The following is a 72089-nucleotide window of genomic DNA, read 5'->3' as shown; positions in this document are numbered from 1 at the left end:
TTGCTACAGCGGGACTGTGATTCCATTGGCAAAAATGTGATACTTGCACACGCCCTTATACAGCAGCCAGCCTTCTCTTGTTCTATTGCCTCATACTTGCCCAAGAGGTTAATTCGGCATAGATCTACAGTCACAATGCAACTAAATCAGGTACTAGTTGTAATCAATTTGCTTCTTGAACTGGCTGTGTAACTTGTACTGTGCTTTGTGCTGATGTAGCTACACTACTACCAAGACCTGAGCTAGCCAGCATAAAGCTAGCTGCAGCATAGATACACCTTGAAATACTTAGACAGGACCTATGGGTTAGGGCTAGACCAGAGGTGTCAAACATATGGCCCAAAGACCAGATCCAACTCACAGAAGTGGGTCATCCAAGCCTGCAGGACTTCTCATCAGCTGGAGCACCCACCTCTCTGGGTTGGATTTGGCCCATGCAGCTCATTACTGCAGCCCCTGCAAAACATAGGTAATCCCAGTGCAGTTCCAGAATGCAAAGAGTTAACACCACTCCACTTCTCCCCCTTACCCACTACTGAACCTGGGATTTTTAGTCACACCTGGCTATTAAAACTGGTAGCAAGGGGAAAAGAAGAGCCAGCAAGAGGGGCATTAGCTTCTTCAACAAATCAATGGCTCTGGCAGCTGTGGGGATTAATGCCATTTGCACCAGCTTGTCCAGTCTGCAGGAAGTCCTGTGGCCCAGATCCAGCCTCTGACAGGCCCCCAGTCTGGATCCAACCCACAGGGCCCAACGATTTTGACACCCCAAGACTAAAGGAATATGATTATTGTCAGATCCAGAAAAAAATGGCAAAAAACAAAAATGTATAATTTCCTCTGGCATGTTCTATATTTATGAGCAAACATATTGACCTGCATAAATGATTTATGGCATGGATCATAGACTCCTTATATAGTTGTTATTACAGAAGTACTGCATTGTATTTTAAAGAAACACTGCTAGCTTCAAAATAATTCTCATGAACAACAGCTTCTACAAGCTTGGAGTGCTCTAAAATACTGGGCGCCTTGACAGGCAGCACTCATTCATTTTATAGTATTAATTAGCATGCTCACCCTTGTGTGAAGAATGCCTCTATTAGAAGGCTGTCTGGTATTTTCAGTAGAACTTTCATTAACTGCAAGCTAGATATATACAGAAAAACTTCTTCACTCTAGAATAGCAAGTCAGTGGAGTAGACTGCATAGGGAAGTTGTGGACTCCCCATCACTGGAGGCGTTCAAGAAGTGGTTGGGAAAGGTACTGGTCAGGGATGATATTGGTGTAGCTATACCTATTTTTTACTATAGGTATTTTCCATGCTTCTGGGCTTTGCTGGTTGCCCCTCCTCCCCCTTTCTGCTACACATGTCAGGATGTTTTTAAGTCTCCCTGAGAGACATTGGGTATTGGCTGCAGCCAATGTTGGTGGGGTGTGCCAATGCTCCTGCTGGGATCAAAGCTGGAAGTTCCTAGATAGAAGGTCTTGCCCCTGTGCTCAGGGTCAGACCGACTGCCGTATTTGCAGACAGAAGGAACATTATCCCGTGGTCAGACTGGTATGGATGGTGGGGGTTTCTGCCTTCCCCAGCGGGCTACCTGGGATCTTGTACTTGTATATTAACAACCTTTTACAGAAGCAGGACATTGGCTGCCATGGTTCCCCTGCTTTACCTATGGCAGTTTAGGGTCTTACGTCTTGTGTTGTGCCAGAGTTGATGGTAGTTTTACAAAGAATTTAGATTATGGATTGTATAGGGTGATTCGGACAGGGATGATCCTGCCCCAAGCAGGGGGTTAGATTAGATGACTTCTGGAGGTCCCTGCCAGCCCTGCTTCTCTATGATTTCTGTATTCTACTCACAAATGAATCAAGTGATTTTTTTTCCTTTCTTTCTGAAGTATCTATCTTTTCAATTAAAGATTTTGTTTTAATAAATTAGAACAATTTTTTGTTATATTGCTTCCTGGATATGCAGGAAAACTATTGACCTGTCAGGAGCTGCAGGGGCCAGCCCTCATTGAAGCTTCAACAGTTCTCTGTGCAATGTACATATAAATAAGTTATTTACCTTGTTTTCTCTCTTATTTTTCTCTCGTTTCCTCTTCTGGTTAACGTTTACCAATCTCAAACAATTTAAACAGAGAACGTAGTTTTCTGACCTTTCGGAATTCTGACAGTTGCGATGGCACCAAGTGCTTATTTACAGTCTCCCCAATACTAATTAAAGATCTACTCACATTATCTCAGCTAATGAAATACATGCATCTTAATGAAGCCTGTCTACAAACTTTTCAAATATTTTGAACCCACATAGATTGGCCACCTTTGTATGTTCTCCACCCAGCTGCACCAAAGTCATTGGTTTTGTAGCAATCAAGACCATTAGTGAAATTATTTCACTAACGCCTGACCCTACACATCTGAAGCACATTTATGAATGATTTGTCCCTTTCCTCTTCCTTAGCAATGACAAAAGGCTTATGAGCCTTACTCTTTATCTTTCAGTTACTGGTTTCAGTTGCCAGAGGTGTTGTTCTAATTATTCTGTTTTTCAATTAAGTCAATTTTAGAGTTAATCCAAAGTAAGCTCTTAAAGACCACAACATCTCTTATTTTATTACAATAATCCCTTTTTAAAAATCTGTCCTCCATGATGGTGCATCTGAATCATGCAGCTTGGCTTCCTATAGCAGACAGAGAAATATCTTCCTCTCATGAAATCTAAATGAAACATTTCTAAATGAAATCCATTCTGAATAACATCTTGCTGGGGTCATTTGACCCCGGTACTCTTTCCTGCCATGGCAGGGGGTCGGACTAGATGATCTGCTCAGGTCCCTTCTGACCCTAGAAACTATGAATATACAGACATGTGCAAAAATGTGTTTTTCTTCCTTAAATACTAATAATTTCACCCAAAAAAAAACAAAATAAAAAACCAATTTCTCTAGAATGGCTGGCCTAATTTTTCTCTAAAATAATTTTGAGCTTATTTCATCACCGTTCTACTCCAGCTTTATAATTGTAGAACAATATTGAAATCAATGCAGTTATAGCAGGAAAATTGAAGTAATGCTGCAGTGAACTGGAACTTATATAATTTGGTATATTTCAGCAAACAATATGAAGTCCTGTATGAAGTGCAGTTTTGTATCTGAATTTTAAATAGCTCAGATTACTGAACAAACTTTCCAGTCAACACTTGGAGATTCCTGTATCCACTTCTTTCCAGTGTTAAGACAGACAGACAAGATGATATGTCTGACTGCTTAAAATTAATGTAAAATATCACCAAAGGGCAGCCAGCTAAGCAGAAGACACTTATCTTTCCATAACCCTTAGTTGGCCTGGATATAGAAGAAAGGATATATAGGAACAACATACATGTTCTGTCTGGAGCTCAGCAGAACATCATTGAGAAAAGGCATCTCAAGCTATGGCAGTATATATCAAGGGCCTAAGCAGCCCTTAGGTGGTAAGCAGAGATGGGAAAACAATTACTGTCTTACACCATCCCTCATTGCTTCACATTGCTATTGATTACTCAGTAGAGTGGAGGGTTCACCTGGATACAAGTTTGTCTGCTTTGTATTTTCTGCAAGGATGGATTTTCTGGGGGGTGTCTATGTCCATATAGAAAAAGTATGCTTTTGAGCCATTATCCAGAACATCATACTGATTCCCAGGTAACTGAAGGGTTTGCTGTAGAACCTGGCACATGGGAGTGCAAAGTTCTGGTAAATTCTGTCAATGACAAGATATGCAGGATTTTCAGGTTTATGACCTCAGTGATTTTATGATGCTAAAGTTAGACATTTCAATTCTTTGTTTGAACAATAAAGCAGAGTAGAAAAATGGTTCTTATTTTAAAATCTTCATTTAAGGTCCAGTCCTCCAAACATGCATACATTTAATGTTAAGCACACAAATACTCTTACTATTCACATGTTTAGGTCTTTTGCAGGACTGGGATGCTAAAGTTAATTTTTCATCAAGAACTGTGCCTACATTGTCACTAACAGAGTTCAAGTCAAAGGGCATACAAGCAGAAAAGAAAGATTACTTGCCCATAATTCAGACTTGGAAACATAGGCTAATACTTTTTAATTAGGAATGCTTAAAATTATCAGCAAATATTAAAGCAATGTTTAATTACTTCCATTTATGATTTCATGCTGTGATTAATCTAATATGCCAATCTAATTGGACTTAAATGTAACTTCTATTTCCGTGACGTCTTTAGCAAGAATTCTAAATAAAAAAGCCATGATGCTCTTAACAAATTCTACAGATAACTTGGAAAACTTATTAGAAACAAAATGAAGCACAGTATCCACAAATAGAAATAAGACAAAACATGACTGGAAAACAACTAGATTTTCAAGAGAGTGCAATGCCTAACATCTCTGTTAGGTGACTAGTTGTGGGCTAGATGCTTCTAAAAATAGTCCAACATTTTTTCCCAATTCCATATAGGAATTCAGAGGGGCTTCCTGGGCTATTAATTCCAGTGCCCTACATTTTCAAGCAAGTCTTTACTCAACCCCCCAAAATTATCACTTTAAAATCCTTCATGCATGAGTACATGAACAAGGCAAAAACTCAAATGGAGAAGTAATGGGGCAATATATGCTCTGAGGAGTCCAAGAAAAGGACCATGCTCAATGCTACAGAGAAAGTCAAAACCCCCAGAATCCTTGCTAATCTGATCCAAGGAGAAATTTCCTTCCTGGCCCTAAATTCAACAATCAGTAGAAGTCTCTATGAAAGAGCAAGATTATATAATGCAGACCTCTCACCTTTTTAAGTACGAGCAAGCATATCAGTGTACCCCAGTCAAAAATCCCCATTCTTAGCTGTGCCCAAGTTCCATTGCTTCAAAAGAAACTGTAAAACCTCCCCAGAAACCAGTAACATTCATAGGGAAGGGGAATTCTTCTTATTTTCAGCTTCCTACTCTCTTCCTGCTACTAGAATCCAGCAAAAGCTTTGAAGCATGGAATTGCCAGATAACTCTTTTGCAGCAGGGTTAGGCATATCTCTATACTCCAATACAAGGACTACAGATACGTGATTCCATGTATTCCACATGCTGTGTTTTTAAACCAGATCTCCCTATTTTATCATACTATCCCTTCCATAAATTTACTAAATTTAATTTTATAGGGCTTTTTTGCCTCAACTCCTTTAACCAAGCTCTGTTAAATCTTCTTTCATAATCTTTCCTTCCTTTAACCATCTTGGTGGACCTTCTTCATCCACTTTAAGTCAATCTTTTTGGAACACTGGTCATGAGAGCTGCACACAGAATTCTAAATGGGATCTTAGGAACGCCTTGTGCAATGCTACTAGTATTGAATATTCCCCTACCTAATACTCCCTAGAATTACGATAGTCTTTCAAGACCACATCACAATGACAGCGCCTGATCATCCTGCGATTGACCAATATGCCCAGGTCTCTCTCCTTCAATTGTCTCCATTCTATACTCCCCAATCTCATATCCAAAGTTCTTGATATTGATCCTAAAGCACATAACTTTGGACTTAGCACTGTTAAAACTTTATGCAACTTTATGTCTAATGCTTCATTCCATAAGATTATCTAAATCTTTGCGTGTAAAAAGCTTGTCTTCTGTGTCAGCAGTAGCCCCATTTTAGTGTCATCTACAAACATTATGAGGACACATCTAATTCCAGTACCAAAGTTACTAATAAAAGAGCTAAACAGGACAGATCATACCACTAATACCTGAAGATCACCACTAATCAAGCTCTCCAATCAAATAACTCACTTTCAACATAACCCTTGACAGTCTCTCTATCCACTTCATGATAGTAGTACTTATCCCTGTCCTTCATAGTTGGACCAATAATTTCCCAGAGGCATGGTACCAAAACTATGCTTAAATTTAGATAAATTAAGTCCACTGCATTGCCCTTATCGAAGAAGTCAGCTGTCTTGTCATAGAGGGATATTAAATTACTCTGACAACTTTCTTCAGATAAATCCACATTGTGTTTTAGCCCATTTTCAATGAACTTTCATATTTTTGATTACTCTTTTCTTCAATATCTGCTCTAAGACAATTTTATGATGAAGCAATCCAAGTTTTGCTTCCACCTCAGATGAGATAATTACTACAATTATGCTCTTATTGTCACAATACCCAACCATCCAGTGAAGACTAAGTATCTATTCAGTTATTGAGCCATACCTAAGTTATCCTTGATCTCTGTAACTGCGACCCACAATCCCTGCTATTTGGTAGAGTCAGGCAGCAGCCACTAAACAGCTGCAGAGCTTCAGGCCACTACTGAGGGAATTAAGCCTCCTTAGGAGGGGGAGATGGCAGGAGATCAAAGGGGCAGAGCCTAGGTTAAAAGCCCAGCTCCTGGGCTGCAGGTCAGTCCAGCCCAGACTATAGTGGGGACAGCAGCTCCCTGGGAGAGGGCTGGGGGCTGATGATGACTCGGAATCACAAACAGCAGACAATGGCGTAACTTAAGGGACTGGCAGAGGACAGCCAGTTAGCAGTGGGGTTCTCGCTGTGTTATATGTCTATTCTGAGAGAGGGATAGTCATTCCATTTGTAATAAGTTGATGGTTTTGTTTGCATTGATCTATGAAGCACAGGGACCACATCTACACAGGCACATTTACTGCTCAGTAACCAAAATTACTGTGCAGTATGGGTGCACATCTAAACATGTACTGTGCAGTAAATATGGTGACTTATGCTGACTTGAGTATGAGTATAAATTTGATACCTGCAACATGCGGGTATCAAATTTATGGCTTATTAGTTACTGTGAAGTAACGCACATATAGACGCGTTACTGTGCAGTAACCCAGGAGTCCTCCCTGCTGGCCCAGCTATCATGGGGCTGACCTAAGTCCAGGACCAGGTTTCTGCTTATTTTCAATGGCCTGTTTGAACAAAGGTGTAAGTGGGCAAGGTTTGTGACCTTGGCAGCTGCTGCAGGGTGAGGCATCAACACAGCCAGAAAGTTAACAAAGCAGCTGGTAGGTGCATAGACCCTCTCACAACCCCCAACTACAGCCCCACCACAGATAACCCTGCAGCTCACCCCTGTCACCCTAGCAATGGCTACAGTAAGGATGCTGCATTAACCCCCTGACTCCTAGCCACATCAACAACCTTCCTCCACAACAGCAGCAACTCCCAATTGGCAAGAGGCTGCCCACCAGCAGGGCAAACCCCAAATCCAAGCACCAACAATTCCAGTCACCAGCAGCAAGGGATGGATGATCATGGATCTGGCAACACAGTAAGGTAAAGGCAATACCCAGGTCTTGTGCCCCAGTTACCCATTACTAGTTTCCCTACCATGTTTCAGATTCTTCTATAGCCCTTCCCTGTTAAGTTGAGGCTGTCAGTGTTCTAATTACCCCATCTGGCTCCAGCTGGCTTCACGGCATGGCTTCCTGCTGATAAGTAGGGCCCTACCTAAATCACAATTTCACAATTGTCTTGGAAACCATGAAAAATGGTGATTTCCAGCAATTTTGCGCAGAATTGCCCCCCCCCTCTGCCCCCCAAAAAAGAAGCTTGCTGGAATACAAAAAGTGCAGAAATCCCTGCAGCCGTAGAGCACATGGCTTGAGAAAAGAGCTACTAAAAGGTTGAACTAGTAAAGTAGATTCAGTGAAGGCGCCAGTCAGGAAAGTGAAAGAGTTTCGGTGCCATCTTTTAACAAGCCAGATGCAGTGCTGTAGCAATGCTGCAGTCTGAAGGTGAGTGACTGGCCCCAGCAGCAAGGGGCAGGGCCACTGTGGCCCCTCAGCCAATCAACAACAAGGGGAGGGGGGGAAGAGAGAAGCGCATCACAAAAAAGACCATGAAATCAGCTCTGCCCACCACAAGCAGCCTGTGAAAATCCCTTCATCTTGCCACAGTTTAGGTAAACTATAAGCAATGACTCTTTCAGTGCACATCAGACTACTCAGTAGGACAGATACCTTTTTTTCTAGCCTTGGGCTTCTGATTCCTTGTTCCTAGGTTCCTGTTCCCTGGGTCCTGTTTCTTGGCCTCTGGCTTCATCTTTGTTTCTGGTTCCTGCCTGTTGCTTCCTGGTTTCTACCTTCTGACACCTTGTTCCAGAATCCAGCATGGACTCCTTTCCTCCAGACCAGCTTGCTAGCTCCTGATCCCTTCCCCCCAACCTCCAGTTCCAGACTTCAGCCCTGAACTCTGACTGCTAACAACTGGCTCCTGGCTCATGGATTTAGATCACTCATATCCTGGTCCCTTACAGCTACAGGTGCCTACTCCAGACCCCTTAGCTAGTGACTCTATTACGAATCCCTACTTCCTGCTCCTAATAAACCTGGCTTAGGGTTCTATTCTGGTGACTTGGTTGCTTTCGTGTCCATATTTTGGTTCCTTACAGACCTCAGTTCCCTGACTCACCTGCTCCTGATCCCAATCCCCTGACTCTTCCATCATTACTTTTGTCTGGACCCTTAGTTCCTGACCTTGTCTGTTCCAGATACCCTATGTTGCAATCCTTTACAGTCAAGCCCTTACCATTTACCTTCCAGTCAGAATGCAGATATTCCTTATCATTTTCCCCCTCCTGCCTGGATGCAAGCTCCTACATCTTGCACTTTTGCCTTAAAATAATTCCATGTCCCTTTCTCCATTCAGGTTCATTAGTTCTCAAATCCATTCCACCTTCTTAACTAATTGCCTTATTTTTTCAAAGTTAGCATTTCTGAAATCCAAAACCTTTGTTATAGACCTATAACTTTCCATCCTGCAATTTAAATTAAACATGATCCAGGGTTTTCAATCTGTACTAGCCTTAGATAATGTGAAAGGGAAAAAGTTAACATAAGGCTTCTGTACACACAGATACTTTGTGTCATGAAGGGGAACAAAGGAGTGTAAATCTCCTGGAAATGAGGCTTGGCAGGCCAAATGGAATTAGAAGGTGCTAATGAGTCATTACTCTCTACTATACTATTTGTTTTGCCTTTGTCAGATACTCAATACTACAACATACAGTGGACAAAAAGCAAAAAGAAGCAAAATCTAGTCTCCAGGAACATAAGCAATGTTGAGGAATATGGCCTACATGTGGCTACTCAGAATATCACAACTTTCAATGAAACATGTAAAAAAAAAACCGTTACTGCTGACAGGAGTAGTAAATCTTTTTTTCTCCATGTAAACCTAACTGGATGGGTCATATGGACACAACCTCACCATAGGAGGTTGGGATCACAGGAAGTACTGCTGAAAATTTCAGGCAACCAGCCAATTAGAGATATGGAAGGCGGTCAGGATTTATAGGCTTGATTTCTTCTCCAGATCCTCATCCTCACATTCAGCAGTCCTCACCATCTGCCAGTTCTTCACTGGACTTGGCCATGCCTCAGGAAAACTTGCAGCAGGACATGATACCACAAATTGTAGGTTATTCCACGTACATTTGCTCCTTTTGCTCTTATACAAGAGGGGAAAGAATTAGAATGGCTTACAGACTGGGTTATCTCAGCACATTAGAAATTGTATTATATTATCCATTTCTGCAGTACCCAAAGGTGAGCATACAAAGAGGAAGACAAGGACCCTATCCCCAAGGGCACAATTACAATTAGAAAATGATGAATAGTGTTAAAAAGCAGAGAGAGACTGGGATAAAGAAAAATTAGTTATGGCCATCCTGTGTAACTCTAAACTGTAGTCCTTAGTGATGCTACCTTTGCACGGAGATCCCCTTGCCCACCTTGGCACAAATGTTAAGTAATGACATACAGGGTGGAAACATTGATGCCTTACTTCTGCCATCACAAAAAAATTTTATGGCAGCAAAAATGCTGAGAAAATAGACCATGGCTACCTTTTGTTGTACCACGTGAAAGGAAAAATCAGTGATGCAACAAAAGACTCTGCTGCTTTATTGTTGTGGATGTCTATTACTTATGTGGCAAAACAGCATACGCGGTCTAAACTGCTTGCACTCCCCTGCCACCCTAGACAGCCCTCAAGCCCCTCAAGCACCTGCCCTTTTTTCCCCGCTTACAGAGATCCGGGACTAGCAACTCAGATCAAGGATAACAAGAAATCCCTTTTTAAATACATAAGGGGTAAAAAGAAGGTTCCGGATAATGTGAGGGCACTGCAGTACAAGCTTGGAAATCTGATGGTCTCACCAGATTACAAAGCTAACCTATTTAACAATTTCTTTGCCTCCATTTTTCTGAACAGGGGCCAGGTCATCCCCCCCACCGAAATCCCCGATGGTCCCAGGGGAGGCACAGCCAGGCCTAGGACCTAGGCAGGGAACTTCTGGAGGGACTAGACATGTTCAAATCAGCAGGTCCTGATGATCTCTACCCTAGAGTGCTGAGGGAATTAGCAGAGGTCATTACGAGCACTTGTGGTGCTCTGGTGAGGTGCCAGAGGACTGGAAAAGGGCCAATGTGGTCCCAATTTTCAGAACAGGGAGGAAGGAGGACCCAGGAAACTATAGGCCAGTCAGTCTTACCTTGGTCCTGGATAAGCTTTTTGAGAGAGTTATCCTGGCACATGTCCACAAAGGGCCAGCAGGGGAGATTATGCTTAGGGGCAACCAACATGGGTTCAATAGAGGCAGGTCCTGTCAGACCAACCTGGTGGCTTTCTATGACCAGATCACAAAATCCTTAGATGCAGGTATAACAGTGGACGTAGTCTTTCTGGACTTTAAGAAAGCCTTCGACACTGTCTCTCACCCCATTCTCATTAAAAAATTAGAAGATTGTGGTATCGATGGCTACACAGTCAGATGGGTTACCAATTGGCCGGAGGGCCACACCCAGAGAGTGGTGGTGGACAGGTCATTTTCAACCTGGAGGGATGTGGGCAGTGGGGTCCCCCAGGGCTTAGTCCTCAGGCCCACACTGTTCAACATCTTCATCAGCTACTTAGATGAGGGGGAGAAAAGCACCCTGTTCAAATTTGCAGATGACACTAAGATGTGGGAAGAAGTGGGCACGCCAGAAGGGAGGGACAGGCTGCAATTGGATCTGGACAGGTTACATGAGTGGGTGGATGAGAATAAGATGGGATTCAATACTGACACCAATGGGGCTCTTTACATTTTGTATGGCTATTGACTTAAGTGCTGGCAAAGACCAAACAGGCACCTACACTCCCATTGGGAACTTGAACACGAAATTAGCAGTTAGGGACCAAATACAGTACATTTGTGGATCTGGCCTTTAGTGGCTTCCATCCAACTTCTTGCGATAACTTTATGCTTCATAGCCATCTTGAGATAACAACAAAGATTCATGTCCCACCCTGAAATATTTGGTTACTTATCATTGTCAGTCTGTCAGGCAATTGTGGAGTAAATGTTCTGAATCTATACTATTCAAAAGCACCAACTCAGCATTTTAGGAAGTATTGACTGAATGGCTACATAATGGAGCTCTCTCATGGATGCTCAAATGATAGAGATGAGTGATCTACTACCTGGAAGTATGACAGTTAAAGCCAAGATACAGCATCGCTATTTCCATCCTATATGCTCAATACTGTACTCCAAGCACTGAATTCATTTAAGAGTTTTGCCTGCTGTTAAGCATCCTGTATATGAAGTTCACTAGAGGACTGGATCATGAAATAACTAGCACTAGCAATACTTAATCATAAGAACTAGCACTTAAGAGTAACTATTCAGCCATTCAGGGCTTCTGCCTTTTAATACATACAAAAGAGGAAAGTGGGTAATAACAGTCCATGCCAGTGGAAAATAAAAACATTCAGAAAGAAGTTGAATTAATGCATGTATATTAAGAAATTAGCCACAATTAGTGAGGAAATGGAGAAAAATAAGCAACCTGAGTAGTCTGCATGCCTGTTGGATTTGGAAAGCTGATTTGCCAAACATTAGATGAACCTCAGGTAGTACATGGCTCCTACCTAGTGGATGCATGTACATGAGACACTTTACTACGCAGCAGACTAATTTGCTGTGCAGTGAAACATCACTGTCTCTATGTGCATGGCAATTAGGGCATAGAGACTAATTTACTGCACTGCTGGATAGTCCCAGCAGATTCAAGAAGTATCCAGCAGCACAGTAAATTACTGCACTTAAATGTACATGTAGATAGTGACATTGGGATTAGTTTTCTCCAGCTCAAATTGAGCCACAGTACATACAGTTGCATTAATTGTATGTGTAGATGTGCCTAGTAGTCCTGTTATCTTACAACAAGCTCCTTGGCCATTGGGTGCCCTGACAGCACCATACAAATCACAAAAAGGTACTCTGATGTATAAAATCTCCAGACAATTTACCTACACGAATCTTAGGTTAATACATCACAATTAGCTATTATAAAAGAGGCAGAACATCTGATCTATTCCTAGGAAAATGCTAGGGTCTCTCAAGAGGTTCAACAGCTCAGAATAAGTTTAATGCTGGATATAGTAGATATAGGATATAGAAATATATATACCCTGTCAACACTTTACAATCCACTGCAAATTCTGGTTTACAACCAAAGCATCAGCAATTCTTTTATTAATTGATGCAGTACATACTTCATATGCACAATGAAAGTGTAAGATGGCAAATAAAGAAATACCCCAAGGAATGTGGTATTGATCAAATCTGAGTTTAAAATTAATTATTTTTGTTGCTGAGCAGATCTGCCTGATTTATAAGCAAAATGTATCACTGGGATCTCTTGTTCTAATTATTCAACAGTATTTGAAAATAAAAAAGTCACAAGCTGCTAAACCACATCAGCATGGGTCAATGGCATCTGACAATTAATTTGATTTTCACTTTTATGAAACACAGCACGCAGCCTAGGAACTGACAAGGAATACAAAGGATGCTATATACTCTGTATGCATAAAGCAAAGGAGATCTTGTTGGCTACAGAATCTTAGAGTGCCAGCTTTATATCTATAACAACCACATACATTTCTAAATATATTCCTACAGTCTACATGATTTTAGAAGAAAAACTGCAAATAAACCAAACCAATTTAGTCAAGTGCAAACAGAGGGGTTTAGGGAAGCTAAGTAAGATAATTCAGTATCAATTCTGGACTCAAACAAGAAGGAATGGATTCTTACTAAGGGAATCTACTACAAGAGGAATGAGGGGGGAAATCACAATGACTGGAAATAAGTGCAAAATATGCTCATTTTTGTATGCTTCTGAGGAAAAAAGAACCCTACCTAAGAACTGGGAAATCTAGTCACTTACTAACCATATGGATTTCCTGAATGACCTTCAGTAAATCACCTCATCTCTCTCTGCATCTTTTCTTATTTGTAAAGTGTCACAAGGCACTCAAATACTCCGGTAATGGGTGCTAAAGTAGTTTAAATGGAAGACTACTGACACTCAGGTATTTGTATTGCTTTCTCTGACATTGTAACAATAGCAAACAGAGCTTAGGACTGTCCATTCACTAGAATATCTACCCCAACATATACAAGGCACCCATACTTTTGGGGTGCTTATAGACATACTGAAATGTTGCTCTGATGCGCTGTAATTCCAGCATATTGGAGAAGACTCGATTAATTGAATCTGCTGGAGCATGGTAATTACATGGTAATTTTAATTGTGACTTTAAATATCCAATAATCCTCCGGAAATACCACACTGTAGCCAGCCTCCACATCTCATGTATCAGCGTCCCCAGGCTTCGAAATGGAATTGAGGGTGCTTGAACTAAAGCTTGTCAAGCAAGCTTTAGTTCTAGCACCCCGCTGCCATTTTGAAGCATCTCTCAGAGCCATTCTAATTAAAGCACCCCCCCCCCCCTCCAAGCACATGTAAAACTGCCCTTGTTTTTAAGGCAATTTTGCTTATAGGGGAATTCTGTTGTTGCACAGTTAAAACAACTCACAGTAACAGCCGGCAAATGTTGCCTTTTTAATTGTGACCTTTGCAAAATATAACTGAAATGAACGTATATTTATGTCTGTACAATAGAACGTCTGACCTACAGCATAGTATTAAAATGCCACTGCTCCATTAGTCATAGTGTGATAACAGTCGCAAGGATTAGTGGGGAAACCCAGCAATCATTTTCTTGTACTTTACTTAAAATATTTTATTTTTAATAAGATTGGAAGTTGAGCCTCCAGCTAAAATTGGCTAAGGAGTTTATGAATCTTTATGCATCTATTTAGTTAACTTAGTTTTAAGCCTGTTCTACAACATTAAGCCTAAATTATAACAGCAAAAAAGCCCTGTTTTCTAAAAAGTCAAAAACCTGCATCTCATAAGAAAAGCCCAAATTATATAACACAAGCTTAAAATGTAAAAAAAAAATCCATGTCTCATATTTTGGGTTAAAATGATTTACAGAATTCTCCATGGAATAGTCCTTTCTATCAGCCCAGTTGCCAAGATGCACAGATGCATCTAGAATCGTCTGGTCACTTCCCGCCCCACCTCCACCATGCTGCTCTCAGTGTAGCTGGTAAGTGTGTTGTGTTGTGGTGGAAGGGGAGGAAGGATGGAAGGGGCATGGGGGTGCGTATCAACACCCTCCGTGGTGAGGGAGGGAGTGGGGCAGGGGCTGGGGCAGGCAGTGCCGGCACAAGACAGAGTTGCAGTTCATTCAGGGGTCATGGGGGAGAAAATCCCACTGCAGCGTGCATCCTAGGAGGCTCCGTGTGACCCCCCCAGATCTGCGTGGGGCAGGGCAGGCTGCAGCTCTGGGCTGGAGCCAGGGCTGCATGGGGCTCTTCCCATTGGGTGCTGAGCCAGACTGGGCTCAGGGCAGAAGGCAGTAGCGCTGGAGAAGAGCTACAGGGGGGGCTACAGTGATATTTGGGGTAGCAGCAGCCCCCACCTCGTAGCCCCCTCCCAGCACCGCCACTGCCTGCCCCAAGCCAGCCCCCACCAAGAAAAGCCCAGCGCAGCCCCAGCTCCAGCCTGTAGATGCAGCCTGCCCCACCCCATGCAGATTTAGGGGCACACATCCCCCCCGTGCCCTCCCGGGGTGCATGCAGTGGCAGGAGTCCCCTCACCTCCTCATGCCCGATCGGTGAGCTGTGCCTCCATCCCACACCCGCCCCACCCCAGCTGGGTCGCATCTGCCCCTGCCCCGCTCCTCCATCACTGCAGCGGGGATTGATCTGCCCCCCTCAAGCCTCTTCCCTCTCCCCTCCCCTTCCACCACACCAGACTTATCAGCTGCACACAGCTCTCCAAGCTGCTAGGTAGGCTCTGTTCCTCACTACCTGCATGTAACACTGTGTCTGCATGCACACGCGGGTATTTATCAGCCAAATTATCAACCACATCTGTAACCTAAATTCTTATTTCCCATAGACCTGTGGTAGCTTTTTACACGATTTCTATTCGCATGGTGTTTTTTCAAGAACTTAACCACCGTGTAAATCAAAGCCCGACAGTATATCTTATGTCTAGAGAAGCAACAATGGTCTCATTAACAAGATACTGAATGGGGCTTGGAATACATATGTTTAATTCCCAACTCAGCCAAAGATTTCCTCCATGACCCTGGGCCAGTCAGTCAGTCCCTCCCTGGCAGCTCTCTGTACAAAGCAGAGATAAGCAAGTACTAAATGACTGTGCAGCTGGTCATATGAGTAGACACGCCCAGTGACTACTAGAATTGCATGCCTGCACTAAAGCAGGGGCAAGCAAAATATGGCACACAGGCCAGCCCCAACAAATTGTAATGCCCCTGCCCCTCCACCCCAGCCTTTCCTACCCTCAAGGTGGAAGCAAGGCACTTATATATACAGCTCCCCCTCCCCCAACATACCCTATTGCCCCTCACTCCCACCCTTGCAGGTGGTAGGGCCCAGCGCAGCCAGCAGAAGCTTCCACAGGGCCTCTTGCTGCTGCTGCTGCAGGCTTCCCCATGTCCTGCTCACTCCAGACAGCAGGTAGAGAAGCAGCAGGAGGGGCAGGGCTGCATCTGGGAGGGAGCGTGGGGCTGGGGCTGGCTGCTGTGCAGAGCCCAGATGAAGGGGTGTGGGGAAGCCCTCCACACTTTCCCCATGGCATGCAGTCCGAGCAAGGAGCAGCAGCAGAGCTACACATCCTGGTGAGGAGTGCAAGCCCCATTGGCACTTCCCACCCACTAGAGCCAGCTGTCTTCCCTTCCCCAGCTGGATCCAGCACCTGGGGCTTCCCTCCCATGCCTCACCTGTACAGTGAGCACCAGTGATAAAGATGGACCAGTGGGGGCTGTGCCCCTCACTGAGATGTGCAGCGCTGGCTGGAACTGGGCACCAGCACCCCAAGCATCCCTGCTTGCTGCTGCACCATGGAGAGAGTGTGGAGGGAGGTCCTCACACCCCACAAATGCCACACACCCATACCCTGCCCCTGCAACCCCCCACATACACACTCACCCCAACATATCCTATGTGCCCCACACACACAGCCACACACCCCCACCCACCATACACCCGCGCACACACACCCATGTAGCTCTGGAAAGCTCACCAAATCTCGTTAAGCAGTCTTCCACCCAAAATAATTGCCTGCCCCTGCACTAAAGGGCACTGCTCTAAGCATAAATAGTTCTGCTTTAATTTTTTAATTATACTGAGGTTAACATTTTCAAACTGAGTGATTCAGCTGGTCTAATTGCCAGTGGTGAAGATTTCCTAAAAACAGTACTGATGTCAATGGGAGTTAGTGACTCTGAAAATTAGGCTGCTATTATGCAGTCACCAGAATGTAGATAAAGGTAACCAACTTTAGGCACTTATATCTGAAAGTTAGCCACAACGGTAATTGTTTCACTTGCTAATTGCGTGCCCTATTTATTTCAATTCTTGAACAACTCCACATTAGCAAACACCTTCCCTTCAGTTTAACTTTAACCAATGCTTCTGTAGATATATCATGTATCCTGATCAGTTTGTCAATGTGGGACTATATCAGTCTGATAGCTCAGCAACTTGCAGAGACTTTCTGTTTCACATTCCTGATCACTATGCTACATGACTCTCCTATTCCTATATCCCTTTTCTGGTTCCTTACCTCCTTATTCATTTTATATTTGTTTACATTACTTTGCATTTTCCAGTTAAGATCACGAAATCTCAATGTGAGCCTGGATGCACTGTTCCTTAATAGTTCCTATTTTCTCATCATCAACAGAAAACTCTAAAGATCTGACATTTAATTTTTTTCCTCTAAACTACTGTACTATATATTTTCAATACTTACTCAAAAGTTATCTCACTAAGTATTTTTACAATATATCTCCTATTAGAGACACTAACATGTAACTTACAGTATTCAGTTGATTAAAAGATGCAGTTTTTTCCCCCATTTAACATGAGGGGAAAAAACCCTTGCCTTACATACGAGTCCTGGGCAGGAGGGGTGGGAGGAGTAGGGGGCAGAGTGGCAGACAGTTGCTGTAGCTCCAGCCCCAACCCAGAGCTGGAGCCAGACCTGCAGCTCTCACTCATCCCCCGCTGCCTCTTCAGGCCCAGTCACTACTCTCTTGCAGCCTTCACTCTTCCCCCCTGCACTGCTTTTCCCTGTCGCTTCCCCTCTGCAGCATTCCTCCTTACATTTGTTCCATGGCAAGAGGCTCTGTGTTCATTGTAGCCTGGAGCACAGAGCATGTGTACTAACCCAGCATTGTAGCAGCAGTGCCAGCTCCATAACCATTGGCAATGCATAGGGGTTTCACATATACCCCCTGAACTTAGTGGCGCACCCCTTGCAAAAAGCACCACTGATGCTTCAGGCAGTTGCTGCATGCCACACACACCCCTTCACCACCAACACCACTGGCAGTGTCTGTGGGCAGTCCCTGATTGCTGCTGGCCACCGCTGATGCTGTCAGCATCATCTGCAGGTGGTCACAGACCACCAGTCAGGACTTCCCAGCCTCCCCTCCACCACCGACACTGCCATGGCCGCCTATGGGAGCTTCCTGCTTGCCGCCGCCACCACTAACAGGCGGTCCCAGGCCCCCACAGCATTTATGTGCATTTATGTCCATGACACTGCTATGAGGCCAGGTTAGAGCCATGCTCTGTTCTCCAGACTGCATCAAGGTTGGAGCCTGTCAGTGGACAACAAAGGGAAGGTGGGGTAGAGGGACAGGCAGGGTGGGGGAGAGACTTTGGGGAGGGAGCCGGAGACAACAGGAATGGCGGGATGGGGACCTGAGGCTTCAGGGGGCAGAAGCAGTGTGGTGGAGGGAAGTGGGGAATGGGTCAGCCTGAGGCTGCAGGAGGGCAGGCAAAATGGGGGGTTAGTGGCAGATGACAGATGGCAGGCCTCTCACTGCCTGCCCCACTACCTCCACGCTGTCTGCTCCCTACCACCTGCCCCACTACAGCTTGCCCCCTACCTTCTCTCAAGGCCCGACCTATCACATGCCCCTTACTGCCTCCCCCACTCTGTCCCCCACCACCTGCCCCATTACTGCCCCCATCATCTCTCCCCTATCACCTGCAATGGGGGGGTGAAATTTAAAATGATCCTCCAATAATTAGATTTTATACATGAACAATTATAATAAATATATATTTTTCCATGTGTAGAATCTAAATTTTGGGGAGTCAGATTACATTTGGGTTTATCTTGCATTCAGGTAAAAATGGTATGCTTCCATGTTAAATTTCTATCCAGTATGTATATCCCTATGCCTAGAGAAGCAGCAATGGTCTCATTAGCAAGACACTGGATAGGGGCCTGGAATACGTATGTTTAATTCCCAAATCACTTTATCTGTGATCCTGGGCCAGTCAGTCTCTCTCTGGCAATTCGCTGTACTTAATAGAGCTAATATTTAATACCCCACAGATATGGCAGTGGGAATCACATATGTATCTACAGATAGATGCAGTGACGAGCTATTCTCTATCTTAACATTTCACTGAGGTGAAATACTGAGAAGGCAGGGTAGATTTGCACCTTATAGACTAACATAGGTAGATATAGATCACAAGCTTTTGCAAGCTAAAGTTCACTTGGGAAACACTGAGCCATGAGTGACTTCATACTGGAAGGCTTTGTAAAACAACTCTCCACATATTCAATGATAACATTTTAACTTTCATGGATATTATACGTGGCATTTATCACTGTGTTATCTCTGGCTACGACAGGCAGTGTTTATGACTTAAAGCAGTCCTGAGTGCATGCACTGGCACTCCTTTCCAGCTGTCTCAGGATCACGCAAAGTAGTATATGTTGTGGCAGACCAGTAGGGGGTGCTCCTGTGTTAAGTCACCCACCTCACTGTGCCCAACCACCTTCCAGGCTCTAAGTGCCTCCCTGGGGGCACCTCATGTCCAGCCAATCCCCTTCCTGGGACACACCCATAAACCTGGGGGAAACACCACCACCACCCAGAGCCTGGACTGATCTTGGTCCTGTGCCCCCTAGGAAACACAGGCCTAGTAGTCCTTGAGGGTACTTGACCCACTGCAACAACTTGGGATGCTTCCCTCAGTCTGAAGCACAAATAATGGTCTTCCTTAGTCAGCCGGACCAAGGGGACCCCAAGGCATAATCTAGACCCTCTCCCAGTAAGTCTCCCATTCTAGGTACAGAGGATAGCTTTATTAGTTACAAGGAGTAGGTTTGGAATAGGGTACAGGGTAGAGCAATATCAGAAAAATACCTTAGAGCAAACAGTGGCATGGTAGCCTTTGATCACTCATCTAAGTTACTACAAGCTCTATATCGAATTAGATCTCAAGTAGCTACTCAAAGTAGCCGGTGGAGATTCCCTCTGGAGGCAAGCAGTTCATTGAACATGTGTTTCAAGAGAGAGATAGAGTTTCAGATGGTCCAGCTTCTCTAAGAGTTCTCATGGCTGCATTCTCCCCACCCACCCCCCGGGCAGTCTTTAAATTATATAGACCATTTACCTGATCCAATGAAGACCAGAAGTTGTTGCCTGCCAGCCAACCAATTTGAAATGCATCACTAGTTGCCAGGTAGACTGGCAGGGTCTCTAGCCCCCTCCCAGTCATGATGGCATTGCTTAAGTTTAAGCCCCCCTGCCCAGGTGTGTGAGGCCAATCAGGTAGGCAGAGGGAGCAGGTTTCCTCCCTCTCTCAGGAATGTATCCAGCTCAGGTTACAACTCAGGGTTACCCAAAGCCGATGGGGTCAGGGGTGTCTGCCCTCTCCAGTGACCAAATTGTCAGATTGGTCATCAGCCTGATAGCAGAGTTTGGGGAGAGACAGAGATGGCATTCTGCCACATATGCTGCCTTACCTCCTCACTTGGATGTGTGGCAGAAATCCCAGACTGAGCAGGGAAACAGTAGAGACAGCCCTTACACAACACCTTACAGAATTACAGAGAAATCTCTGCCATGCTGTCCAAAATCCCAGAAGATGTTTCTGTCCTATATTCATCGTGATTTCAACATAACAGCTCAAGAGCTGAATATAAAAGGTATTCCAATTCAAACAAACTACTGCATTTAAAATGCAAAAGAGTAAGAACAATTAATAACTGTTATTACAAAAGTGGCAACTTTTTAGAGATAATTCAGATTTCTTGCCCAAACATTATATTTGAAAAAAAAAGAAGAAGAAAGAAAGAAAGAAAGAAAAGAAAAGAATAAAAGAACTGGTCTGATTCACCATATATGCCATTTTAAGCTTCCTAGTTAGAGGAAACTGAAAGCAAGAAACATCATCTGAATCATCATCTGAAAATAACCCTAGTTCTCATGGCTGTTAATATACTTCTCTGATTGAACATTTTGAACAATATACCAATGGACGTGTAGATCTAAAAGAAGGAACTACAATAGCCTTAGCTAAGGAGCCAGTTATCTGTCTTGGACCACTAATTCACCAATGGGCTGGTCACCTTTCACTAAAACAAAAAGCATGAAAAAGCTCAACCCCAAAGAAGTCTTTAAAAAAAAAACAAAGAAAGTATATGAACAACAGAGGGGCTTCATGCAAAGCCCACTAAAGAATTCACAGGACAGCTCTTAATTGGTTCTGCTTACTCCCAGCAGGGGAGTCCCAAAGGGTGATGATAGGCGAGCACTTGTCATCCCTTTGTGACCTTTCCTGTAAGGTCCTTCAAGGCTCCACTCTGCCATGCCTCCTATTCCATGCGTGTATGAGGCCACTGAAACCTGCTGAGGTTTGAGGAAAGATGCCACCAGTGTGCTGATGACAACCATCTGTCTATCTTTCTTTCTCATCTGACCTGGGACTCAGTTTGGCCATAACCCAGTGCCTGGCTGCACTTGGGGACTGGGTATAGTTGGTGCCAACAAATGCTGAATCCAACAAAAGAGAAGTGATGGTGGTGGGATCTCCAGACTTGGGGGGAGGATTGGGACACCAAGCACTTATGGGGTCCAGCCTCTCCTTGTCACTCAGCCTTGGGGAGCTCCTGAATGCTTTGTTGCATCTGGATTGTCCAGTTATGCAGGTAGTTAAGAATGCTTTTCATCAACCCCATCTGGTGAGAAGGCCGCAACCCTTTCTTTCAGACTCAGATTTGGCCACCATCATCGATGCTTTCGTAACCTCAAGATTAGCCTGCTCCTAAGCAGTCTAAATGGGGTTGCCCTTGATTACTGTCTAGGAGGTACAGCTGGTGGCAGGCCATCATCTGATGGGGCTGTGTCACCAGCACTACATTACTCCAGTGCTCCAGAGTCTGCATTGGCTCTAGATAGCTTTATGGGAACAATGCAAGGTGTTCTTTTTGAATTATAAGACTGTAAAGTTCATGCTCTACATGCCAAGGTGGATGCCTTTTCCCTTATGTTCCATAGTGATCATTAAGATCAACCGCAAAAGGAATTTCCTGTGCATCAAACACTGTTCCCAATTGTAGCTCTACTAGTCTGAGACTACCTGTCCCTTTTCACCAGCCAGAGCCTGGGCTTGGGCAATTCTGGAAAAGCTGTAAGACCTTTATATTTGGGCAGGCATTTAGCAAGCCAGGCTAAACTGAGGCATTGTTTGGGGAATTTTTTTAATATACTTCATATAGGCCTCTTCTATACATTACAGGTATCATACAATTGACTGGTTAATTGTGCAATTACCTTAAGACCAGCTACACATGCAAGGTGGCTATCACATGATAAAGGCGCCTACTAACTATAAAATTAGACCTTGAAAATGTGTACTAACTTTATAGCTGGTTGCTATCAAGATTTAATTTGCATGTGTAGAAGGATTTCCCCTCCAGCTGGGACCCCCAACAGCTGATGGGGCTCCCAGCCACAGATATGCAGCCCCACAGCTGCTGTTATTTTCAAGGCATGGGGATGCATGAAACCTCCGTGGTGGCATGGGGCTTTTGGTCCCAGCAACATCTCATTAACAGTCTCTCAGTAACAGTCTCTTCCCTCATGGAGCTCTGAATCCTGGCTGTTCCTCATGGGCAGCTGGGACCCAGAGACCCTGCAAGTGATGGGCTTCTGGCTGCACCTCACATGCATCCAGGACGGAAAGCACCATTAGCTCTGGGCACTCTCAGTCCCAGCTTCACAGGTCCCTGTGGCTATGAGCCCCCCAGCGAAGGGGGATCCCAGCCACGGATACCTGCTTCTTGCCAACGTGCCAGCAGTAAGGCATGACTGGATCTAATGTTTGATCCTATAACCACATCTCCTGCCATACATGTGGATCATGCATTAGATCCAATTGCACCTTTACCACCAAGTGTAGAAGGGGTCTTATTCTTCCAGAACTAGGTTAAATATTAACGTAACTTATTCCATCTTTCTTTTTTGTAAGCTAACCTAGCCTTCTTTAGGAGAAGTAGGGCATCTAAGGCTACTAAATAATATACATAAATGCAGGTTTTGCCATGGTCTTCAATTGGCATTTGGGTCAAGTCCTCTGAATATAGATCATGACTTTCTCTCAACCCTGAACTGTGCATGCCCACTTATCAAAGTAATGATGACAGTAGTAAATGATGGTTGTGTTGCCCACCAGGATTAGTTATCTTAGTGGTCAAAAGCATAGTAACCTGTAAGTGTAAGTGTAGCAAAACCCACAGTTTTTCTTTTTCTTTTTTATTGCATTCACTCCCCTTCCGCAACCATTTCTAACTTTTTCTCTCCCTCTCTATTCTGTATAGATAAGTACAAGTAAGCTAAGATGTAGGATAAGCTTTAAACATTTTTATTTTGGTAGCAAGTTTTTGGTTTTGGATATCCACTGTTTTATATTGTATTATTATTAAGTTTGCATTGATTTTCACTGTTGTATATTGTCTTATTATCATTTTTGTATTGATTTTTATTGCTTCATCTGGATACTGTATGGTTTAGGCCTGTGTTTGTAAGTGAACCAAAGTCATGTCAAGTTTCCATTGTATATGTCAAGTCTCCATCTTGTGTCCTCTGCCCAGGCATCCCCTGTGTGTCACAACTGTATGAGTCACATATCCCTCCCATGTAAATTGGTTCCCCGATGAATGAGTGTGATTGGAAATGATTGAAATACAATGGCCTGCTGAATGGCCTGCAATGACTGGGCCATCACCTCGCATTGAGTCATCCAGGAACCACGGACCTCCCCAGGAACAGAGACAAGACCAGCATTTGAAAGACAAAAGACCCTTTTGAAAGACAAAAGACAAAAAACTCCCACCATCACTGACACCCAAAACTGCACATCCCTGCACGGAGCACACATGCTTAGTATGCCAGGGACTGACCCTTGCCTGGGCATGCCTCCTATAAAAAGGGGCAATGAAGACACAATGAAGACACAAGGTCTGCCCCTATAAAAAGGGGCAATGAAGACAGACCCAGTGGGACGCCCTCTCTATCTGGACCAGCACCATGCCACACCACCTAGAGGTCCTGCCAGCGACCCCTGTCTGGACAACACCTACTGGACAAGGACTCCTTTCGAGCCCGGATAGGTAGATATTACCTGCATACCTCCTCCTACAATTTGGACTCTCTCTCTCTGTTTCTCCTTCTGGACTTCAGCCCCTGCACGAAGCCTCTCTAACCTCTCCTGCCATTGTGTGGGCATGTGCATGTACGTGTGGGTACACATGTGCGTGTGTGCATTCATGCACACACGCGCAAGGGAACCAATAAGACATTGTGTCACCATCTCCCCTGTTCAATAAAACCACTGTCATTTGCAACCCCCAGTTGGGTCATGTTTTATTAAATCCCAGTCCCTTCCTTATCTTAAATTCCAGCCTCATTCTCTCTCAGCTCTAGTCCCCACCCTCTCTGGTAGTTTCCCGATCTCCTCCCAATTCCATCTCCCCTTTTCCGCCACCTCAGCCTCCCCTGCTCCTAGTGCCTTTTCCCTCTGACTTTCTGCTACTTTTCTCTGCTTTCCTGCTGCCCTGCCGCCTGCTGCTTTTCCTGTGATTTTCTGCTGTTTTCAGGTTTCCCCAGCACCATCTGTAGTCATCCCCACCCCCACCTCCACCCTGCAGCTTCCCAGCTCCTCGTGGATGTCCTGCAGTTTTCTCCAGCTCCCAGCACCTACTGCCACTCCCTGCAACTTCTCTAGCTGCCCCGGAGCCATCCTCTGGCTCCCCACACCCAGAGCCCCTCTTTAATACCCACACTTTCTCTTAGTCCCATTTCTCCCCCTCCACATCTACCCTTTCAGCTCCCCCGCAGCTCTGGCTCCAGTCCCAGACTGTTCTGCAGGCTTTGGCATTGTGTTTTAACCAATTAGGATCAATTAACCTAAGGTTACCCCCAAGCCTTAGTTCTTCAGCCCAGGCCCCTGTAGTCTACCGGTTCTAATCCCGGCCCTGGTAACTTTAACTCCCTACACTTCTACTTTCTTACCTTAACATTTCCCCAGGTATCCCAAGTACACAAAGCGTATATATACATACATACATACATATCACAATACCCAACTTAGGAACTCACTTGTGTGTATGTGTAGGAGGGTGGTATGTGTGTAAATTAGTGAATACATATATATATACACACACAGATAGATATCATTGTGTGTGTGTGTGTGTGTGTGTGTGTGTGGGGGGGGTATATAAATTAGTAATCCACATATGTGTATTGGATGTGCAGGTGTTGGTAACTGGCAACTGATTCTGTATAAATTTGGTGTGTGTAGCGTGTATGGGCTTAAATTGGTAATAGATATGCATGTGCCTAGGCTGGTTTGGATGTGTATATGCCTGAGCTGGTAGTGTGAGTGTGTATGCCTAGTAGGGGAGTATGCACCTAGTCAGTGTATATGTGCTTAATTGACTTCTTTGTGTGCATGTGCAATTGTACACCACACCCTCCTGTCTAACAGCGCAATATTGAGATCCTGAGCATTGGCCTGACCCCTAAGGGCAACATAAGGCTGTGAGAGAGGAAGTGAAAAATTGCTGTTAGAATCTGCATGGAGTAAAAGTGATTGCAGATAAAGGATACTACTAAGCATTTTATTCAATAAATATGCCCAAATTGCCAGTCCTGTGGGATGACTGGAGGAAGCATGATATAAAAAGAAATAGTTAAGATTAAGCCAGAATCTATCTGGAGGGAGTAAACCTCTCTAACCTCAGAGATGAATGAAGCTGCCAGCTCTACAAGCCTAGGATGAGCCAGGGAGACTACCCTGTCTTCCTAAACTGAAACCTACTGAAAAGGGACCAAATGAACTAATTACTATCTTAAATGAAAAAGACCATTGCCTGTGATTTTTGTCCTCTAGCAAGGTTTAGGGGGCACTGGGGGGGAGGGGTTGTGTTATTTATACCCAGCTTTTTGCTGACAACAAGATACTATGCTCTACCTTTGTTCCAGAAGCCAAGAGCTGATTGTGTTCTATGTTCCCCTGACATCCAGAGGCTAGATTAAATGACAAATTGAAGCAAAGGATAGTCCAGTTTTATTACTGCTTTGTGCATGTGGGTGCATGTACACACACCGACCAAATTACAGTAAAATGGCTGGAGGCATTTTTGGTTTCAGGTTCTTAAAAGAATACTTTCTCTTTGACTTCTAAGTCTTTGTTTTATCAGCCTTACAGATACTTTGGATATTTTTTGTGGAATTCTCTTGTGTCATGTAATAACATCCATCTACATTTGAATCTGGGTTTGGGGGAACAGAGGGGCTGAAGAGGGGAAATCTACTTGTCTTTCCATTTTTTAGTACTTAGTCTAAAATCTGCAATATCTCCTCTGGCAGCAGAAATCAAACTTTTCTGGACCACCCAGGGACAAATATATACCCACTGGGCACATCTACACTTTAATTTATGTGTGCCAAACTTAATGCCCCTTAGCCTAAGGTGCGCTAAGGCCATTTAGGCATGAGTCTACATGAGCATGCCTTAAGGCACCTTAATGCAGCTCACTGGATACATGTATTTGCAGCCTGCCCTGGACAACACCTTTGACAGCCCACCACATGCACAGCTGTGCTGGGGCCTACAGGCAGCAGGGGGATGCCATTCTGGGAAAGTGGTCGGGGGCAGTGCAAACAATGAGCACATTCCTGCCTGGGGAGTGCAAACAAAGGTGCAGAGAGTGCCCAGGGGCCATTTGGTCTGTCAGTGGCACATGCAGAGCTAGGGCTGCTGGACTGCAGCCAGAGGCAGCTCAGCTCCAAGTGAGCAGAGGGTACGCTCAACCCTCAGGCCATATCTAGTGACTCATGGCAGCTGCACCCAATGCTGGACCTGGCCGTGAGGTACCAAGCCACCTGCCAGTACTCTGAAGCCCACAGAAGCATAGCCAGGCAGTGCAGCCCAGTGCCGGCTGAGGGGGTGGGAGTCTCCAGTCCACCTAGATGCCTCTGGCCCAGCTCCAGCCCTGGCTCTAACCCCCTCCCCATATTGCTGCCACCCCAGCATCAGTCAAGAGTGAACCAGAACTGTGCCCACATAACCCTGAGTTGCCACCAGGTGCTGTCAAGAAGAAGTGGCAGGTGCTTTCTCCAAGGCACAGAAACAGCAGCTGGAGCAGTGGTTCTGGCAGCAGTGGTAACCTGTCGGTGTGCCAATCGACCTGGGACTAAGTCCCAAGGCAGACCTCCAAATTCAAGGGACTAAGCCCCAAGTTGGTGGGCACACCAAGAGATACCACTGCTGCCAGAACCACCACTCCAACTCCAGCATCTGCACCTTGGAGAACAGCACCCACCACTTCTTGGCGGTGTTCCATGGACTCAGCTCCAGCCTGCTCAATCAATGTACACAGTGTTAACATGCCTTAAGGCAGCTACATGTCCCTCAAGGAGCCTCAACTATTTGCACTGAAGTTTGATACCTGTTTTATAAAGGTATCAAATTTAGGCATGATTTTCCTAAAATCGCCATTTTTAAGGCACATTAAGGGTGCACACATGTAGACCCGTGCCCTCAATGCACCTTAAAAATGGCTAACGTTCCTTAAATTAGCATGTACAGAAGTGCTTACTGACTCCCAATTCTGTAACTAGAAGGAGCATGGCACAATGAACTTCACATCTGCCAAATCAACTTCAGAGAAAACAAGAAGAAAAAATAACCTTAATATAATCAAGAATTCACAGTATTAACTTGCACCTTTACAATGACAAAAGGAACACTTGAGAAAGGCTGACCTGTGATGTGGAGTTAGCATGCTGTTCCAGGGAGACAGAGGACCCAGATTCAAGGCCCTCTTTGTGAGGGGGGCCTAGAACCCAGGTTCTGGCTTCCTAGGTGAATACTACAGCTGCTTAGCTCTGGGGGGAAAAGACTGAAATACTCTAATTTTGTTGCCAGCATGCATACCCAAGCTGTGTACCTATGTAGTCATCCATACATACAGGTGGATTTGTTCCAAAAATGCTACGTAGATGATCAAATCTGGATACTTAGATGACAAGGAAGGGAATACAATGTGATGCATAGCGACTTTACTCATATGCTTAAGCATTTGCAGGATCATATGATTAAACTATTTTGTATGTGTTAATAATCTTCTACCTATTGAGTCTAGGTCAGTGATTCTCAACCTGGGATGCCCTGAGATCCTTTCAAGGGTGCAACAGGGTGCCACACCATATTAGCATTGTTAGGTATGCAAACAGGATGCACAAAAAATCCCAGAGATTAAAAAAAAAAAAACCTTTGTAAATATTTATAAATACAAGTACTATCCTGATAAAAAAAAAAATACAAAAACATTCTACCATGTTGCTGTCTTCCTGAGTTCTCTACAACCGAAGAATTGCTCTAGTATTTGCTGTAGTCAAAACAACCCAACAAGTAAAAACTAAAAACTGGCATTTTCCAAGAGTGCTTGTGTCTATCCAGGAGTGCCTTAAGTCTAAAAAGGTTGAGAACCACTGGTCTAGATAGATTAATTTTACATATCATATTTGGGCTAATATACACCATATTTACTTGAACAGAATACAATGCTGATTATAAGATGACCCTGCAAAACTCAGATTCTATATACAGAAATATACAAATCTGTTATCATTTTCCAGGTATAGAATCTAATTATTGGAGGTTTGCCTTGAATTTGTCCCTGTCTCACTGTTACAACAGGGAACATAAATCTGGTACCCCTTTGCTCTCTACTGCCCCTAACTTTTTCCCTACCAGCTCTTTCCCCCTTTCCTTACTGTCAGAACCTGCTTACCCTGAGCACATGGAGCTTAGAAAATTAGAAAATAAAAATTTGAAATTTGACAGGGATGTAGTAACTTGCATATAGTACCCGCCCACTTAGTTCATCCACAATTCATGCATGCTACCTTTTTTTTTAAACTACTGCAGGTTTTACCACAGGTACTCTATACGCACACTTTTGAGTGGCACTTTGAGCCTTACTGGGTGTGTTTACACATGCAATTAATGGGAAGCAATAAACCCTGGAGCTTATTGCTCCTGGGTGCACCATTTGAACATGTGCTCAGGAGTGCAGCATTTTGAGGTAGGTCAGAGCAGCCCTGACAGGCACAGAGCCCCCAAGGTCAGCCTGTTAGCCTGGAGCTGCTTCCCCCCAATCAACGTGCTGTGGAGGGGTTGGCTGGGGCACAAGGGTGTGCCAGTGTGGGGCTAGCCGGCAGGTAGGCAGCTCCCACACTGAAATGCCCTTGTGCCCCAGTGAGTCAGGGCAGCATCTACACATGTACTGTTGTGGAGTTTTTTACTCCACATAGTTTTTTATTCCATAATAGTACTATCCTGCTGTGGTGTAAATTAGCTTACTCCAATCTAACAGGGGTACACATGTAGATGCCGAAACATTTACTGTGCAGCTAATTAGTCTGCTGTGCAGTAAATGTTTCATATAGATGCACCCACTTATATGTAGGAGAAACTATGCATGTTATTAGTCCAAAGCCAAAGGCTTGCGATTCATCACATAGTTCATTGGGCTGGGCTCCATCACAGTCAACATCATTTCAAACCATGGTGACCCCACAGCTCAGCACTGCTCAGTATATGTGTGTACTCCAGATATTCCCACCCCCAAAGGATCCATGTGCTAACTAGCCACATTCATGATTGGAACTGGGTGTTCTTGTCAAAAGTTTTGGGATGAGGTGCAGGGCAACCTAGTCCTGCTTCATCTGATAGAGGGTAGGGCCACACTAAACGTATGGACCAGGCTGAGGGATGGGCCAACAAAGGGATTTTGACTGAACTGTTTGGGGCCCCATTTGGTGAAGTTTGCCAGACATTTAAGGCTGGTGGAGAAACAGGAATCATTGGACATGGGAAAGAAAGGTGCAGCTCAGTTGTGGGAGTGAAGAGGAAGTTGAAATATTTCATAGATATTAGGGCTGGAAGGGACCTCGGGAGATCATCAAGTCCAGCCCCCTGCCCAAAGGGCAGGAAGTCAGCTGGGGTCATAGGATCCCAGCAAGATAAGCATCCAATTTACTCTTGAAGGTGTTCAACATAGGTGCTTGAACCACCTCTGCTGGCAGACTGTTCCAGACCTTGGGGGCTTGGACAGTAAAGAATTTCTTCCTTATGTCCAGCCTGAAAGGTGCTTCTCTGACTGGGAATTGAACCTGGACCACAGCAGTGAGAGCTCTAAATCCTAACCACTAGACCACCAGGGAGCTAGTCAATGTGGTGGCTCATCATGCCTTGAAATAGAATCAGTGGTTAAGGGAACTGTGCATAAGGGGCATTACCATATATCTTATTCAGATGGGGTGTACTAACATATCTTTGTGGTAGGTTCCTATCAGTATGTTTGCCCAATGTGGATCATGTATTTTATAATCATACTCAGTGGTAGCTACTGAACTAATCAACTTCATAGCTGGTTTCCATTGTTGAGCACAACTGAGCTTTTGGCAGCAGTTTAATAATAAACATTGTATTTAATGAAGTTTCCTTGTATGTGATTTTAAACTGGGGCACTTTTTTGCCCATGCCAACTGGCAGACGGGGGGAGGGATAGTATCTTCTTATATTCAAGTAAATATGGTGTCTACAGTCATTTCCAAAGTACCAAATTTCATGGCATCAGGATATTATTATAGTGGATTATGTCCATATTTGCTTCTAACCCCTTTGTCAGAAACCTGCTTAAGACTACAATCTTGCACTACTTTGAGAAATATTCTCACTAAAGTCTCTTCATAATATGGTTTCACACTGTGCTTTAGTTATTGCCTTTTAGTTTTTGGACAATTTTAGTTATTGCACAGTATATAATCCTAATTCTCCTGCAGTTCATTCATTCCACAACTATTACTCCCTTCAAGGCCTGAACTAGCCATATGTCATTTATAAGCATCATGTATAAACGCTTATTGGTAATTGTTTTTTTTAAGTACTTTTGTTGAAGCTTACCTACAATTTCATAGCCTCAGAAGCTTCCTGGCAGCACAAGCAAGACATAATGCAGTCAGCCACAGGCAGATGGGGTGGGACATGGTCTGTGATCCCTAAAGTACATAGACACAGCAGACCAGCTCACTTAGACTGAAGAAAACTTCTCATACAACTGCTGCAGTTCCTCCAGATGGGTGTTTTTATAGTTAGATGTGTATCATTTATATTGTATTACCCACTTTTTATATTCTAAGGATTTCAAAGGAGAGCAAGCCACCCTGTGTTAGGCAATGTGCATACCTGCCATAAAAGAGGGTCCCTCCCTGCAAATCAACAAGACAAAGGCAACATTATATGACCCTGGTGGCGGCACCCTCAAGCATGCAGCACTGTTGCAGTCAGTCTATCTTCTAAACTGGAATCAATGTATTTGCATCCCTGAAGCACTTCTCTGGGGTTCGTTAACACTGCTAAGTGCAGTGGCAATTAGCCAAGCCCCAACCAGCTATTCAGCTACTTACCTTCCAGTTTAAGAGGAAGCTGACCTGCCACAGACCCACGTGCCTAAAGGTACCACTGCCTGGCACAATCAATTCACAGTACAGATAGACAAAGACCAAGAATAGGAAAGCTTCTATATAAAAATCATGAAGCCAAGTATTTGGCTTTCCCCATGCAACAGATTGGAATACTAGCCTTTAATTGGCAGCCTGCTGTGCAACCAATGGCATGTGAGCTCATTGTTCTGCATGTTAGTGTTCAGATTGCTACACTAAGCACTGATGTGTTTTTACCTTTCCTCCTCCACCCTAGCAGCCATGTATGACTTGTTATTCTCCATTCACAGCAACCGAGAGAAAAATCAAATCCCATCTGTTTCCACCAAAAAAAAAAAAAATTGAAATGAGGGAATAAACATAAAATTCAGTGTAATAAACACCACTTGTACGCCATCTTTGCCTTGGCTAAAGAAATCCATGCTATGGGGAGTTGCATAATGTAAAACTACTTTCCAGAGGGAAAGAAATGAATTAGTATCAGTTTTACCATTTGGTAATTAACTGGTCAATTTTTAAAACTGAAGGTACTTTTGATATTCACATACCTTGAGGTTTCATTTAGTGATGGTGGTAGTTCCAAGGCAAAAATGTTTTACAATAAACTAGGAAGCAGATACAAAATTTATCTGATACATATTACACTCATTTTCCACAGTACTACCACTGTCACTGAAATATGACCTTGTTCATTTGTTTGCAAAGTCAGCAATACTACTCACACAAGATTTAATATAAAGGAAAGAAAAAATGGACAGTTTGAAGACCCATGGGAACAAGACAGAAATGATAACTTGGACTGTTCCATACCTGCAGACAGGCACATAACCAGAGAAGAGAAATAGCATGCAGGTACCCAAATAGACATATTTGTGTTCTAGAGCACTACAGTAAGCCATCTGGCAACTGAATATATACTCAAAAGGTTAATTGCTCCAGTGCCTAAAACATTTCAAATTTAATGGCTAAGTTGTTTTAGTGAAACATAATGAGTTTGCTGATTCACCAAATAGCAGAACTATACAGTTACATCCTTTGAATCACAGCTAGACTCTACTGCCATGGAAAAGCTGTCTTGTCCTAAGCACTTCCCATACCCTCTGCTTCCGCATGGAGAGGTTAGCCCGTCTGAGCATTGCTATCCCACAAAGCCCAGACCTACCGTAGATGGACTCTACAAATCCTACATAGGCTTTAAAAGTCAGGAATCATTCAGCCAGAACACTAATGTCATGTCAGCTGAAACAACAGGATCCATGTGACCTTTATTCCTCAGGATGAGAACCACAGACCAGTAGCATTTAACCGCAGTAAAGAGGCCAGCTCTCACATTCTGGAATGAGCTTCATAATATTTGGTTGCATTTCTTCTGGCTTTGTTTTTAAGCCTTGAGACTGCTGTTTGGGTTTTATTTATAATATCTGAAGCAGTTCCATAAATAAGGGTACTCTGAAATAGCTGATGGATACTATGACACTGCTTTATAATGTCACAGTAGTTATATGTATTCCTAACACTTTTATAATTCAGATCCAATTAAAGAGAAAAACAACTGTGAAGAGAGTTTCAACAAGGAATTCTATTTTATATACTGGAGTAGATCTTACAGTGCTTTAAACTATCTAAAAATTATTGCTATCTACTTAGATTGTCTGAAGTATCATATCTACTGGAAAAAGTCTTCCTTAACATATTGAAAGCCACTTCCTAATAGTGAAGCTTAATAAGTCTAATTTCAAAACTAATATCCTGAAGTAGGCTCAGTATCTAGGGTACTGAATTTAAAATGGAATAGTTAAAACATTAGTAAATATTCTTACAACATACCATTAGGTACATTCTTAATTCCTTAATTTTTAATGATATGATTTCTAGGGGTATTTTTTTTAAATCAAAAAGTCTGTTTTGAGTCAGGGTGGGGGCAGAAGGGAAAATGAGGGGGTGATTCATAAGTCTAAACCAAACTTTAGCAATTAGCAGTTAGCTTCCCGTGTTGCTAATCCCCTATTTGTACTCTGGAGAGCACACTAGTTGCTTGTTAGTCTAACTTTGCAAAAAGGATATTTTTGAATACTAATAATCAGAAACATCAAGAGTTAGAGACAACTGCAACACTACCACAGAGACAACTGCAAACATAAGGAACAGATGTGACATTTGGGTGATATGAAAGGAATCTGGTTGAGATGGAAAAAGCCTAAAACATGTTTTCACATCCTAGCTTATTCTACATGTTAATTACTGGACAAAAAGTATTCAAATGGTCTATTTTTATAACTGTATTTCTCCTGTGTATCAAGGAGCACATAAAATAGGCACTCTTTTATGGAAGAAATGTATAAATCATCATAAATGATCATTAAAAGTACTTCAGTGCAGGGATTCTTGATATATTCAAATACCAATGTTCTACATGAATTTGTCAAGTTGCACAATAGTATAACTGAGCAAGTAATTAATATAATTACCTTGGGGAACTGAGATGAGTTTTGCATATTGTAGTTTAAGGGAAAGGAGAACAATGTAGGGAAAAAGAAGCTTCTTACCAGTAACTGAAATTGTTTGAGAAGCATTGTTTGTCCATGTGAACATCCTTATAGTGGGGTACACATGTCTCTAGCATTCAGAAACTTTTTTGCCCTAGCACTACCAATTAAGCATCCAGTTATCCAGCCCCTCCTTGTGTCTCATGCCAAATAGGTGAAAAAGTGATATGCACTTCTTGCTTCTCAGTTCCCTCTCAGTCACAAAGTCCTTTACTGTGCATGAGTCCTAAGAAGACACAATGAGGGAGAGATGCAGATGTATGTTGAAACAACAATCTCAGAGATGTCAGTAACTTCTTTTTGCCTTTTGAGTAATTGTTCATATACACACTGAGGACACTGTGAGTGACTTCAAAGCCCAACTCATATATCAAGAGGTAAGCTCATGGTGCTAGGAGACCAGAAACTTAGGGACTGCCTCAATAAACTCAGCATCCACCCAAAAGTCTTCTGTGATTTCACTGTGCTTTGTAAAGATGTATACAGAGTTCCAGATGACCCAGTGTACAAATCAGAGGAGAAGCATTACACTGGAATCCTGTAGATGTTGTCCGGGCTCTAGTAGAAGGTGCATTAAAACAATTAAGGCACACATCTACACACAGATGTGCTAATGTGCATTAAGGCACATTAAATTTAGACATGAATGGCTAAGTCACATCAGCATACATGCAGATGCACTAATGTGCATGTACCAGGAGGCCCACCCACCTGTTTCTGAGCTAACTGCCCACCTTCTCGCCCACCATGCCTTGTTGGTAATTAATTAATTGACATAAATTAAGCGGGAGGCTGCCCATTTCTTGCCCCGATGCCAGGGGGCACTATCTGCAGCTCTGTTCCTCCCCTACACTGCAGCCCAAGCCTTGCAGATGGCATCCAGATGTTATCCATATCACTGGCCCCACACTAGGCCCTGTAATACTACCAGTTGGACCCCGCCTGGATTCCTCCCTGCAGGCAGTCTATTCCACCTTCATCCTGGACAGCATAGCTCCCTGAGCTGCTTCACCCTTACGGGTGTGGCCCCCTAGGACCTCTGGCTACTAGCCCTGGCCCACCTCCAGGCCAGTCGGAACCCCAGGCCCTCAGCTCTGGGGTGTTCCTCACGGTGGGCCCCCGGTCCTTCAACCCTTCCAGTCCTGGCCCCAGCATTGACCAGTCGGAGGATGTTCAGACAGGCGTGAGTCTATGGCCCCACTCTCTTGCTGGAGGTCCACCTACCAGACCCTACAAAGGGTTGTGGGAGCTAGGGTTAAGGTGCCCCAACCCACCTTTCACTGGGGTGGTAACTGGCCTGGCATTTCCTGGGGGCTCCCATACCACTGAGAGCCCCACCAGGCCACCCACTCCTGACAGGGTGCAGTTTTAGGTCATACCCAGGACCAGGAGCCTCCTGACCATCCCCTACAGCTCCTCCCTTACGCTCAGATGATACCAGCAGCCCTCCAGCCAGGCGATGCTGTTGCCTGGCCACCCAGCAGCAACATGCCCTGTTTATATGGGCATCTGAATCTAAAATGGCTGCCCTCATCAGGCACCTGTGGGTGCTACCTTCTGGCCCCTTAAAGTGGCAGGCACAAACTGTGTCCTGGAACAGTGCATTAACACAGTGTCTATCGATTGACAGACACCACATTAATATGCATTAGCATATCTACATGTGCGCTAATGCGTCTTAGCTGTTCACGCCTAAATTTGATACCTGCTTTATGCAAGTATCAAATTTAGGTTCACAAAGCCTTTCATTGCCATTTTTAAGGCGCATTAAGGGCACAAACATGTAGACACGCACCCTTAATGCTTCTTTAAAATAGCAATTTTGGGCTAAGCCTGATTAAAAGAGGCAGGTATAGATGCGCCCTGTATGTAAAGGAACAAGGCTCTTTTCAAGTTGAGCGAATGTAAGATTATCTCAGTTCAGGAGCAGTAAGGTCTGTGAAAGACCTCTGACATGCTGAAATGCTGGCCAAGGAGGAATTTAGTAACCATCTTAGGTAAAAACTTATGGTGGCTTCTTACTGACACTCTCACTAAATAAAAGACCATAGACGGGAGAATCTGCCTAAACGGATGGGATCTTACCCCTCTCCTTGCCAAGGTAATCAATCAGGAAGGCTGATTTCATGGCAAAGTAAACTAAGAACAAAGGCCTCATCAGACACAAAGACCAAATGTAGGCCTCATCAACTACAACAGATGTCTCATTTGTGCCAAGATAAACTATTTTATCTCAGGACACATTGAAATTATTCAGATATCCATGTCTATTATCCTGGTCTAAATCCTAAAAAGGTTCATGGGATACGAGGTACTAATCATTCATCTCAGAAAATCTTAAAGTGCGTCTAAACAGTTATCCTGGGACTGGATTTTTGAATCAACAGCAGAAAAGTGCCAGATGAGGAAAGTGCAGGTCTAGGTAAAGCATTCTCCCTCTGTCCTGAGTAAAAAGATTTGTAGAACCTGAATGACAACAGAATAAGTTCTCCATAAGGCCACCGGGGCCTTATGAACCAAACTATCTTGGGCACACAGGACCTGGGCTGACCTAAGAAGCCTTACCTGGGGCTCTGGGGGCCTCTCAAGGGCTGCAGTGGTGGAGATCCAAGTTCACAAAGCCCGGCTGGCAGCCAGAGCATTGCTCTGGCCACCCAGGTTTGTTTTGGGCAGTGCATGCTGCACTGCCCCACTTTTTTCTGCTGTGGTTTTTTGTGTTGGTTGGTTGGTTCTCCTGGTGTGAAAAAAACCACCACAGTGAAAATCACCAGCATGGGAAATGTGTGCACATGCAGCGCCCACAGTTTGTGGCACTGCAAACAGCACAGACGGGTTTGTGGCACTGCAAACGGCACGTGCGCACTAATAGGGACATGCCCACAGGAGCTATCAGGTTCCAAGTCTTGTTTCACCATTTCTATTTGTTTTATCCTAGGTATTCACCTATCGAATCAGAGGAGTGGACAGGACAGCATTTGAGAGAGAGGTCCCACAAATGAAATAAGAAATGAACCATACAGCAAGCTTCAGCAGAGGTCTCCCCAGGAGCAGAAGCACTGGTACTTCTTGTTGACAGTCACTGAAAACAAATTTATTTCAGGTAACCCTGGTCTTCAGAGATCGACTAGAAAACTGTGTCTTTGATCTTATCATAGAGAGAAATGACTCTGTTGAGACTATGTCCAAAGCACTAAGACAGACCTGTAGTGCAGACACGTGTATCTGACATCAAATGCACCAGTACTGTAGGCATTAGAGGAGCAGAGCTCACTTCATTTGGTCTGTTGCTGCTGATTATCATGATAGTATTACCCGTTATATGTGTACCTGACATTTCACAGAGGAAGGCTTAGCAAAGTTTTGGTCCCACCTTGAATTTCAGCACATTGAGGAGTCTCATCTCTTCCAGTGATTAAAGACTGCATGCCCACAGGTTGTCAACATGGGCTACCCAACATAGCAGAGAGGGATTTGTCACTGATGGACATGGTGGGAGGAATAGCATTTTTTTTGCACATGTTGATCATATCCATGCACCAGATCAAATAAATGGGACCATGCAGGAAGAATTCATAATCAAGAGGTCAAGAAATCTAAGACTATTAAACATATCTTCTAATTTCTGCCTCAAGATAGCAGTGTTATTTGGCACAGTAGACATTTAGTGGGGAGGCCAAGAGGCACATGCCCCAACCAGAGAACAATGATAAAAACAAGGTCCTTTTTGTTTCCTTTTTTAAAAAAAATTAAAAAGGAGAATGAATGAGAGAACAATAGAAATAGCAATAATAAGAACATAATAAATTAAAAGCATTAAAGGAAAGTATCAAACACATTCATAGGCTATAATTAAAAGCTAGTAAGAGTACCAAGAGAGAAGTCAGATGAAAAGAATTGAGGATCAGGAATAATTCACTATCCTTTATCCCCTCAACACAGGATCTGTCAGGGATGCTGATCAGGCAGACCAGCCTGGACCCAGTGCTGTCAGGGACTCTGAGCAGGCAGGCCAGCCTGAGCCAAGTACCTGCAGCAAGACCCAGCTAACGAAGTCTGCCCCAGTTTAGGAGCAGCAAGCATCCCAACTGGCTCTTGGGAACACCGTTTATTGCTAGCTGGGGCCCTGGGTCTGCAGGCCAGTCAGAAGTTCTGCTGTGACAAGCCTCCTGGTTCCTGGCCCTGGTTTTCAACTGTTTTATAGACATTGGCTCTGGCTGTCCCTGCAGTTCTGTTTCCTGGCTCCTGCCTTAGACTTTGCCCTCTGGATTGCCACTCAGCATCTGACCCCTGGATCCTAACCCTGGACTTGTTGTGGACTGTGCTTCTGGATCTCCCTCTGGCTTTGGTATCAGGCTCCTGCCCTTTGACCCAGCTCCAGGCCCTGCTTTCCCTCGGTGGCCTAACCATTAGACCAGACTTCCTATGCCCTAGTCCCTTACGGGACATGGGGAGGAGTGAGGCTACAGTGGTTACGAGAGCTGCTAAGGCAAAATACGCTGGTCTGCTTGAGGCCTGGCACATTCTTTTGGTTCATGAGTCAACAACAGCTGCTGAATGAGAAAGAAGCAAACCCTTTATTCACAGTGATGAAGATGCTGCATCTATCTGGAACCTTGGGCTTCCCTGTTCCCGGGGTTCAGCTCCCAACTCCCAAACTCACAGTCCATAAGAAGGCATCATTTCTAAAGTAGGGCCCTAGCAGACATTCATTTAAAAGTATAATGGAATCTGATGTGTGCCTCCTGCCATGCTGCACATGCATGGCAGAAGACACAATTGGGATCTGATCCATGGGTGCATGGGGGAAGAGGGCCATCACCTGAAATGTGTAAAACTTTCCACATACCCATCAGCTTGCCCACCCCTCCCCTCCCCTTCACCTCCCCCTCCAAATAAAAGTTGGCGCCTATGAGCTGATCCCCATCCCCACAATTGTGCCATATTGCCAGCGCAGGGGGAGCCCAGGGTCACCATCCTGGGCTCCCCCTGCACCAACAAGTAGCAAACCAAGTGCCCCCAGTGCTCCTGTGGCTGGGAGCAGTGGCCAACTGATCATCATTGGCCATACAGCCAATGTAAGGCACGATATGAATGAGCCACAAAATATGTACAATAACTTTCTGGCTTATTCCGTTTTATTGACCCATCAATTGAATAAATATGGGGCCCAAGTTACTACTTAAGATGTGATTAACTTGTTAATCGCATCTTAAGTGTAATGTCTGCCAGTGCCCTTATAGTCTTTCACCTATATATCACTACAAGGCATGTGCACATTCTACTTTGAGGATGTGAATAAAGAACAGTTCATTTTTACAATGAAAATTTTGGCTCATTCAGCAGCAACTGCAAACCAGTTGTCTAGAGCTTTTAAGTGTGCATTCATAACAGTCATCTTCAGTTTTTTTTTAAAAATCAAGCTTTTACAACTCAAGCATTCCAAAAGTTTAACAAATGCCCAAATTAAGGTTATCTGTGCAAATGGCCAAAAGCACTTCCTTGAAACCAAGGTGATCCCTTTGCAAAAAAAAAAAAAAAAAAATCAAGCCTCTCTGCCAAAGCACAGAAGCACTAAAATAGCAGTTTACAATCCTCTTCTATGGTAAGTATATGGTCAGCTTGCAACTTCACTTCTAAGATGAACCAAACAACTGTAATTGAATTTCTGAAAGACGTGACTTCACCTGCTAAATTTCGCAACCGCTTTGGGGGTTTATAATCCCTAGTTTAGGAGCTGCTGCACACAAGTCTTTCCTCAACAGACTGTGAGAAATTTTGAGGCTAGGCAAAATTATTTATTTTTCCCTAAAATAAAAGGAAGCAGAAGAGATTTTCTAAAACTATTCAACTGCAGGAAGGCACTTGGCAAGGGAAGAAAAAAAATAGCCTAAACTATTTAAATTTGGCGAAGTTTTTAGCAACTAAAAACAAGTCCTTGTGATAGGAAGCAACAAGTACCCCTAACCTGAGGTAGTACTCTCTGGTGCCAGGAGTCCTTATTTATTTTTTCAATTCCAGGCACACATCGTGCCAAGTACTATATGCGCTAAGGTATCCCATCCCTGAAAAGTTTACAATATAGATTCATTATCTAATAACAAACGATAATGTGCTGCATTTATATAATGTTCTTTATCTTTAAATACGGAAAGGCCGTATTTTCAAAAGCACCTAAAGAAGAACATAGATGATATCTACAGAAGCTTTTAACTAAGTTGGATGCCTCACCTGTGCCAGTGAAAAGCTAAGCTCTGAAGCTGCTCATTTTCAAAAATCCTGCCAGACACCAATCTGAATCAGTAGGGGCCTAAATAGCTTTGAAAAACTGGCAAAAAGTTCTTTGCCAATATTACTTTATTTCATTTTTCCTGTTTTGCCTCTGGGGAATCTAGAACACAAACGGTTTTTTAAAACAGATGTCTCCTTGACCCCAGGAATGATTACCCCAAGGTCTGACCCAGATCAAAAACAGGAGCAGCACAGTCATTTCTATACTGCCTTTCTAAACTTGCTCCTTCACCAGTAGGTGGCCAGCAAGAGCACATGGCCTGACCATACTGGCTCCACAGCACCGCATGGGGGCCCTTCAAGGCTCTGGTCATTCCTGAAGCTGGAAGCACCAATCAGCTGATCAGCCCTGGCCACATGTTCAGTTTAAGGTATGATATGAACCAGCCACAATGTTATTACATAAAATTGGTGTAAAAACTTTGTGGCTTATGCCCTGTTTTATCATACTATTCACCATATAAACATGTAATTGTTACTGCTTAAGATATGATTGACTGGTTAATCACATCTTAAGTGTAATGTCTGCCAGGGTCCTTGGTCTGTTAAGCATTAGACTGAGGACTAGCACCCAGTTGTCACCCACTGGAACAAAATTCCATTATGAACAAAGAAGATGAGCTCTTCAGCTGCACACTAGCTTTATGACAAGCCTTCAAGTCACAACATGTAGAAATGAAATATTAATATTGTGCCATGTGTTCCTACCACCTGGTTTAAGACTTGCTGTTCAAGACATGCAGAAAGCAGGCTTGCAGACAAACAGCAATCAAACCATATTTGCTTAACACTGCCTTTCACCTACGCTTCTAATATTTTCAAATAACACAATTTTCCCTATATGCTCATGAAGGTCAGCATAGATAAAGCAAAGAGATCAGAACAGAGTCCTCAAGGAGTTAAATACCACTATTTGCTTTACAGTTCATTTAATTGCATCTGAGACATCACTTGCTGTTCTAGTCAGGCTTGTATATTTTTTACTTCACCCTCCACTTCAGTGTCCAAGTGCCTGCGACTTTCAGGGTTTTATGCTGACCTCAATCTACAACAGAACTTCCAGTGCCAAGCTTGCAGAGTCAAGCAATCTGCCTGCTAACAGAATATTTTTGGCCCTGCAGTATAAAGAAAAAATCTTATACATAAATGTCAACTCAAAGCTCCTTAAATGGTAACTCCATAACTAAGTGACTACTTGTCACTATCACTACATACACTGTAAGCAACTCCTTCTTGTATGCAATACCATAGTTCTGATACATTACAACAAAGTAATTTTGAAGTTATCACAGGTTATTCACCTCTACATAATCCTACTACAAAGCATATCCCTTCATGCGTTAATTCTCCAGCATGATTGTTTAATGAAAACAAGCAATTGGAGAACCAACAGTTGTCTTGGCAGTTGTAATTACTGGTAGAAAATGCAGTGACCACAGAAAATGTTATTGCAATGAGCTACCACAAGGGGATACGATTTGGAAGTAGAGATTAATCTTAACATGATATAGGTTTATGAGTGTAGAGGCATTATTAATACAATATCCTATAATTCAATCAATTTTCTTCACATATCTAAAAAAAAAATCCTCCCCAGAAATCATCCTGTGGAAAAGTCTGTGCTCTCACCACTACCAACTAATAACTGAAGCAGTACATTAATTACATTTCCAACCCCTTACTGAATTATATAACAGTTGTATGTTTAGTCCATTTATTTAAACAACCATTACATTATAAGATGCTTAATAGCTTTTAATAGATTTATAATTCATGAATTTGTCTACTCCCTTTTTGAACCTGGCTACACCATCTGCCTCTGCAACCTCCTGTGGTAATGAGTTCCACAAGTTACCTGTGTGCTGTGTAAAAAAGTACTTTCTGGGCATGTCTACAAGAGATGCTTACTGCACAGTTAACTAATTAGCTCTGCAGTAAATGTCTCAGCATCTACATGTGTGCCCCTATTAGGCTGGAGTAAACTAATTTTCTCCTCAGCAGCATAATCCACAGCAGCACATGTGTAGACACTGCCTCAGCTGACTGGGGCATGAAGGTCCTTGAGTGCAGAGGCTGCCTGCTGGCTAGCTCCACAGCACTTTAAGCCAGGGGGAGCAGCCCCAGGCTGGCAGGCTGACCCTCAGGACCCCCTGCCAGCTGGGGCTGCTCCAACCAGGCTCAACGTTCGGCAGTCCAGGGCACATGTGGAAACAGCGCACCTGGAGCAATAAACTCTGAGGCAATAAGCACTGGAGTTACTGCTTCACTTTAACATGCACGTGTAGACCCACCCTCTCTTGTTACTTTTTAACTTGTCTCCTATTAACTTCAGCAAATGTCCCCTAATAATAGTATTTGGTGAACAACAGTTCCCTGTTCACTATGTCCATGACCTTCATGATTTTATACACCTCTATCATATCCCCACTTAGCTTTATCTTTTCCAAATTGAAGAGTCCTCTGCTCATTTCCATTGCCCTTCTCTGTACCTTTTCTAATTCCACTACTTTGTGTGGGGGATTAAAACTGTATACAGCACTGAAGATATGAGAGCACCATAGATTTGTATAATGGCATGATGATGTTCTCTGTTTTGTTTTCAATTCCCTTCTTAATTATGCCAAGTATTGTATCTGCTTTTTTCTGGCCCCTCAGGGCTCAGTCCTTGGGCCCACACTGTTCAATTTCTTTATTGGTGACTTGGACGATGGGGTGAAAAGTAGCCTGTTTAAATTTGCTGATGATACCAAGATTTGGGGTGAGGTGGGCATGCTAGTAGGGAAGGATAGGTGATGCACCTCGGGAGGAACAACCGGCACCATACCTACAGGTTAGGGAACTCCCCTCTTGTCAGCACGGAGGCGGAAAGGGATCTGGGGGTATCATTGACTCCAAGATGAACATGGGCCGGCAGCGTGAGGAGGCAGTCAGGAAGGCCAACTGTACCTTGTCATGCATCCACAGATGCATCTCGAGCAGGTCCAAAGAGGTGATCCTCCCCCTCTATGCGGCACTGGTCAGGCCGCAGTTGGAGTACTGCGTCCAGTTCTGGGCGCCACACTTCAAGAAGGATGTCGACAGCATGGAGAGGGTCCAGAGGAGGGCCACTCGTATGATCAGGGGACAACAGGGCAGGCCCTATGAGAGGCCGCGGGACCTGAACCTGTTCAGCCTCCAAAAGAGAAGGCTGAGGGGGGATCTAGTGGCCTGTTATAAACTAGTCAGGGGGGATCAGCAGGCATTGCGGGAGTCACTGTTCCCCCAAGCACTGCCAGGAGTGACCAGGAATAACGGTCACAAGCTGGCAGAGGGTATGTTTAGGTTAGATATCAGGAGGCGCTACTTCACGGTCAGGGCGGCTAGGGTCTGGAACCAGCTTCCAAGAGAAGTAGTGCTGGCTCCTATCCTGGGGGTCTTTAAGAGGAGGTTAGATGTACATCTTGCTGGGGTCATTTGACCCCAGTATTCTTTCCTGCCATGGCAGGGGGTCGGACTAGATGATCTGCTCAGGTCCCTTCCGACCCTAGAAACTATGAAACTATGAGTACAGCAGGACCTGGACAGGTTACAGGGGTGGGCTAACGAAAATAGGATGAGTTTCAATAGAGACAAGTGCAGGGTGCTGTACTTGGGCAGTAGGAACCAGCAGCACACTTATAAGATGGGAAACTCCCTTCTCAAGATCATGGTGGCAGAAAGAGATCTTGGAGTCATTATTGACTCCAAGATGAACATGGGCCAACAATGCGAGGTCACAGTCAGTAGGGCTAACCGTACCTTGTCGTGCATCCACAGATGCATCTCAAGCAGGGCCAAGGAGGTGATCCTCCTCCTCTATGCGACACTGGTCAGGCTGCAGCTGGAGTACTGTGGTTCAGTTCTGGGCACCGCACTTCAGGAGGGATGTGGACAACATTGAGAGGGTCCAGAGGAGGGCGACCCGCATGATCCGGGGACAGCAGGGCAGGCCCTGTGAGGAGAGGCTATGGGACCTGAACCTGTTCAGCCTTCACAAGAGAAAGCTGAGGGGGGATCTGGTGGCTGTCTATAAACTCACTAGGGGGGACCAGCAGGGTTTGGGAGAGACCTTGTTCCCCCTAGAACCCCTTGGGGGACCAAGGAATAATGGCCACAAATTGTTAAAGAGTAGGTTTAGACTAGACCTCTGAAGGCACTACTTCACAGTCAGGGCGGCTAGGATGTAGAACCAACTTCCAAGGGAAGTGGTGATGGCTCCTACCCTGGGGGTCTTCAAGAGGAGGGTTGACATCTACCTGGCTGGGGTCATTTGAACCCGGTTTTCTCTCCTGTCCAGGGCAGGGGGTTGGACCTGATGATCTACAAGGTCCCTTCCGACCCTACTTCTATGAATCTATGGTCACTTCTTCACACTCCTATCTGAGGAAGCTATTATACCACACCTGATTATAAAAAGTGACAAAGTAGGAAAGGGCAAAAGACAGCAAGAGAGAGAGAGAGAGAGAGAGAGAGAAAGAGGAGCTTATAATGACTTTACTGCAGTAAATGAAGATGCCCAAAATAGACACAGGGCTCTAACCATGGTAGGAGAAAATGTAACCACTGAGATTTTGTCCAGCTTTTGCTCATGGCCAGCATCTGCCCTTCTACGTCTGCAACCAGGAAGAAGAAACAACGCAACTGCCCTGACTAGAGCTGTAGCCAATCCCTGAGTCTCCAGGCTGTGGGATGGCTCCCCTGTCTTTAGGAAATAGGGGCATTAGAGAGTCTTGGTTTAAAGCTGGGTCATCAAAGAACCAGCCTCCGGAGCCCTATCATTTGGCCCACTGTACTGTTTGTGGACGGACTGGCCCCACACATTACATTCAGTCTGCAATGGACCCAGCCCCATGAGCTGACTGCAGTGCATGAAACTTATCTGCCATGCTTTGGGCTGGATCCAGCACACAGGGTCAATCCCAATCCACAGTGGATGCTGAATGTGGCACCCATGCCAGACTGGCCCTACATGCAGGATCCAGGACCACAGTGCACACCAGAACGAGTATGCAGGGCCAGTCCAGCCTGGGTGCCACATTCACCATCCACACTGGATCAGCCCTACATGGTACTTGCAACACCTGGAGATGGGGCCAGGGATGGAGCCAGGAATAGAGCTGGCACACACGCTGTACAGAGTGCCCAGAACTAGCCCAGACCTGCTGTGCCTGCTGCACCTATGCTAGGTGAGCCCTGTGCACTGCCTCTGGCCATGGGGCCAGATGAGTTTGATACCCCTGGTTTAAAACAAAGCCAGGTCCTTCCTTTTTGTGGCTCAGTCATTCCAGTAGTTGGGTGGGCTCACAGACCAGATGTAGCTCTGTTCAGATGTGGGAGGGGAAAACACTGCGGCTCCAAAAAGCAGAGTGGGCACATCTGCCAAGCAAGACACAAAGGAAGAGAGTTCTGAACTCACAGCTTCCCCCTAGAAGCCCCAACTCCTCAAGTCCATAGTCAGTACGGTCTCTCCATGGGACTCCTTAATTACAGTTGCTGAAAGGAGCCAGGAGAGAATTATCTCATCCCTTGGTGGGCTCACAGTATGCCAGAAAAATGCCCTGGGTCCAGGGCCAAAGCCAGACCTGGAGTTACAGGGTTGTGATTTTGCTGTCTTCTCTTTAGGCAACAGAGATACAAGAGACTCCCAGACTGAGATGCAGCCTAGGCTGGGAAGGCTTGACCCTCTATCAACCCCTTCCCACCAGGTCACCATAACAGAATAATCTGCATCCCAGAGGATATAACATGGATAACAGGAGGCACTTCCCTTCACCCTAGAATAGTACAAAGAGGAGCTGGCATCACAATGTAACATTGAACTCTGCTAAATAGGAAATCTCTATATTCTACTATGACCCAAAAATAATGTGAATAGGGATGTTTTAAATGGTTTTATATTCTTCTTCACAGTTCCTGTAACCCTAATTTCTAACCTGCTAGGTATTTCAAAACTTTACCAGTTCAAATTCAAATCATGAGACAAAATATTTGAAAATCCTCCTATTCTTATTCAAAGAGTGTTCACTTTACATTTTTAAGCAAAAATTCACAGATGTCTCCCAGGAAGCCTAACCTAGGAAATTGTCTCTATTTTGAGAGAGCAAAAAAACTCTGAGGACAAAATAGTTTTGAGTCATAGTTCCTCTTTTCTCACAAAGATAATGAAAGCTGGCAGGCAGGGATGGAGATCCAGGTTAGCTTTTATGTTTACTAGAGTGAATTAACTGAACTAAGATATTTCTAGATCACCTGGAAGATTCTTATCTAAGGCAATTCTGAAAATGTTACCAATGTGACTTAGGAGCCTAAGTTCCAGTTATTCATAAGTGACCTGGGCATTTAGACAAACTAGGGGCAAGATCAAGAAGGAGTTAGGTGCCTAAGCTAGGAGTTAGGTGGAATTTAGACAGGTATCCTTCCTCTCACTGAAGTAAGTTCGTCATTTCTTCTTAAATATCATCACAGATTCAACAGGAGCAATAGACATTGCTCCTGATCCAGCCATGACTCTTGCTTGGTGATCAAAGCCCTCTCCTGGGTAGTACCAGATGTGGTTTGAACTATCTCGGGTTGAGGAGGATTAGAAGCCAGGTTTCACACTACACAGGCAAGGCTACTTCACAAAAGGTTGATGACTGGGAGCCCTACAGAGCTACAACTGTAACTCAAGCCTTGCTGGCCCAGCCCTAATCCTGTATGTAGGAACCTTACTAGGATAAACTCAACCATTAGTCCCAACCTAATCGTAGCTGGCTAGATAAGCCCTACTGAGGTCAAGTCTAATCATAATCCAGGAAATCCTACCTGGGTAGCCCCTATGAAGTCCACTTTAACCCTAGCCTGTACCAAGTCAAACCCTACTATATCTGGCTTACATCCTAACCTGGCTGGTTCCACCAGGCACAATGCAAATAGTAACACCTGGAGCCCTAAGGGCCTCACTGCTACACTGAGACCAATGAAACACATTTGCCCTAACCCTAAACCTAGGCAAGTGAGTTCTACTGAAATAAACCCTAACCCTATACCCTAGACATAGGAACCCAACCAGGTCCAACCCTACCCCTAGGCCTGCCCCAACCTAATCCTACCCAGCTCTTAGAAACTGTACAGTGATCAGCCCTAACCCTAATCTGACAGTCCCTATCAAGCCCAAAATAACACTAGTCCGGCAATCTTAATCATTTCCAGCTTAATCCTAGATCCAAAAGCTATAAACAGATCAGCCTTCACCCTAGCTCAGGTGGCTCTATTACACACAGCTCCTAGGAGACACACAGACTAGGAGAAAAGCTAGGGAGGGGTAGGGAGAAAGCTACCCAGCAGAACCTAATGAGCTTTTCCTTAACCCTAAACACAGGAACTTTTATGGATCCCAAAAATAGCCCCTAACCTGGAGAGTCCTCCTGGACTCAGCCCTAGCAGAAGGCTCAGATGCTCTACTGAGCCCAACCCTAACCTTGCCTGTTAACCCTGCCAGGCCTAACCCCAACCAAAATGCTGAGAGCTCATCATTAAACTTAGCCCCAAAAACCTAGCAGGCCTGCCCTTAAGCCCTGCATAGTGAGTATTGATTGTTCGTTCCCAAGCTCTATGACAATGGTCCCTACTGGGCCCAACATAACCATAGGGCTGGTATCATAAACCTAGTCAGAAAATCCTTACTGAACTGGCAGTTCCTGTAACTCTAACCCAACATGGGAGATGTTCCAATCCTTGCTATAGCATCAGGACTCCTAACTCCACTGTGGGTCTATCTAACTCTAACAAGGCCTTTACTCTACCTGTAGCCCAAAGACCCCACTATCCTTAAACAAAAGCCTAGTATAAGCCCCAACTTAATGCTACCTTAATCAGCTCAACTAGTCCAAAACTTAAACCTAGCGAGTGGCTTAAGTGGATATCCTACAGGTATCCTAACCATGGACAGTGGGACCTAACTCCATCAACCCTAACCTTAGATCAGCAGACCCTATCACCACAAACCTAGACCTAGCTTGGGAACCCTGACAACCTCAACATTAACCCAAACCTGGGGACTCCCAATAGCTCCAACTCAAACCCTAACCAGGGGCTCCATATTTGTTTATTTATTAGATTTATGCGGTAACCTTCCCAAACAGGACTCAGGGCAGCATACAATAAAAGACAAAAGAAGCTCTCAGAGTTAGGGCAAGGGGAGGGGTGGGAAACAGATCAGGCCACACTAGAATAAATTTCTGACCGGTAGGACTGTGCAGGTTAGATTTACATTTGGCACTATGTTTATGGTGGGGATTGGGGTTCAGTCTGAAGTTGTTCAGGCCTTCAGGTGTAGGGTTAAGTGTAGAGCAAGTATGACCTAGGGTTAGGGATGTGAAAGGTAGAGCTGTCCAGGTATGATTTTAGGACTGGGAATAGGATTATAGCTGCTTGTACTTGATAGGCTAGGCTTAGGGGTCAGGAAGGTAGGATACCAGGGGTTTAGGGTTAGGACAGTAACTGGGTTCTCCAGAATAGGGTTATGTGGAGGGCTCTAGAGGCCCATATGTTAGTGTTACAGCTCAATCTGTAAAGGTTAGTGGGACTGGAAGGTCAACCCCAAATTTCTTTAGAGATGTGACTACTTAGCTGTGGAGTTAGAATGAATGTTGGGAGTAGGGTTAAAAATTGAATTCTAAATATGAGATTGGCCAGGCATTTCATAGACTTCATAGATTTTAGGGTCAGAAGGGACCTATTAGATCATCGAGTTTGACCCCCTGTCCTGGGCAAAAAAGAGTGCTGGTTTCAGATGCCCCCAGTCAGGTGGTTTGTCCAATCTCCTCTTAAATACCTCCAAGGAAGACAGCACCACCTCCCTTGGAAGCGTATTCCATATTTTGGCAGCCCTCACAGTAAAGAATGGGGATGTCCAGTCTAAATTTGCTCTCCTTCAGTTTGTGACCATTGTTTCTAGTTACCCTGATGAGCACCCTGGCATTGGAGTAAGCTACCTATGGAAGTTATGAAATATCCATGTTTGGAAACTTTTGAAAGCAGGTTAGACAGATGCTTGGCTTGAATCCTTTAGTCAGGGATGATCCTGCCTTGAGCGGGCTAGACTACACGATTTAAGATCCCTTCCAGCCCTACTTTCCTATGATCCTATGAAATCCTAGGACTAGTAGAGCTACACTTCAGAGTTAAGCAGACAGGGCACTGCACCCTACAATTAGGCCTATGGCTGGTAGAGCTGTGTGGTATAGATTTAGTATTGGGGCTAATAAGCTTAGGCTTACAGAACTAGGGTTCAGGGTGCAGCTGCTACATAAATCTGGCTTAGAATTCAAGTTGTAGCTGTTAGGTCTCTCTGAGATCAGTTGAAAGTAAAAACTATGCTTAGCATTCCTTGGGCTCCCCAAGCTAGGGTGGGAGGTTTGGCAGGGACAGCACCTAGGGCTAGGGTTAGAGTAGCAACTAGCCAGGCCCCCCAGGCTAGCATTATGTTGAGGCAGCTAAAAGTGTTTGTGTTAAAGTTCAAAGGATCATGAGAAAGTAGGACTGGATCATATCACATGCTCATCTAATCCAACCCCCTGCTCAAGGCAACATCGCCCGACTACGCCATCCTAAGTCAAGTATCCATCTAACCTGCTCTTGAAAACTTCCAGGGATTGAAAGTCCATGACTTTTCACTGTTCAACTACCCACATTGACAGAGTTAGGGATCCAACCACAGGAATAAGGGAATTGGTGGGGCAGGAGATAAATTCAAGATATCCTTATGGATGTGGCTACTTGGATCTGAGGCTAGAATTGGATTTGCGGTCGGAAGGGCTACTGGAGCATGGTTAGCATTGGACTGGTAGGAGTCACTAAACAATAATTAGGACAGAAGTGTGCTAAGGACTTCAGGTTAGGTTTAGGGCTCAGGACTGAGCCTGGTAGGGACTGTCAGGCTACAATTAAGCCTGGGTTCATGAGTCTGTCAGGGGTTGAGTTATCAAGAGCTAAGGCTGGTAGTTTGCTAAGCTAGGGTAAGTGCTGGGACACAAAGTCCCCAACAAGGGTCTCTCAGAAGTGTGAAGAAAGGTACTGTGATGCCTGAACACTTGACTATGTCTATACCAACCATACAGTTGGTCCAATAAAAGATAAAGTCACCCATAAGAATGCTTGCCTTTTGCATATCTCCTGGATATCAGCAACTTCATCTCAACACTACCTTATACAGACCTAAACCCTTTAAGCCAGCATTTCTCAACCTGTAGGTCACAAAAATATATGAAAGGGTTACGAACATTAAAAATGGATCAATAAACTTTAAAAAGGAGGAAAATAGAAACCACAGCTTTCCCCTTGCAGGCTCGCAGATTTCCAGCTTGCAAGGGACTGCTTGGAGCCCCCCATGCACAGCCATCCCCTGTCCCACAGACCCACCCCCTGTCCCACACACTGGGAGGATGGGGCCTGGGGGCAGAGGAAAGCAGGTCAGGAGAGAGGGGCACTGGGTCAGGACTGGCCATCAATGTTTACAAATGGATGCTGGTACAAAAAAGGTTGAGAACCATTGCTATAAGTTATACATCCTAAATAGTATTTATGTAAATGACATCTCTGAAGTGACCATGACTTTGATCCATCACTGTGAAACTTCCTCTTAGCAAGATTCAGAGTTGCCAGTTAACTTGCACACATCAGCAAGGCAACAATATAAAAATAAACTGTTACTTCTCCACTGTACTCTATTCAAGACACAGCCTCTATTATTTTCACTGCTAAGTTCCCTGGATAGTGAGTCAGCTTGAACTATTTTTTTTTAAGTGTTCTATGATTAATTTTTCCTTCCTAAAATAGCATAATGATGAAATAAGAGATTTAATTCCTTTACAGTTATAGCTCTGACTATTGTCTAGCCCTCAAAATACTCTTTGTCGACTGTTGCAGATTCTACCAAGTATAGATCTCTTGCTCATAGGTTTCATTTGAGGTTGAATAGTAAGTACTAGGAACAGATTAACCTGACAAATACAACAATTATTTGGCATTCAAAAACAATTTACAACCTTAAACATAAAAACAGATCTATGAAACACAGAGACTGACAGAGAGGGAGGGAATACATTGTTCAAGGCATTTTTATTACTCCCTGCTCCCCAGCATGATTCAAAACAGAAAACATAACACCAAAAGGAAAAAAAAAAGGCAATTTGGGTTTATGCTGGATTCAAGATGGCACCAGTAACATGAACCCGCCACCATGCATTGAGTAAGTATTATGTTCCACAAAGGTGTCTTCCCTATGAATGTTATGCTGCAACTAATAAAATGCCCACAGCATTCGAGTTTCCCAGGCAGAGATAGCCAGAGAAAGGTGTTATTTGCATAAAGACCCATGGGCCCTCAGATTCATGCTCTGCATTTTTACACAAGCAGTTATAATGTGCTAATAGACAGCTGTGCCTCTGCCCAAATACTGCTGTAAATAAGGTAGCTAAAAGAGCAAGTGCAGTACTGATCTCTATTCCAGCAATGTCATTTTCAGACACACATCATGCAAACACAAACTGAGTGAGCCAAAAGGCAGTAATCTAGGGGTTAGTCTTTACAGGAGCCACAAATATTTCTCTAACCCAAAGCCACACTACTACTCAATAGTAAGCATGAATCCTGGTTAGAGCGGGAGGATTTTTTTTCAGTGCATATTCACTATAAGTGAATTTGACTTGAATTTACTGAATATTTTCAGGCAAAAAAAAATAAGTTAAAATGGGAGGGAGTTCCAAATTTTCCTTTCTATCTTTAAAAAAAAAATCAATTCTCTGGTCAAATTTCGTTTCAAAATGTAATATAAAAGGTAAAAATCTCAAAAAATTAAACAAAACATTTTGTATCCAAATATTTTGTTCAACCTGAAAACAAAAAAAAAATTGCAACAATATTTTCTGCACTTTCATCAAGAAAAAACATTAAAAATCAGCATAAAAATATACATAATTTTTGACTGACCCCTCCCCACCCCAAATTCTTGAGTTAGGCACTGAGCAACAACAACAACAACAAATCAATTATTTGGAACTTTATTCCCAGCAGTAGATATTTGGAAGATTGGAATCACATATTTATGCTTTTTTAAACACCGAAAGCCACTATCCCATGAATCAAATAAAGACTGGTCCTCACATAACTTGCCTATTATAAAACTACAAGAGCCTGGAAATTAAAACTTTGGTCATCTAACCTGGAATACCTGCCACACTGACCTCTGACTCACTTTTTTACCAACACCACAGCACCCTCATGCCCCAGCCAACCAGAGCAGCATCTACACATGCATTGCTGTGCAGTAAACAACACCACAGTAGGATGGTACTTGTATTTACAAGTATTAACCGGCAGTGGATTTGTTTTAGTTTCCTGCAGCCTAATAGGACTGCACGTATAGACGTTGAGACTTTACTGCGGAGCTAATTAGACAACTTTGCAGTAAACATCTCACACCCATGGTATGGAAAAACTCTCTGGGCTAGAGCTTGACCTACTAAGTTCCTCCTGTTTTGCCAGAGTTGGGTAGGTGAATCACTGCAGTGTAGCATTCTGCTATGTACATTGAAAGCAATACTGACATACTGAAGTCCAGTAAAAAAATCCTGGCTATACTGAAGTCAAGTCAGAAAAAAAAAATTAACTTGATTTAGAGGGATCAGGAGCTGAAAAGTACATGCATGAAAGAAAAGTTTTCAGGTTAGAAAAAAGAAGAAAAAGAGGGGGAGGGGGATTAATGTAATACAAATAAATAGATTAGTTATTCTGAACACCTTTTGAATCTATATCCTTAGCTTAAAATTCACAATAACTAAGGCATTTGAGAATGCTGAAGAATATCCTTTCTATGCTCTTGACTATAGACAAAATGTTCTCTTCATCGGTATTTGACATATGGGGCATCTGCATTAGTCACAAAATTTCACTGGAAAATTGACACTTCACATATTGAATTCTCAAACAGTCTGAACCCTTGTGAGGATTTAATATACAGCCAGAAATGTAAAATCATGATTGAACTATGCAGGGAGTGGGGACGGGAAGAGAATGGTTAGCAAAGCTGTCGGATCATTAAGAAGAAGAGGGCAAGAAGAGCATCATGCATTTGGAAGAGCATTAAAAGAAGACTGAGAAAACATTACAAAGGGGCTATAGAAGTTTTCTAAAGCCACAGGATCACAGGCAGAGCAATAGAGAGGGAAGATTTCTGAGAAGAATGGTACCTTCTACACTCCACCAAGATGAGGGAGCCATTTTCAGCTCAGAACAGAATTAACTATAGGTTTGAAATGTTACTAAACAAATGCTAGCTCATACAGAGTGCTAGAGCCTGGAATCTAAGCATTTTCTTTTCAAAAGGAATTAAGAGCATAAGGAATTTGATCTCAAGCTCTAAAGGCATCCTGGAGAAAAAATGACTTCTGGAAAAAATGCCTGTTTCTCAAGTCATGTTTCCAAGAGCTCCTAGATCCCACTGTGATACAACAACCAAAACATAAGCAAAACCACATCAGGGACTAGGACTCCACAACATAATGCAAGGTACTAACAAAAGCACCACAGCTGGTCAACATTTTGCATGTAACTTTTCAACAGAATTGACATGAAGATCAAAAGTAAACAGACTAAGTTATTCAAATAGAGCCAAAATAGTTGTCATACAGTTACCAGCTGCTCAATCCAAGTTGTCATGAAGAGTTCATAGAGTAGCTGTTACTTTTGGATAGGCAGCAAATTTTGGACCTTAATGCTGAAGATATCTATGAACCTTGCCTTACCTTGCAAGGTCAAAATAAGGGCGTGGGAGGTGGGACCACAATCATCATGTGCACTGTGCACATGAATAACACATTAATTAGTAAGAGTGAGAACTGCAGTTACTTGTTTCCATATACAACAGTTGAACTTGGAACAGGGTTAGAGCAAAACCTCTCCATTTTGTTCAAACCTCATGCCACATCCCTGTTCCTTAAAGATGCTCTCTATAGCAGGTCAGTCTCCACGCTCATTAAGTCTCTGGATTCTCTGCCAAGACTATCATGACCTGTCAGCCTGTTCTGACTGTGAAGCCAGCAACTCACATGGTGCAAAATCATTAGGCGGTTATATCACGACCTGCTTGGTCCAGACTTGAACAGGTGACCTGGAAGATAAGCACCACTTAACTATATTAGCAATTCTCTGACAGAGTTATGCCCACTCCTCCTCCATATTATTCAAAAAGTGGTTTGTCGTGTTTAGAAAGAATGACTAACCCTGCCTTGGAATCATGAAAGATGCAATAGTAATATCAGAACTAGAGGTGTGATTAAGTTAAGGAACTGCCTGTTCCTCTAAGTACTTATTTTCAAGATGGTTTAATTAAAGTTTCTGACATGGAGAGCTATTTCTGGTCATCTATTCAGTGCCTGTTACCTTTGGAAAAAAACCAGTAATAGGCTGTTTTATTCAATTTGTAGCAATATAGATGAGGAGTTTGTCCATATCATTTTTCTTCTTACAAAGATAAGTATTACAGCACAGATTTAGGTTCTCAGATGTAATAATTTTCAGAAAAAATATCAGTCATGTAAGAGCAAAGAATATTTCAGCCCACAGTAAAATGCTAGATCAATGAAAAAAATAGTACAGTGGTAATATTTTAATTGTGCACTAAAAAATCTCTGCTGATGTAATCTCCAAACTTCCCCAGTTCAGACCACTGGGAATTTGAGACCATCTTCAAGAGATATGCAAGATCCTACACCTTCCTATATTTTCCACTAAGTGTATTTTGATTGCAGATATGTGATAAAGGATTCATTATTATCATTTCATTTATTTATTAAAATAAAAACCATATAATGCTTTAAAGCTTTTGGCAAAAGAAACAAAAAGTAAAATAAAATGATCTGTTCACTAGGAGAGACAAGTCCCTTCTGTTAAGATCCAAATTTTCAGCAAGTTTCAAACTGTCATCAATCATACACTTGCTAGCAGTCAAACCCCCATTTTCTGTGTGAATAACTTCTGTTTACCTAATTTCTTGAACTCTTGCACACTCTGGACGCCTCTGGAAATTAATGAAAATACAACAAAGCTATGTTGCCTAAAAAAGCAATCCACAAAAATATAGTGACCACCAAATTGCTATGCAGCAAAAATAAGACAAATCTTTCAAGGCAAAAAAACTTTGAAAGCAGATCCCCTTAGGCATTATTCACTTCTTGAGCAACTCTCCTAAAAAGATAAATCTTTCAGCACATCCTGAAGGTCAGAATCAGGCTATTTGAGCTAGTCGGGTAGAGCTTGCCTGAAAAAATAGCACATCGGCAGCTCCCATGGGTTTACACCAATGGGGAAAGATCTACAGTAATTTGAGCAATGCTGCAAATCACAATTAAGGAAGGGGCCAGCAACCTATAGTCTGCAAGCCAGATCCAGCTCACTGAGGTACTGGAGCCAGCCTGCAGAGCAGTGTCCTCAGCAACAAATCAGCAGCAGAAGTCTTCACCCACACCATGCTGCAGCTAGACATGCAGGGGGGCTGGGGGGATGCAGTGGCAGTGACAACCCAGTTCTAATGTGGGCCCACCTTCAACCCAAGCTGGGTCATTCCAGCTTGCTGCTGGGAAAATGATGCTGACCCCTAAGACAAAGGCATTATGTTTCAGAGAAAGTCAGCATCTTAGGATGTTGGAGATCTCTGTTTCCAAACTTCATTCACAGCTCGATGTTTACACATACAGAACTCATACACACCCTCTGCATGCAGAGTCACTTGTGCATAGAAAATGAGGCAGGAAAAATTAGACCAAACTTACTTTTAGAAAATGATATTCAACCAACCAGATTAGGGTGTAGGCATAGGCCGCGGAACGGGGCGAGCCACCCAGGCCACAGCCAGACCAACTTTTAGCATGTTAATTTATATAACCCACAAATGCGCAATTGTCATTCCAGTTAAAACTGTATGGCTGTTTTTTTAACTGCATAGCTAGCTAAATTAACGTACTAAAAGTTGGTCGGGCCATGGCCCAGGTGGCCCACCCCGTTCTGCAGCCTATGGGTGTAGGTAAGTTACACTTTCCATTCCCTGACTGCTGCCACAGACACACTGGCATGTAGAAGTTTAATCTACTAATTTGCACTCCACATAGGGGTTGCTAAAATGTGTTCCTTCAGTACTGCAAGTGGTTTGTATAGGTCTGGCAGTGGTCAGGTCTGGATGGGGGCACAGACTAAAAATTAAAGTATCCTCTCACTCCCTGTCTGACTATTGTGCTGTTTAGCCTCAAATAAAGAACTGTTCCCTCTGAGGCAAACATTAGAAACAGCCCTACAATAACCACTCCAAACCATCTGGGTGCCTGTAGATGTGGTGGAGATGCTGCTCCATAGCACTGTAATTACAATTAATCAAATCTGCTGGGGTGTGCTAATTAGTACACTCCAGCAGTCTCTGCATCTCATGTATTCAGCATCCCTGTACTTCACCATAGTGGTAGAGCAATTTAAATAAAACCCACTGACCAAGCTTTAAAGCACCCCCACCACCATTTTGAAGCACAGGATGCTGAATACATGAGACACTGTGGACACTTTAACTAACGCGGCTCTCAAAGCTGCTCTAATTAAAGCAACCTCTACACACACACACTCCTGGAGCACATGTAACGGCACCCTCTGTTTCATGCAAACAGCTTTGGGCACATTTACATGTGCAACTGGATCTTTATTCAGTGCTGCTGCTTCCAGTCACGTGGTGCTTTGATTATTCAGAATATTTGTATCTGTTAATGTCACCAAGAAAACCTCATCTTCCTCATCAAAAATTTCAGCCTCCACCCCTACTGCACGTATTGTTGCTTTATTTCTCTTGGGATTGTTGTGGCAAAATGGTCCAGTTTCCCACAGCCCAGGCATCTGCCCAAAAGCCGACTATTTCTCTTCGTCTTTCATCCTGCTTTCCTCAGCACCAACACTGGACCCTAGGTACTGCATTCTCAGTTGGTCCATCTTTTTCCTGCCTCCTGGGCTACTTTAAATTGATTGTACCTTTTCTTCATTAGCTATTATTTTGATTCTTCCATTATATAATTGAACTGTTCTTGGTATTTGGAGGCACTTCTCCATATTCAGGTCAGTCTCTCCACTAGCTTCAGTTCAGACGCCCCATGAATAATCCTCTCTCTAATAAGGGAACCTTATGTTACCTAAATTCATGTGGATGACAGTGTTTCATATCTATAACATAGGCCCCTGACACATTACATTTAAGATGCCATTAACAGGTTAAATCATACCTTAAATCTGGCTTGTCCAACATAAGGCCCGCAGGCTGCCATGAGGCCCACCAAGCCATTTTCTGAGGCCCGTGGTGCTGCAACGGGAAACGAAAGTAAACACTGTTTACTTTCTTTCCCTCCCCTTGACCCTCCCCCAGCCCCTCAACAGCTTCCTAATGGGTGCTGAAGGGCTGGGGAAGAGACAAGATTCCCAGTGCCCCATGGGGGGCCCGAGCACACATGCGCTCCCTGGTGCCCAAACAACTTAGTGGGCATCCTTGAAAGAAGGCAGAGGTAGCAGCATGGGGCCAGGGCTCAGCGGTGGAGCTGCGCAGGACCAAGGGGCAGTGCGGGCACACGCGGCCGCCAGGGCAGTGAGGTGGGCGGCGGCGGAGCGGAAGGCGCCCTTCCCGCACATCCCAGGTAGGCTACAGCCAGGAGGATGAGGAGGAGCCGAGACTGGGGCTCCCGTGCATGTCAGCGGCTCTCCCCACCCTGCTCCGCTCCGTGCCCAGCTGAGCCGCGAGTCTCTCTCGCAGCCTCTCGGATGCACTGAGGAGCCCCCGCTCCCTCCTCCCTGCAAGGCACCTAGTGGTGGAGGCTGCAAAGCACCGCGCAGGTGTCTCATGCTGAGATGCATCCCTCCACCTTTGATTAGTTTCCACTCTGGCTGATATCTTTTCCACATTTGATCTGTCGACTTACATTATGCTTCTTTCATTATGCATTATGCAAAAGTGTTTATTTTAGTCACGTGTTTGGCATTATTTCATTGCTGCTCTTATATTGTTTTTATTTTGGATTTTAAACCACATTTCCAGACCCATTTCATTGTCACTTCCTGCAACTTCACTGGTGCTCAAGGTCACATGACATCACTTCCTGATGTAATACCGTTTCCTGTGAGGTCTTTGAATATGGCTCACTGGCCCACTGGATGATAAAAAGTTCATGATCCAGCCCCACATTCAAAAAGATTGGACACCCCTGCCTTAAATAGTAACCCAGCCACATGTTAAAGTCAATTTAAGATATGATCATAATACAGTAAGCGACCCCCAAAGTTATTCCACATATAACTTGCAAGAATTTTGTGGCTTGTCTATATCACACCTTAAACTGAACATGTGGCCAGTTGGGGCTGGCCCATGACAGATACCAACACTTAGCTGAGTGTCAGGATCCAATGTGGTGCAACCCCATGGTCCTGGCAGCCCAATTCTCCCTGCGCTGGGACTTTTAAAACCCCATGTGCTGCCCAGCTGTAAACCAACAATGTTCACAGGGACCCCAGGATCAGGCTGCTAACCCAGGGTCCCCTTGGACCAAGACTTTTAAAACCCCACATACTACGCAGCTCGACAGCTCACAGGTTTTAAATGAGCCCTGGATCATGAGGACTTTTAAAATCCCAGCTTTGGTTTGACAATTAGCTGATTGTCAGCTGGAGCCAGTTTCAAATCCCAGTCCAGTCCCCAGCCCCAACTGACAATCCACTGATTGTCAGAACCTGGGTTTCAGCATGTTGGTGCTGGGAAGCCAGGGATCATGATCCCCTGCACTGATAAGTAAAGCACAATATGGATCTAATCCAAAATCCAACAACTGCACATGCACTTATGACATAGTAAAAGGCACAATTGTTACAACTGCAGCTTAGATCCCACAGCATCTTAAACTGAATGTCTGGCAGAGGTCATAACTATTCATTGTTTTTTGAAGATGCTGATTCCAGGTAAAAAAAACCAAACAAACAGTCCCTCTCTGCAGTCTCATTTTTTCTTGCGTCACAGTACTCAAAGGCCTTTACCTGCTGCTCTAATGGAGTGGACCCTTCATGTGAAAAAGGTTAAAATCACTTCTCTGCCCTTTATCATAGTGAGGTAACTCAAAAGGTCTTCATTTTCTCATTCTTGTCTACCATGGTCAGCAGTGTGTACAAAGTCGGTTCTTCCTTCCACTGGTTCCATGCTGCTGTCAGTTACCCTCCCTATCTGCTAACATTTGGGAAGGAAGCTTGTCTGCCCCTGGATACTTCAGTATTTCAGCTGGTGGTGCTCCCTCAGAAATCTACCAGTATACCAAGAGGCTAAAGGAAGACTTAGTGAAGGCCTACCCTACTTGTTTTGTTGACCGCTGCAAGGCAGAGCATGAAAAACAAGGCTCGATATGACCAGCGGGAGAGACACTAGGACTTGCAGGTGCTACTACAAAACTTAGGCCTCTTTGAGATGCGCAAGATAGACAGTATTGGGGAGCCACCCCATATGTAACTGTGGAACAGCTTCCTAGTCTTCCTGGCTATCGGGTGAAGCCTGAGCAAGGGCATGGAAAAGATAAAACATGACACTGGAATCATCTTCTCCACATTGGACTATTGATGCCTCCTGCCCAGGTTTAATCCCAAGATTCAAACACCAAGCACTGTCCCTGGGACATAAAAGTGGAGGGCCCTATGAACAACAGAAGGACAGGGCTGGCCAATGGAGCAGTCTGAGGTGAAGATAGCGAAGACAAAGATGAGATGAACATTCATGGCTGGGATGGGCCATTGACAATCACCACCCCAAATACATTCCCCATGGAGCCCTTACCTCAAACAGAGTTGCCCACATCACCAGGACAACCACCCCTACCCAATAATTCAGGAGAGATAGACATGAGGCTAAAGCCTGATGCTACAGAGAGTTTATCCCGTCTCCACCACCACTTGCTGTGACCACTGACAGGGAGGAGGACTCACCAGATAGCAAAAGAGAAAATGTCACTGAACCTCTTAGATCAACCAGAGAGAGACAGCCACCCTGAGCTGGGGAATCCTACTGAGTGGTCATTGTGAGGAGCCCACAGTCAGGCTGTCCTCACTGCCTTAGTGGTTGCTATGGATCCTTCCAGTTCCCATTGTTTAGCACTGTGGTATAATTGTCTTGACAGGGATGAGACAACATTTGGGGAGGGGGCGTAGAATGTAACCTCTGCCCCCTGGATTGCTGGGGTTAAGCAGAGAGGAATAGGAACACTCCAAGCACAAGAAAACCAGAGCCATGGAGCTGGGCTGAACTACAGCCCTCAGCCTGCTTGAGAGCTAGGAGGAGGGGAAGTGGGAATGTGGATCTTGAACGTGTGGGCCATTTTGCCCAGAGCCAGTGAAATTAGAGCATGGGAGTGGTCTTGCTCCCTGTTATGCTCCCAGAACCATTGAAAGAGGCCCTGAGGATTGAAAAGGAGTCTAGTCTGACTGCAAATAGGAAAAGGATCAACTTCCCCACAGGGAGTCCCCAGCAGGGAGAGGAACTGATTGCTGCTACAGAGTGAGCTGCACTTAAAAAGCCACAGAAGGTTCATAGATTCATAGGTGCTAGGGTCAGAAGGGACTTCAACAAATCATTGAGTCCAACCCCTCTGCCTGGGCAGCAAAGTGTGCTGGGGTCAGATGACCCCAGTCAGATGCATATCCAGCCTTCTTTTAAAGACCCAAGGGTAGGGGAGAGCACCACCTTGTTTGGAAGCCCATTCCAAATCTTGGCCACCCTTACCACAGTGTGGTCAATGCGACTGTAAAGTGGTGAGAGACCCTGTGCCATCTGGAACAGCTTGGGCTGTGCACAGGGCAGAGATTCTCACCCCAAAGGGTCCTTGTGAGAGTGTTGAAGTTGAGGTTTTAAGTTGCACTGTTGAAAGAGATTGCAAGCTTTCATGGGTTATATTACAAACTAGGCATATCTACACATGTATGTTAAGGCAGAACAATAAACTCTGGCACCTATTGCACTGGAATTTATTGCTCATGGGCACCATGTTTCAGGGCACATGAACCTGGGACTGTAGCACGCTGAGCCAGGTTGGAGTAGCCCTGGCTGGCAGGGTACCCAAGAGGTCAGCTTGCCAGCCCAGGACTGCTCTGACCCAGTTGAACATGCTGTGGAGGGGCTAACTGGGGCACAAGGGTGCTCCAGTGAGGGGCAGGCAGCCCGCACATCAAAGCAGCCTCATGCCCCAACCAGCCACATCAGCGTCTATGTGTGTATTGCTGCACACAAAGAAACTCTGGAGTAGGTTAGTACTTGTATTTACGAGTACTCACCTGCTGCAGAGTTAATTAGTTTACTATGGCCTAATAGACCCACACGTGTGATGCCAAGACATTTACTGTGGAGCTTTTTAGACAAATGCAGTAAACATCTTGTGTAGATGTGCCCATTGTGTTCTAATGCATATATGTCCAAATAAATCTAACTTGTTTGTACCCTCTTGTTCAATCAAAGTACTCTTGGGGGACACTGAGTTACCAGAGCTACACACCTGCACCCCCTTGCAAAAGGGGTTACAGCTCAACAAATGTATTTGAATATTCTTTTGATTTTTATAAAGCATTTGTCAAATTACTCAAATAACAAAAGTTAAAACAGGTTTCCTTGGGATATCACAAGAATACATTAAGCCCTTTTTATTTTTATTTCTATATATCCACTATAGAAGTATAAACATCTCTAGCAGGAAACACTTTTTAACATTGTTGCATACTTTGGCCAGAGGGAGATGGATGCTAGTTTCCTCAGTTGGACTTTCAGGTGCTCAGCACCTCATGACAGTAGCTTAGCATCTTGTAGGATCAGACCCCTAGTAAATAAGTCTTCCTATGTTTCAGGTTTTTGTATGGACAAAGAGAAAAACATATTATGACTAATAGATACCCTCCTGTCTTATTTCTAAGACCAAGCTAATGCTTTTCATGTAGAAAATAAGAGCATGTGTCAGTGCTAGCTGTTCCAATGACCTCCGTGAGGCTTTTAATCAAATCTTACATATAACTTGGACTTCAGAAATTATTCAATTCCTTCTCGGGTAAAAAGGTGACAGCTCATTTCAATTAATATTTCAATCTGAGAACGCTACAGAGTCCAAAAAAAAAAAAAAGGAAAAGGCACCTGCAATTTCAAAAAATTAAGCTTAGTAATTAAAATAAAGATTAAAAATACCATGGAATTCATATGTGCTAGTGGCAGTATAAATACATCTCATGATACCATGGCAACACCCTCTATATTTTTTGTTAAATAAATTATCTTATGGGCTTGGAAAATGTCTGTCAATGCAGCTGACTTTTTGGGCACTATTCCACAGTGCATACTTTTATTACTCCTCTTCTCTGGAGCTTGTCTTGTTGAAACACTAGAGGTCAGTCTTCAGAAAAAATCTAATCACTGCTCTGTTTTAAATTCATGAGGAATTATGGGACTTGGATACTATGCATTCAGAAGTAGCACTGGAGAATCAGAGGTGAGACTACCAGGCTCGAACCTCACACAATCTCAGGGTGTGAGGCTGGGCAAATGGTTTTGTTCTTAATCCGATCTTCTTTGATTATTTGCGGATGGAGACTGAGCCAGCTAGAGGAATATGAATTTTGCATTATACTTTACAGACTTCTGTATTAAGGCACTGAGAGTCAAATAGCACAGAGACCAAATAAACTAACAGCTTCTTTATGTCATTCTTAGGGATTTTTTTTTTTTTTTGTCAGTCTGACCGAGCTACACTCCCTGGAGTTTCCAAAGATCTATTGGGTGTTGGTAGCAAAATAATTTCTCACTAAAGTTAACAAAATGCCATCTCAACCATAAAAAGAGTAACTTGGCCTTCTGTGTAAAAAAACATAACATTTAATGTATTGTCTTTTAATCCAGCTCCATCAGGCTTCAGGATATTCTGTTTAAATCCTGCACGGGCAAAGCACACATACACAAACCACAGCATGAGTTGGCTATTCTCTTCTGAAGTTAACGGGAGTCAGGGTGATTAGTAGCTGGATTGGGGGGCTCAAATGTAAGAGCTTTAAGTTCTACTTCTCACTCTCACTATCCTATTGTACAACCTAGATCTGGGTACTTAATTACTTGACCTCTTTGTACTTCAATTTCCATGCCTATAAAATGACAATATGACTTGTTTTTGATGTAAGCAATCTTTAAAGTTTTCTCTGCGCTGCAGATGAACAGAACTGCATAAATGGAAAGAATTATTAGCTGACATTTGACATTGCTTTTCATTCAGCAAGAACCCCAAACACTTCACATTTACAGGTACCACTTCACCTCTCAATACAGCAGTTTTGGAACATAATGCATTAGGAGGTGAAACAAAATAATGGATCCAGAAACTACACTGGAAGTGCCAGAAATGCTGGCAGAATGCAATTATCTAAACTGAAATTGAGCCAGGACATTAGGTCAAACACCCTGTGCTCTTGGAAAAAAGGCTTCTTGTAACCCCAATAAACACAAAGTACAAGAAATCTAGTTTTTACATCTCATCTGAAAAACAGCTCCTCTAGCCAGACAACAGGATTCTATAGAATATAGATGCCGGGGCAGTGGTTTAACTCTTGAAAAGAAGAGCTACCTGCCCTCAGCACCCTGGGTTTTCCTTCTTGTTCACCCACCCTGTACTAAACTAAGCTCAGCTTTGTTTAGCTTGTGAAACCTAATGAAATCACAGCCTGAGGCAGCTCCTTGGTTTTTATTATTCTCTTGCTTTGCTTTACTGCTTCCCCTTCTATAATCTTCCATGCACGCTTCTTCTCCCTTTCACCTGTCCTTTTTGGGGGGGGAATAGGAGGGGTGTTGTTTTATTGGGGGGGTACCATTGGCACTCTTTTGTCTGATTAGCTTTCTGCCATTTTATTTCATTTCTTTCCACTAATTGCCACACTCCATATATCCTCCCTTGCTCATTCCCCTTGCTTAACCATCACCTTCACATCACCCTCCAATTGCCACTTACAGGCCTCCCAGCTATGACCAGCCAGAAGGGAGCAGATGACTGCCCACATCTATTTATAAGGCAATATGGCAAGAAACAGCAGCCAGAGGCTTTGAGGATCCCAACAACAATACTGCAAGGTTGGGATTGCCATTGAACCCCAATTCTGGCCCACAATCACCATCAAAATATTTAATCCCTAGAAATCAGGTTATCATTCTGAAGTTTAACTTTGGGGAATTTTTGTTTTTGTAGTATAATGAAAGGGGGCTTTGTGAGTAGGGTGGCTATCAGGACGACATTCCGGTTTTCTGCTACTCTATTGATATGAAACCCAATGTCTTTATGTCCTCTATTTTTCTCTTAAAGAGGAAAATAGGGGACATAAAGGCATCTGGTTTTGTATCAATAGAGGACAACCAGACTGTCCTCTACGATGGCCACCTTATTTGTGGGAGAGAACACCTGCTCCCCCTCCCTCCACCCCCACACACATCAAGTATATCCAATTAGACAGCAAGTAGAAGGGGTGACAAATTCTTCCCACTACTCAGTATTTGGGCAAGTGGAATGTATTTTATCCCCAATCATAAAACACTTCAAATTCCATTTAAAAGAATGAAGATATAACTCTCTGGTATAAACCAGCATTTTTTCCTTGGACTTTAATGCAACTGCAACAGTGGTTCTCAGCCTTCTTAGGCTCACAATACCCCTCAAAAGATGCCAACTCTTAAGCTACAAATAGACATCGCCAAATGAAGTGCATCATCTGTGCCAGGACATGTCCCCACTGGGAATGTTTTTATATATAATGTACATGTGTTCAAAACAAGATTTAATCTTTTCATTTATACTTAAAAATGATTCACGCCTTTTCTTTCCTTTCCTTTCCTGACTCTTAACATATCAAGCACTTAACACTTCCTTAAACTCAAGCATATTATAGGATCATAGAAAAATAGGATTGAAAGGAAACTTAGGAGGTCACCCAATCCAAACCCCTGGTCAAAGTAGGACCACCCCCAACTAGATCATCCCAGCCAAGGCTTTGTCTAGCCAGATCTTAAAAATTTCCAAGGGTGGAGATTCCACAACCTCTCTGGGTAACTTGTTCCAGTGTTTTACTACCCTCCTAGTGAGGATCAGCTAGTGGTAAGTGATCATCACTGTCTGGCACTTCAGTCGCCTCCAGTACATTGGCACAAATCAAAACGTGTAACTGGAGGAGGCTTAACTGGAGGCACTGGACACTCAAATGAAACTTCCTCACACTCCTATATATACTGTGGTTGTAACTGCTCTATTTGTCTTTTCCATCAAGTACCATCAGAGCTGCACCGTAAATGAAAACATGCCTCATACATTTAGGGAATTCCCAGGTACCCATCTTTCTCTACCAGAGTAATTACAAGCCCAGACCAAGTACCCTACTTGGGATCAGCAATTGTCAGCAACACACCCTTGCTCAATTTGCTTACTTGGGGATCTGAGTACCTGTGAGGCAACATCAGGACATAAAAGGTCAAAATAAGTATGCAATGATCTTTTCAGTAGGAAGTAATGGAGAGTGATCAGTCAATAAAATAAAATGTCTGCCATAGACATAAGTATGAAACCTCCCTAACTCTAAAAGTAATACTGAGAGCCTCCCTCTCTATCTGTGCATACTTCCTTTCAGAAGTAGCTAGTGTTCATGAAGCAAAAGCAATAGGTTTCTCTGTGCCATCAGGAACCGTGGAAAAGGACTGTGCCCACTTCATATGGTGAAGCACCACATGCTAACTGCAATAGAAGACAAACATCAAAGTAGTAAGAACATCAAGTAATGTCAACAATTTTTTGCTTCCTTAAGTGCACATTCATATTCTCTACTTCACTTCCATTTCTTTTGCTTGAAGTAGTAGTAGTAGTTCATGTAGCAGTGCCAATACTATTGCCAGATCAGGCAAAAATTTACCATAATAGTTAAGTACTCCTAAGAAGGAATATAATTGTGAGACTTTCCCTGGTTGTGGTACTTGAAGGATTGTCTTCTCTTTTTCTGGCTATTTCTTTAACCCTGTGGCATCCATAACATGGCCAAAATATTCAATAGAGGACTTAAAAATATTTACATTTGTCCCTGTGTACTTGTATACAAGGTCTTTTTGGGTGCTTATATACAAGCAGCAAGGCTGGTCTGATGTGCTGTAATTACAGCACATCAGAACAGACTTGATTAATCGATTCTGCTGGAGCGTGGTAATTACCGCGCTTCAGCAGACTCCAGTGTCTCATGTATCAGTGTCCCTGTGCTGAAAAATGGCAGCAGGGATGCTTTAACTAAAGCACATTTAACCCCACTGCCATTTTTCAGCATGGGGACTCTGATACACAAGACGCTCTGGGCATTTTAATTAGAGTGGCTCTCAGAGCTGCTCTAATTAAAGTGCCCCCTCCCCTCCCCACTCCCAGAGCACATGTATAAACACCTTTAGATGTTGCAGGACAGCATCAAGCTCCTGACAATGGTCTTCCTGATCTTTTCTTGTAACCAGTATGTCAACCAGATAGCATCCTTCTTTCAGGCTTTTTAAGATTTTATCCATGACTTCCTGGAAAAGGGCAGGAGCAGATGTAATGCCAAAAGGCAATCAATTATAACAGTATAATCCCTTCAGAGTGTTTACTGTGATATAGTCACAAGATGCAGAATCCACTTTTTTTTTTTTTTTTTGGAGGTAGACATTACTCAAATCCAATTTATTAAAACATTGTCCTCCACTACGAGCAGCAAACAAATCTTCAAAGCAAGGCAAAGGAGAATGGACAGTACATAAAACCAGATTCAATGTCACTTTGAAGTCATCCCAAATTTGAACAGAACCATCATTCTTGATCACAGGAACATTCATTGTGTTCCACTGGAACGACACCCCAGTGCTTACGAAACAGTCCAAATCAGGTTCCACCAGATGTCACAAAATATAACGCACAACTCTGGGCTTACAGGCTTAATTTTGAGCTGCACTAAGATGTTGCTCATCTGTCTATGGTCCGTTTCAAAATCCTTGAAATGCTTCTCCATTATTTCTTGAAGGCCTTGAGGTGCCTTTCTGATTGACTTGATCTCATTCCAATTTGATCTGCCAAACAATAGTGGATAATTTCCTTCAATCGCATACATCTGACTGCCTATCTAGTTGAACAGTCACCTGAAGTACCCCTTTTGTGGCTTCTGTTTCTCCAGTATAAGTCTTTAGAAACATGGAGGTTTTCTTCAGGGTTACCCACAACAAACACTGGTTTTACAGAGATGTAGGTATCAGAGAAACAGCAACCCCTGAAGTGTCTAGCTCCATTCTTATTAGGAATTAAGCATGTGACTGAGATACCATCTCTTAAAGCTGTTTCTCATAATACATGCAAGCCCAGGTCTTCATCACTGGCATTAGACATCTTCCATATTATATATTCTGTATTTATGTCCCCTGCTGGGTCCCTCCCTGAAAGATACTTCCCTAGTAAATGGCTCTAAGGCATTACTGTTTGTTGAACTGTGTGACAAGCCACACAGCAACATATTATGTTTTTCTGGCACTTCCTACAACTAATCTGATGTGCCCAGCAATCCTTTTCAGTGTGTGTGGTTTGCGTATAATGGCCACAGGAAAAGTTCCCCAGTTTCTGTGCCCCTCAACCTCACTGATTCCAACAATGCATCTTCTGGTCTATACTAAACTCCTGGGAGTCCTTCTCAGCAGTTTCCATGGCAACTGCTATTTCCACAGCTTCTGTGAATGTAAGAGTGGACATAGTCAATAATTTCCTCCCAGTTCATTCATTGTGCATCCCTACAACAAACTGATCTTGTAGGGCATTGTTCAACCCTTGTCCAAACTGGCAGGGCTCAGACAACTTCTTTAAAGTAGCCACAAATTGTGCTGCTGACTTCCTGCTCTCCTGGGTTCGCTGGTGGAATTGGTAGCGTTCTGCAATCATTGATGGGGTAGGTGAAGATGTTCCTTCACTGCTGCAGTGGTTTCCGCATAGGTGGCCTATCCTAGCAAAGTTGGAGTTAAAATGGCCCATAGAAAGCTGTATGTCAGAGAACCAATCACTGTCAGCAATGTTGCAACTCACTGTCCTACTGGAATTGAATTGCAGGCTATAAACTGATCAAAACATTCAATATACGCTACCTACATCTCTTGGTCTTCATCAGATGCGTCAACATTGCCTAGGTGAGTGACCTTTCTTATTTTTTATCTATAAGTTTTGGTTTGTTGTTAGTGTTCTGGTAGAGAGAGCATCACACAACTTCAATGGCCGGTAATTTTGGTACAGGCCTTACTCTTTTACCAGTATAAGTGATTGGACACTGATCTATACCCATAATAGAAAAGTTGTCTGGCACACAGTCTGGCTTAAAAGTGGTGGAACCCAGTCTAAGATTTGACCTCTCCTCCCCCCACCCATCACTACCACCACCCCACCAAAGGGCAAATGTGTGTTCTGTTCACTACCGGTCTAAACTACGCTGCTTACAGAAAACCGCATAACTTAGATTGATTCCACCTCAGGCTTTCTGAATGTCTGTACCAAGCCTTTATTGTTCCGAATAAGAACCAAAACTGAAAGTAAAACAGGATGCCTATGGAGGTACACAACATAGCTAAATTTAAAGAAACAGTACCATAGTACATAATGACGAATGCACAATATATCACACTTCCTGCATTATGTTTGAAGTGGGACTTTATGCTACTTTGTAACAAGCTGCATTACCACAAAGAGGAGGGTGCCTGACACTAACTACTGAGCTGCATGTATTTTTTGAGCTCCAGGTATGAGATATCATCTGTCACAAAAGAAGCTGGGCTATCTCCGAAGCCATATGACTTGCATTTGTTTGAAGTGAAACTTGTCTGAGCTGCCTAAACAGTATGTTAAGTTCTCCAGTTTTCAAGGATCCACCACCTTCTAGGCATGCATATTTCAGCACAAACAAAAAAGCACTCAAGTAAAAATTAGCTCTGCATTTTGTTTCCTCGGCTCATATTTTACCCTGTGATGAGGCTCAGTGTAACTGAAGTACTGTAACAGTTAAATGCAGTTTTAATTTGGGTTTCAGGGTTCTTTGGTGTTTGTTTAGGTTTATATTTGAGGGATTTTTTAAAATCCATTTCCCCCCCATAGCATATAGTAATAAAGAAAGATGCTCCAAAGGGGCAAAAATTTCAAATATTCCCTGGTAGTACACACATGTATTTAAATAGCTCTTAGCACTTCGGCTATTACCAAGAGGCACATTGTAATATGACAGATGAATGGCAGCCCATCCTCTGTGATAGGGAGGAAGGGAAAGGGAAGAGATACCAATCTCTGTGAGCAGTTTACTGAATGCCTGATTTATGTAATCTGCAAGTTAATGAAAAAAAATAATGTGCAGATTCCCTCAATGAAATCCCAAGCAGCTAACATGATAAGGCCATTCCACCTATAGTTCTTTAATTAATAAAGAAAATACAGTCACCGAGAAGCCAATAGGTGCCCTGCTGCTTTTGACAGTAGAAGGAATAGCGTTAGACTCCTAGACCTAAGTCTCTAGGGAAAAGAGGCCTGTTTGGCAATATTTCGCAGATGACTCGGAAGTCGTGAGCCAAGGTGTATTAACTGATGTACCTGTATTAAAAGAAAAACAGGAAATCACAAGTTGCCCCAACACAACTTTGGAATGCAATGTAATCTGACAGGAGAAGTAACACAAATAACCAGATAGCGTTAAGATGGATAGAATCTGCCATTAAAACTAGTTCAAGTGTCACTTCTCATAACAATAATGTAAGATACAATGCTTCTCATAACTGCAACATAAACAAACATGTATTAATGAATTTTAATTTTTGCAGGGACACACACATTACATAGTAGAATACTATTTCTGCATCCATGTTACTAAGTTCTGTAGCCCAAGTATGGTGTTGAGTACAAGAAGAAACACCAGGAAACACCAAAACTAAACTTGCTGCTCAAAAATCATCCAGCTAAGCCTTACTGCCCTGGGTGCCCGCTTTGACAAGGACCCCCAAGGCCCATCAGACAGGGCTGAAACAAGGTATGTGAGACAGGTCAGAGGACAAGGGAATGGTTCTGTGCTCTGCACCTAGTCAGAACAACAGGAAAAGAAGGAAGAACACTTTTGGTTTATTTCTCCCTCTTTATTGAGGCATGAGAGAATAAAGGCTAAAGCAGCATTTTCAAGTCTACTTTAATTCAGACCCTCAGCATCACAGAATGTGTCAGATCACTCTTTCTGAGAAAGACAGAATGACAGTTTAGATGACGAGAGGAATTCCCTAGCCTGTTTTTCACTCTCAGTCAGATCCTTTACCTTGTTTCAATATATTTTTTCATGCTTATTCTCATATGCTCTGGAGACGGAGAACTCTGCCACTGATATGAATCCTAACTAGAGAATAATTCATTTTTGGATGAATATTAAAGTCTAGCAACACTCCTTGAAGATCTCTGTATATACTTTAATGAGCGATCACCTAACGTGAATTTTGACATTTAAAAAAAAGCTTAAGAAACATGAAAATGTAAGCCCATAAGATATCAGGGAGTTCAAATTTTAATTAAATATTATAAAGAGATTGGAGATGAGAGTGATCCACCAGACAAGTACTTGACTGAGAGTCAGAAGACCTGGGTTCTCTTTCCGGTTCTACTACTGACCTGCTGTTTGAACTTGGGTATCTCATTTCACCAGTGTACTTCAGTTGCCTTATCAACTCTGGAAAATAACCCATGCCTTCCTTTTTGAGGTCTATGGATAAAGTGAGCTAAATCTGAATAAGGTGTTATTTCTTCTCTGTAATAAGGATAACGGGGAGCAGACCTACCATATAGTACCGCCTGCAATTTATAACAGCAACCTTCGAAAGCTACTTCCGACCCCCAGACTGATACTAAGAATATATGGGTTCAATTCCTAATGCTGCCAGTGATTTCCTCTGTGACCTCAGACAAGTTAGTCTCCCTCTACCCGATTCCCCTATTTGTAAAATGGAGAGGCTTATAATCCTTTCTTCCTCTTACCATCTCCAACTGTCTTTTCTGCTCATCAGGGCAGAAACATTCCCTTGTTCTGTCTGCACAACATTTAGTACAACAGGCCAAACTCCCAATCATTGTCAGTGGCTCAGGATGTGCTAAATGGGGCTACCACCCCCCAGTTGGAAGTGTCAGGGAATTTTCAGGGAAAATGCAAAATATCTAATTAACTGTCAAGTTAATGCAGCGCCACCACCATTTTTAAGCACGGGAAAGCTGATACATGAGATGTGGAGTCTGCTGGAGCATAGTAATTACCATGCTCCAGCAGACCTGATTAATTAAGCCTGCTCCAATAATTACAGCGCATCAGAGCAGTCTCACTGCTCATGTATAAGCAAGCTTACTAACAGCTGACAGGGAAACACAGACACAGCTCCAGCTGCCAAGAGGCTCAGGCTGTAGATATTTTTGTTTCATGGCAAGGGTTGTCAAGGCATGTATCTATAGCTGGAATTCTTGAGGAAATTGTTCAGAACTGGCACTGCTTTGAACAAAACCCATCCAAAAGATGATGGGAGAACCTGGAGTTAGGCAAAATAAGGTCATATAAGGCACAAGAGATGCTAAAGCTTCATTTTAAAATGGGGATGATATTGAACAATGGTGTGCATGGTAGCATGGTGGGCATCCCAAGACCTCAAACAACGCTAATTTAATTATTCAAGAGCACCTTTTCACAGCATAGATCTCTGCTTTACCAGCCCCTTCCCCAGAAAATAATTAAGACTGAAAGATTTCTCCGCACCAGTCTACAAGAGACGCTAACTGCGCAGTAGCGTGCCAGGCAAGATCTGTGCTAATAG

At 43.6% G+C, this 72089-nt stretch overlaps 1 long non-coding RNA gene across 1 annotated transcript; it reads right to left on the bottom strand.

Annotated features, from left to right (window-relative positions):
- Positions 1 to 27756: 27756 nt before the first annotated feature.
- Positions 27757 to 31625, bottom strand: LOC109319200. Its single transcript, XR_002103407.1, has 3 exons — positions 31533 to 31625; positions 30757 to 30851; positions 27757 to 27802 (listed from the first exon to the last, which is right to left on the bottom strand). It is a non-coding gene; the product is annotated as an uncharacterized LOC109319200 (long non-coding RNA).
- Positions 31626 to 72089: the final 40464 nt, after the last annotated feature.

This window comes from Crocodylus porosus, unplaced genomic scaffold (genome assembly GCF_001723895.1).
Source record: "Crocodylus porosus isolate Cpor-Errol unplaced genomic scaffold, CroPor_comp1, whole genome shotgun sequence".
In the NCBI taxonomy this organism is placed as follows: domain Eukaryota; kingdom Metazoa; phylum Chordata; order Crocodylia; family Crocodylidae; genus Crocodylus; species Crocodylus porosus.
The sequence above is the reverse complement of the archived record's forward strand: the minus strand, read 5'-3'. Positions and strand labels throughout refer to the sequence as shown.